This window comes from Callospermophilus lateralis, chromosome 11, assembly GCF_048772815.1.
Source record: "Callospermophilus lateralis isolate mCalLat2 chromosome 11, mCalLat2.hap1, whole genome shotgun sequence".
NCBI lineage: Eukaryota > Metazoa > Chordata > Mammalia > Rodentia > Sciuridae > Callospermophilus > Callospermophilus lateralis.
The window spans coordinates 110,863,297-110,935,385 of record NC_135315.1 but is presented as its reverse complement, the minus strand read 5'-3'; the positions used below and the strand labels follow the sequence as shown (position 1 = coordinate 110,935,385).

Genomic DNA, 72,089 nt, shown 5'->3' with positions numbered 1-72,089 from the left:
GAAGTACACAAAGACTAAAAGAATGGGAGTTTGTTAAGGAAACTAAGGTCAATCACAAATAGTTCCCAAGGACCAAATTTGAAAAATAAATAAATGAGCAAACAAACAAAATAACAGAATATAACCCTACTTATAAAATAAGTATTTACAAGGTATGTTGTTATAAATAAATTATTAAATAAGTGAACAATGAGGGATAAATAAATCTTTCATGTAGAAAAATGAAAACAATTTACATAGATTAATAAAAGTAAATTATGAATGTCATAAATTTATTTCCGAACACTGAAGGGTGGAGGGGAAATAGTGATAAGGAAGTTAGTCAGTTAACAGCTATAGGACAAAACCAAAAAGACTGTTCCACATTCCTGAATGAAGATGCCACAATCTCCCATTTGTGTATAAAATTTTCTGGACCACTAACCCCAACTAATTCAGAAAGAGCAAGACTTCTCCTTGTAAATTGTTGCCTCAATTCCAACTGCTCCCTGCCTCAATGTATCCTACCACTCTATCTACAGCTGAGGTGTTAATTATGTTGTAAAATTTGTATGCTTTCCTTCCCCAGATATTCCCTATAAAAAACTCTTGGCTCTTGGTCCAGTGAGTATATACTCAACAATATATACTCAACTAGTCTTGTTGACTATAGTTGCAGATTTTGCCCCAGGACCTGATCCTTTTCTGACTAGAATCAATAATGGCTAAATAAACCTTTTTTGTTCAGCAAATACTGAGTCTCAAGAATTTTGGTTTAATATGACAGGCCTCCTTTTGGTCCCACTTCCTGCTTATTATTTTCCTGTAATATTCAATAATAATAAAAAACTCACTCTACTGTACTCCACATATTCCTGCAATATTCTCTCAACCTTCTCCAGAGGTTTGTAATCTGAAGAAATACAAATTGCACAGAACTTTAGTAAATCAAAGGAGAAATGAAGACAAAGGAAATTCCAGGCAGCTTGCATAATTCTCTTGTCAAGGTAGGTTGAGCTAGAATAATAACATCATTCTACAGGGCTCATTGTTAGGACTATCTCCAGGTGAAAGTTTATCTGTGGAGGGTGTAGCTGTTGTTCTTAATGTTTTTTTTGTTTTTTTTTTTTTTTTGTGTGTGTGTGTGTGTCTGTGGGGGGGTGTGTTCAGGGGATTGAACCCACGGCCTTGTGCATGTGAGGCAAGCACTATACCAAGTGAGCTATATATCCCCAGTTCTTTTTAGATGTTTATGACTTTACAGTTCAAATAGTTTCATATTCTTACCAAATCCAGTATTGCAAGAATAGCCAGAATAGCCTCTCAAAAAGAATCCCTGACTCCATTTTAGGTACTTTTGTCTATTGTGACTCCATTGTTTTGAACATGGTATTCTGCATTGTATTTTAAGACAGAAAGAAGATATTAATGTAAAAAATAGTGGAATCTAAATGTAGTATTAAATCTAATTCATTTTTTAAGAAAGAATTTAATCTGTGTGTGATGATACATACCTTTAAACCCTACTACTCAGAAAGCTGAAGCAGGAGGATTGCAGGGTTTTATATTTGAATCTTGGTGAGATTTCTGGGTTGTTTGCATGATAAAACTTAGAAACATGCATAACATATTGCCTGTTCTCTATAAGTTATCATGAATCTTAAATTACTTCCACTTTAAGGTTGCTACTTTTTAATTGAAGAAATAAATTAAAAAATTGTGGCACATTATATAGATGATCAAAAACTAAGTCTACATGTCAAATATCATATCATTATTATTGATTTCAGGATGCATTTCAAACCATCAAAATTTATTAAAAGAGTAACTTAAATAATTAGTTTTTTTTTAAATAATAACTGTTTACAAAGTTTGTTGAATGATCAAACACTAAAACTCTTCTATATAATTGCACAGGATGTACCAGTCACTATTAAGTGTGATGTGGTTTTAATGAAATCACTTGTGTCAAATATTATAAATGTGTTGCATCATTATAAGCTTCCAGCCTAACAGTTTTCCTGCTGCCCACTAGTTATGATTGTCAAAGCAATTAATTTTACTGATTTTTTTCTGAGAACAACAGAGGGAGGATTAAGTATATATCTGTGGTAGACAAGTCTTTTAGACTTCTTGAAGTGTGCATACATATGAACACTTATACAGATGTGTGTATAGTTATATATTTATACAAAATATATATTAGTAGAGTTAAATATTTATATATTAGTCTATTTAACATATTTAAATATAATTGATAAACATTAATATAAATATATAACTATTATTCTGTTTAAAGTTTTTTGTTATCTACAAAGCCAACAAATAAATCAATATAATATTTTTCTGTAGCTTAATAAACCTTCAAATATTTTAATAAATCAATAGTTCTGCATACTTTATATTATAATAATTTTGTGCATATGACTTTGGCATATGGCATATTAATTATTCTCACACAAATTAACTGATAATCACTAATAAATTTTAAGTTTTTCTTCTTTTTATTATTGTGGAATTAAAATCTAATTTTCTACATATTATCTTTAGAAAGTTTCTTTTCATATATTGCAAAATTCTATTAAAATAACCAAATAGATATATAAGCAAAGAACTTTTCTACAGTTTTCTTTTAAATTCATACTTTATATACATAATGATACTCTACTATTCACATCTTCACCAAATAATTTCTAAAATATAAACATATAAACATGAAAATATATACACCATTAATTTCTGCAACCAATGTTCATCCTCTATGGATTTTCTCTTTGTAATTTAATCATTCAACATCCTACCCCAAAGAGATAGTATGTGATATATAGTGTGTGAAGTGAAAGTTTCCCAGAACATGCACCATGAAAGAAAGCAAATGAAAGTTAAGAGGATTACCAAAGGAACAGAGAGAACAGTGCTAACCAAAGCACAGAAAGCATATTCAGAAAGAAGAAAGCAATTCAATATAAAACAAACAAATCAGAAAGGAAAGAAGAAAAGGAGAGGCAATTAGAAGGCAAATTAGCTGGAAAGTATAGTGGATTAAACATAATTTAACTTCTCTTGCCTTTGTATTCACAGATAATTATAGAAGTGGTGTTAAAATGAAGTATAAATAAAAAATTTCTATCTATTAGAAAGAGGTTATGAATCATATTTCTCTAAGAAAAGCAAATGGACTAACTGCAGTTGATTTAATGGGTATACAAAACAGAAAGTAAGATCCTGGAATAAATCCCAGTGTTAGGCCCCAAAAGCATCCTGAATTTTTTTTTTCACATAGTCCCAGGGAAATACTAAGTGCTCTGAATGTTGAAGTTCTGATTGGCATTGGAACACAGACATTATGTGCAAGTTTGAAAAATAAGATTCCGATGATAAATATTTACCCTTATCTTGGTCAGAAAACAGTCCTGACAAAAACAGTCAGTCTCTGAAAAGACTGAAAATTGGACTCTGAGACATTAGAAATTACTGAGGACTTGGAAACTGACCTTTATGCAGATTGTAAGTCCCTGATTTTCTATCAAAGAACATGTAAAAAGGTATCTAAAATCATGGTGGGGATTGTTTAAGTGGTATTGTACTGAAAGAGGTTAGAAAAAAATCATTTATATGACAATATTTATGATTGGTACAAAGCAAACAATGTTTAACCCAACAAACTCAAAAAAAAATTAAGATGCTTGTATTGGAAAAAAAATTAAGAAGAGGGAGTTTTGGTGTATTTTCTTTCACTCAAAGCTCAGTTCTTGAATCTCTTTTCTTACCTGTACACTTGGGTCAATAGACATTACCTGATGGCATCAAAAATTTAAGTATTCATATGTTGATAACATTATCTCAGAAGCACTAGAAACACAATAATCATCAATTTACCATTTTTAATACTTTTAATTGTAAAGTTCACAGGCATTAAGTACACATTTATGTGCTAGAACTTTTGCACCTTCCCAAAGTGAAATTTTATCTCCTATAAACAATAACCCCCTACTCTCTCCTCCCTTCAGCCTTAGGTAAGTAGCATTATATTTTCTGTATCTATGAATTTGTTTTGTCTAGGTAACTTATACTTTTGGGATAATGCAATAGTTGTTCTTTTGTAAATTTTTTTATACTTAATATAATATCTTCAAGTATCATTCATATATAGTATGTATAATTTCCTCACTTTGTTGGCTAGAATCTATTCTTACATCAACAGACATAAGTGTACAAATATCTGTTCTAGTCCCTGCTTTAATTACATAAATTGAATTGTTGAGTCAGATTACAATCTATATTTACTTTTTGATTAAATATTACACTATTTTCTTCAGTAGATTAGCCAGTTACTCTTCATCAACGCTCAGAGTTATAATTATTTCATATGCACAAACATGTTATTTTCTGCTAGTTTTTAAAATATTCTAATGGGGCTCGAAGTGACATTCCATTGTAATTTGGATTTGCATTTCTCTACTATTGATGCCAAGTTTCTTCATGTGTTCGTTGGTCAGCTGTATATCTTTGAAAAAATTTCTATACCAGTGCTTTGGCCATTTGTTATTCAGTCCTGAAGCTGCCTATGTAATTACTGTACATTTGTGAATACTTTTATCAACATGCGTTACACAATAAAGACCAACAAAAAGTAAACTAAAAATTAAACAAATAAAATATATAGTAATTGCACAGGCAGCTTAATAAGGCAAACACTCGAAGGCAGAAAGGGAAGTAAAATGCTTTATAGTGAAGAAAAGAGAAGACACCATTTATACTCTTATTAGAGGTAATATTAGAGGTCAGAGTCAGGGAGTACTTGAAATGAGCTAGCTAACAGTAAGATTTTTATGTGATTTTTGGGGGGAGAATATATTTGGCTTTCTGAGATTACTCCTTAATTAGAAACAGGGACAAAAGTAGGTCAGCAGGCAGTCATAACTGACTCCTGACAATTCTGGGCCAATAAAGCTGTCAGGAGTTTGTGTTAATTATGTGGTTGACAGTCTTATTGGCATGTGTGCTCTTGTCTTAACCCATTTGTAAATTTAGTCTCATAACTCTGCTGTCTATTACTTTAAACTTGGTGTATTATTCAGTTAAGGTAAAAATCTAAAATCTTGATCTTATGTGTTTTACATATAATATTAGATAGGTTGTAAATAAAAATCACATCTTAAAATCATATTTCATTAGAAATTTTGCCATTTTTATTGAAAAATATTCACTTAACCAATATTCCAAAATATTGTCATTAACTCTACTGTAAGTACAGTTATTCTATATTTTATAGATCCAAGATTATGATATTTAGGGGAACTGCTCAAGCAACTGTCTTCTCTTTTTTTCAAAATCAAACTGTTTAAGAGTAAATCATGTCAGGGGGCACTGAGAACAAAAAGAATCTTTTGGACTACAAATTACTCACTCACAACAGTCCTTACCTCAGTTTCCATTGAATAAGAAAGAGAAACTCCATGAGACCTTCAGGTTTTCTATGCACAAAGAAGATTTGGAGCATGAATCTGATGTTCTGACATATCACAGACTTCTGTAGAACTGTTTTGTGTCCCATCTGTCTCTGAGCACTGACAGACTCTGGCATACACTAAACTCCTGGAAAATTAGACTACTAATGAGAGATGCTGCTGCTTTCATAAAACAGTTTGGAGGCCTCTCTTTGATGCTAGAGAAAAGCACAGAGTGTTCAATGTTCTAAATATTTAAGAGGGTGAAAAAATACAATTTTTTTTCTCCCTCAGAGCATTAACAGAACCCAATATACCTAGAAGCCTGAAGGCTACTGAGAACAAAATAGACCTAGATAACTTGTGACCTCTACATAACTTGCAGGATCACGTGAGACACTAAAGGGAAGAAGAGATCATGACCACCTGAAAAAAAGAAAATGCCAATTCCAATAACTGGGAATTTACTGTGTAGGGAAAACTGGAAATCCATATGCAACAAAATGAAATTAAACCCTTATCTCTCACCATGCACAAAACTCAAAAGGATCAAAAACTTAGGAATAAGACCAGAGACCCTGTGTCTAATAGAAGAAAAGTGGGTTCTAATTTCCATCATGTGGAATTAGGCCCAAACTTCCCTAATAAGACTCCTGTGGTACAAGAATAAAAATCAAGAATCAATAAATGGGATGGACTCAAACTAAAATGTTTCTTCTCAGCAAAAGAAACAAACTGTGAGGTGAATAGAGAGCATACATCTTGGGAGAAAATCTTTGCCCCTCACAAATCAGATACAGCACTAATCTCTAGGGTATATAAAGAACTCAAAAAGCTAAGCACACACACACAAAAAAAAAATCAATAAATGGGTCAAGGACCTGAACACACACTTATCAGAAGAGAATATACAATCAATCAACAAATATATAAAAAAATGTTCATCGTCACTAGCAATCAGAGAAATGCAAATCAAAACACTCTAAGATTTCATCTCACTCAGATCAGAATGGAAGCTATTATGCATACAAACAACAATAAACATTAGCAAGGATATGGACAAAAGGGTGCACTCATACACTGCTGGTGTGACTGAAAATTGATGCAGCCAATAAGGAAAGCTTTATGGAAATTTCACAGAAAATTTGAATGGAACCAAAATTTGACCCAGCTATCCCCCTTCTCGGTCTATACCCAAAGGAATTAAAAACAGCATACCACAGGGACACAGCCACATCAATGTTTATAGCAGCACAATTTATAAAATCTAAACTGTGGAACCAACCTAGATGCATATATACACAATGAAATATTACTCTGCAATAAAATAGAATAAAATCATGGCACTTGCATGTAAATGGATGGAGTTAGAGAAGATAATGCTAAGAAAAGTTAGCCAATTTCATAAAACCAAATGTCAAGTGTTTTCTCTGATTATAAGGAGGTTGACTCATAGTGGGGTAGGGAGGGGGAGTATGAGAGAAATAGAGGAACTCTAGATAGGGCAGAGGGATTGGAGGAAAAGGAGGAGGCATGGGGTTATAAGTGATGGTGGAGTGTGATGATCATTACTATCTAAAGTACACGTATAATGACATGAATTGGTGTAAATATAATTTGTATACAATCAGAGATGTGAAAAATTGTGCTCTATATGTGTAACATGAATTGTAATGCATTCCATTAGTGTCATATATAAATAAAAATTTTAAAATACATAAAAAAATTAAAGACCAAGTTGATGCATCACAGAAGCATATTTAGAGTCCCCAAGGATCTCTAGCTGGTCTAATTGGTAAAACTATATCCCTGTGTGGAGTTGGTTGATAAAGATTGGGATGCTGTTTCTTTTATGTGCACAATGCTGACATAAAATTCACAACAAAGAAACAGGGAAACATGAGACAATGACAGGAGAAAATATCTTCAGAAAGTCACTGAAGAGATAAAGGTATCTGAATTACATTGCAAAGAATTCAAAATAGCAATCATAAAGAACTCAATGAAGTGAAGAAAGTCTTACATTAAAAAAATGAGAATATTAAGAAAAAGAATAAAAAACACAAAAAAATAGCCAAACATAGAAGCTGTATCTAAATAATGCAGTAACTAAACTAACGACATCAACAACAACAAAAAATCACTAATTGTGTTAAATAGCAAACTAGATCAGGAAAAAGAAAGTATTATCAAACTCAAAGAGGTCACTTAAAATAAATTGACCAGAGGAGAAAAAAAGGAAAAAATAATAGAAAGTATTCAAGAAAGCCTGTGGCATTTGGAGTCACAGTTAATCAAACCAATAAATATATTGTGATTTAAATGAATATGAGAGAAAGAAACTTGTAAATAATTTATCTGAAGAAATAGTGCATGGAAATTTTCAATTCTTTGAAAGTTAATAGAAATCCAGATTTCAGAAGCCAAACAGACTACAAATAGGATGAATCCAAAGAGGAATATACACTGAGATACACTGAATCAAATGTCAAAAAGAGAATATTAGCAGATTTTTTTTTGACCAGAAACCTGTAGGACAGAACAAAGATAGAAGTTATATGTTCAAAGTGACTGGGAAATAAAATAAACTATCAGACAAGAATACTTTATCTACAAAAATTGTTCCTCAAAATTGAAGATAAATAGCTGAAGAATGTCATCACCACAAGAATTATGTTACAATAAATGTGAAAAATGTAATTTTATTTAAAATTGAAGAAATGTAGATATTATATTTTCTCACATGAGATTTTAAGTTCACTGATAAAATTACATATTTAGACAACTACAGAAAATTGCAATACAATATCAGTAGTATAACAATTACTCTTAATTTTGGTATAGAAGTCCAAAGATAAAAGAAAGCCAACAAATATCTTATGATTTAAAAACAAATCATTATGGTATGCAAGAAAAGACCAAAATGGAAAGTTTATAGCAGAATGTGAGTATATTGATAAAACAAATATTTCAAATAAACAGCTTCTTTCATATTCAAAAAGATAAAAAAGAAGGAAAAAAACCTAAATCCAAAATCATCAGGTAAAAGGAAAAAATGATTAGAGAAAAACCAACAAAATAAATAATTTTTTAAAAATAAATGGAACAAATAATTTGGTTTTTGTAAATATAAAATAAACTGACAAACCTTTAAGTATTTGAACTATAAAAAAGATAAAAGTCAGTAATGAAAGAGGAGACATTACACCTGATACCATAGAAATAAAATGTTATAATATTTGTTTAATTGGTATAGTCCTAAAACTGGTAAAGAGATTGAATTAATAATCAACCCTGTCAACAAATAAAAGTCCAGGACTAGATGGCCTAATTGAAAAAAATTATGTTAAATTTCTAAAGCTTTTATACTAATTCTTTTCAAAAATTTCCAAATAAATAAATAAATAAAAAGAAGGAAAGACAAACTCACTTGAGGGTGTCATGACCCTTATACAAAAGCTATACAAACGTGCCACAATATGATGAACTTATAGACAATAACTCTCATGAGCATAAATGTACAAATCCTCAGCAAAACACTAACAGATCAAATTCAGAATACCAATAATAGCCAAAACACTTTACAAATAAATAAATAAATAAATAAATAAAGCTGGAAGTCTCACTCTTTCTGACTTCAAGTGATACTAAAAAAGTAATAATAGTTGTCAAAATGGTATGATACACTCCATAATATGTATATATTACATACATACATGCACAGAATCAGGTGTAATTTATTTCTTGGAGGCAAGAATGGATTGGCATGGAAAAATCCATCAGTGTGCTACTCTGCACAAGCAGAAAGAAAGAAACATTTCAGTAGATTCATAAAAAAGCATTTGACAAAATTCGACACATTTGGAAAATCAACCACTCAAAATTTAGGAAAAGAAGAAAACTCTTCAACATAATAAAAATTATGTATGAAAAGCCCTAGTATTACATAACAATGAAAAAGTGGAAACATTTACTCAAAGATTGGGAACGTGGCAAGGATGCACACTCTGACTTTTTGTACTCATTATAGCACAGGAAGTCTTTGTTAGAGAAATTAGGTAAGAAAAAAATAAAAAGCATAAAGTACAGAAAAATAAATTATCTTTGCTGATAACAAGCATGGTAACTTGTAAATCACTTTGTCACTCAGAGGCATACACACATGTGCACAGAAACACACACACATACACACACACTGAAACCCTGCTTTTTGAACTTACAAAATTGGATAAAGTTGCAGCATACATAATCAATATAGAAAAAAATTTACATTTGTATAATACAACAATATATATATATATATATATATATATATATATATATATATATATATATATATATGAAAGTAGGAAAACATTCCCTTTGCAAAATACCCAGAAAGAATAATACACCTAGGAATAAAATTAACCAAGGAGTAAAAAGACTTGTACATTTAAAATTACAAAGTATTATTGAAAGATATTTAAGACATTAATAGATGATGACATCCCATGATCATGGGTCAAAGTCTTGGTATTCCTAAAATGTCCAGGCAAATCAAAGTGATCTACAGATTCAAAATTTCAATGAAGCTTGGAGTGGTGGCACACACTTGTAATCCCAGTGGCTCCAAAGTCTTACGTAGGAGAATTATTGGTTCAAAGCAAACCTCAGCAACTTAAAGAGGTCCTAACCAATTTAGTAAGACTCTGTCTCAAAATTAAGGGGGGGGGGGGAGAAAGAAAACATAGTTCTAAAATTCACATGGAACAACAGAATACCAGGAATAGCCAAAACACACTTCATAATAAATAAATATCATAAATAAATAAATAAATAATAAAGCTAGAAGTCTCATTCTTTCTGACTTCAAGTGATACTAAAAAAAGTAATAATAGTTGTCAAAATGGTATGATACTGGCATTCAGGCAGACATAGACTGATGAAATTGAATAAAGAACCTAGAAAAGTACCATTGAAAGTTGGCTCGAATAATCTTTGACAAGAACGCCAAGGCTACAAAATGCACAAAGTTAAGTGGCAGTCTTTTCAACAAAGTTGTTGGTAAAAATGGATATGTATATACAGAAAAGTGAAAATGGGAACAAATGTTACAAAGGAAACAAAAAATCCACTAAAAATGCATGTGAACCTTAGACAAAAAACGTTTAGAATTTGAAGGAAAAAATAAACGTAAGTGGAATGCTTCCTAACATTGGTCTACAATTTGTTTTCTACAGAATGGGAGGAAGTATTTGCAAAACCATATGCATAATAATAGGTTAATATTTAAAAGATATTTAAAACTAAAACTCACATGACTTGAAAACAAATTAACAACCTGATTTTTTAAATGGTCAAAGGAGTTAAATAGACATTTCTGCCATGAAGGCATACAATAGGTCAATAGTTATATTTCTTTTAAAAATCAACATTTCTAATCATCATGGAAATGAAAATCAAAACTGTGATTATATATCACCTCTCACTTACTATTGCTCATTATAAAAAATGAATTATAATAAAAAAAACAGAAAATCACAAGTATTTGTCAGTATATGGAGAAACCAGAAATTTTGTACACTGTTGGTGGGTATAGAAAATTGTACAGCTACAACTGAAAAAAGTTGGGGAACAAAAATTAAAAGTAAAACTACCATATGATCCAAATATTCAACTTCAACATTTATTTTTAAATTTTCAACATTTATTTAGACATGTATTCAAAATTATCAAAATCAGGGTTTTGAAGAAATATCTTCATTCCCATGTTCATATAAGCATCATTCATAATAAACAAAGAGAGAGATCTTTGATTTCCATTGGTGGATGATTGAATAAAGTAAATGTTCGATATACAGTGCAGCATTATTAAGCCTTTTAAAAGATGCAAATCCTGTCATATTTTATACATAAATGGGAATCAAGGTCATTATAGTAACTATTATAAGCCACTCACAGAATAATAAATATTGCTTAATTCTACCTGTATGATATATTTACAATATTCAAAGTCATAGAAGCAAGAATTAAAGTGCTGATTGTGAGGGTTTGGGGAAAATAGAAATGAGGAGTTGCTATTCAAAAGGTACAAAGATTAAGTCATACAAAAAAAAATTTCTTGAACATTATTCATATAGTTAACAATATTATATGCTTAAAATTTTATCAAGGCAAATTTAATGTTATGTATTTTCTATCACAATATAAAATATGTTATTTTACAATCAATAAAAGTAGAAAAAACCACAACTGTTTTGCAGAAAATATATGAATAAATAATTATATATTGTAATGACGCAAAGTTTGTTAATAAACATATACAGAGGAACTGAGAACAAGACAAATGTGCATACATATTAGTGAAGTCTTTTTTTTAAATAACTTTGTAAGCCAGTATTTTTAAAATTATAAACCTTAAGGAAAAGTCAGCATTTTTAAAAGTCTACAGTCTTAAATATTGTGAAGGAATGTAATAAAATGGCCGGAGTAAATGGTTAAAGCTCAATCTAATAGACTGTATGTTTTAAGAGCAGAAACTTATATTTCATCAATATGTGCAATTCTGCTTAATTCAGCTAATGCATGAAAAGATTTTGAGGACTTAAAATCTGCTCTGCAGCAGGCTGAAAATCAAAGCGACACTTCTGTCTATTGGAATGAAACAGTTAAATACTTAAAAACTTCAGCTTATTAAGAGAATGAGAATGATTAATTTAATTTTTAGAAAGTGAGAGTGATTCATTTTATTTTGTCAATTTACTGCTTACCATACTGCCATGGGCAAGTAAACTTCTACTGCTCTTAATTTTTTCACTATAAAACAGTATGAATAAAGGGAATTCATACTGTTGTATGAATTGTTGTATGGTCAATTAATTGTTGTATGGTCAAAACATATGAAAAATGTGTATATAAAATTGTGAATCATAGGTCTGTAATGTAGCTCAGTGGTTGAACACTTGCCTAAAATGCATTAGGCCCTGGGTTTGATCCTTACAACTGGAAATAAATATTCTTAGCTTATTTTCTTACTAGTGATATACTCTCAAAAAAATACTGCTATCATGAATATAAAGATTAGAATCTTCATTATTGGTATTTGTTGTAAACTCTTCTCTATTTTCATTACAAAGCAATATTTTCTTAACATGATTAACTATCCTTGAGAAAATTAGAAGTTTACAAAAACTTGTTAATTATTCTCATTTTCATGAATGTAAGTGCATTGTGCAGAACTATATAATAGATGGATAAATATAATTTTGAAAGTATAACATTGACTGAAAAAATTGTATGTTGTGAAGTTGAGAATTTGGCCAAAGTGAGTATGCATATACAGGATAGAGTCCCACAAGATTTACTTTAATTGATCAAGATAAACTTGAATTCATCACACATCCAACACACACACACACAGAAAAAAATAACCTGTTACTATTATTCTTCCTATTGTTCATATCATTCCTTTCATAATCAAATATACCATCATTTTTAAACATAGAGGAACAGTAATGTGTAACTGTTTTGACCATGTGTGATGGATTTGGGTTCTATGTTATTTGTTGTCTAGTTTAGTTTTAACATTCAGAACTCAGATTGAGTTTACTTTGGTCATGGTATGAGTTGTCTCCTGCTGTGTAACAAATTATCACAATTTTTTTTGGTTTCACATAGTACTTATGTTACTAATACTTTTATTGGTCAGATGTCTGAGCATGAGTTTGTTGGATCCTGTGCTTAGAAATTCATCAGAGATGAAATCAAGATATAAATTGAATTGCTTCCTTCCTGGAGCTCAGTATCTAAATAAGGCTTCCATGGTAATTGACAGAATTCAGTCTTTATACTTGGCCCCTATTATTTTCCCAGGTGTTGGTCAGGGACTACTCTTAGGTACTGAAGGCCACCTATTATGATGCTAATAACAGAACTGTTTTCTCTCACCCTCCTTATCTCCTCCATTTTAGAGTCTCCACATGATTAATTCAGACCAATTCAGATAATTCTCATTTTACTTTCCCATAGTCAACTATTGACTCTACTACATCTGCAAAATCCCTTAACTTTTGTCATATAATGTAGCCCGATCACCGTTATGAAATTCATCATATACACAGACTGAAATACATTCAAGAGTAAGTATTAATATAATGTTTGTATCCCATAGAAAAAGAAATGTTTGGATTCATTTTAGAATTCTGCATATAATTGTCTGGTAGTAGATTATAAAATTGGTAAATCGTGGAAAAGGACCAAAATATTCCAGTGCGTGCAAAATTAAATTAGTCTTGATTAAATAAAAGAAGTTTAATAAACATAAATAGATTCCAATAGTTATATTATTAAAATATTTCATTGTACTTTTATATTATTCTTAATTTAATTTTATTAACTCATTATAACTTAATAATATATTCTGTGCAAATTGTGAAATATAGAGACAAAGTTTACCAACAATTATAATTATGAAGTCAAATTTAAAGTCAAATTTAAAATTTTCCCTTATAAAGTGAAATAAACCAAATGACTATTCAGATATGTCAAACTCAAATCATTAGAAGATCATTATATGGTGAAAAGTTCCTCAGAAGGCCATTTATATAACCATACATTTAAATTATCAAATAAATTGCATTGGGAATTTCATGAAATGCTTGTACCAAAAAGATTTGCATAATCTTTACATTTTAATTCTTCATTCTAAATCTTCTCTCAGAGAAATATCATTGAAAAAGTGTAAAAAGTTAATATGTCAAAGTTAGCAATGCTTAATAATTAATCAATGAAATAGTCATCTTAAAGACACATCCATATTTAAAATTGAAATAGATGGACTTTTACTATTAGAAAATTTACTTGAAGGAGAGCTTATGAAGTGTAGGAATTTCTGACATTAGGCATATCTTTTTTCTGTTCAGAAAATTTGGTTTCAAATATTACCTTTCACCATCAATCCCAAGGCTCATTTTATATTCATGTACTACTACCCATATGCATTTATTTTAGGTTTGTTAATTATATCACTTATATTTTTCATTTTCAGGCACATCTGGCTTTTTAGGTGCTATATTATCAGGCTTTGAAGGAAGCATTACTGTAATGCTTAGTGTCCTGATAAAATAACCAAAGCGCTTAATTGCCAGAACTATCTCCATAAATATTTCTTGGGTATATAAGATATATCACATGCCTAAGATATGGGACAAAACTCTTACAGGATTATAAAAATGAATTTAATACTTATAATCATTGCTGAAAATTTTTGATCAATTGAGGGGGGGACATTAAATGTCAATGTTTTAGATTCTCACCATTACTGCAACAAAATAGATAATCAAAATAGATAAATAAAAAGATAATCAAATTATAAAAAGAAAATACTTGGTTTGTCTACCTGTTTGGAGGTATTGGTTCATAATCAGGTGAAACCCATGCTTTCAGGTTTCTGGTATGGTGTTTAGCTCATCATAGTGGGGACGTGTGGCATATCAAAACCTTCACCTCATGGTTGGAATGTAAAAGGGAGAGAAAGAGACCAGGGTCTCACAATCCCCTCAAACACACACATCAAAAAACCTAAAACCTCCCATCAGTCCCCAATGTTTATAATTTCTACCACCTCCCAATAGTGCCAATCTGAAGACTAAACCTTTTAACACATAGGCCTTTGTAATACATTTAAGATTGAAATTATGACAGTCAATAGATTCCCAGCTGAATTTATTGGTCACAAATTTCAAGGAAATACTTCTGCAGTAGAGTATTTAATGTGTTTTCTTCCCAACACAAAGCTCAGTGCATCTATTTGTGAGCTATGTATTTGGGGAGGTCAAGTCCGAGAGCACAGATAAAAGGCTTGTCATGATACATGGAAGGATGAAGAGCCATATAAAATCCTACAAATCAACATATTCTCACATTCTTCAGACAGTTACCTTAATGGGACAATACCATACCTCTTAGGGCAACTTGGGCTAATTATTGTACCATTTTAAAAATATTTATTTAAAGCAAAATAAAGTTTATTTTTAGTAAAACAGGAAATATTTGGTATGTCCACAGATGTAGAGATTATGGAATTTGCAGGGAAATAGATGGCATTAGAACAGATTATGCTAAGTGAAGCTAGCCAATCCTTAAAAAACAAATGCCAAATGTCTTCTTTGATTTAAGCAGAGCAACTAAGAACTGAACAGGGGGAAAGAGCATGAGGAAAAGATTAACATTAAACTGCGACGAGTGATGATAGGGAAAAGGAGAGAGAAGGGAAATTGCATGGAAACGGAAGGAAACCCTCATCGTTATACGAAATCACATATATGAGGTTGTGAGGGGAAAGGGGGGGAGGGAGAGAGCAGGACAACAACAGATGAGGTAGAGAGGGAAGATGGGAGGGGAGGGGAGGGGGGATAGTAGGTGATAGGAAAGACAGCAGAATACAACAGTCACTAATATGGCATTATGTAAACATTGTGAATGTGTAACTGATGTGATTCTGCAATTTTTATTTGGGGTAAAAATGGAAATGCATAACTCACTTGAATCAAATATATGAAAGATGAAAATAAAAAGAGATAAAAGGAGAAAAGACACGCGAGACAGAAGCAGAGATTGAAGAGAGCAGTCATAGGAATGCTAGCAACTAACAAAGGCTGTTCCCTAGGGACACCAGTGGGAGTACAGCCTTATCAACAACTTGGTTTTGGATTTCTGGCCACAGAACTGTGAAAGATTGATTTCTATTGTTTCTTAAGCCACCTATTTTGTGGTGACTTGTTATAAGATATATTGAAAACTAATGCACTGTTTATTTATTTATTCCTCCTTGTCTTCAAATCCAACCATATCTACTCTGTGAAAATCATGTTGAACTCATTAAATATTTCTCTTTTGTAAATAAAATAAAATAAATAAAAGGAAGTTTAAATATGAATACTGCTATAAATGTAAAATTTCTATGTGAAGATATCATTTTATGAACATCAATATTGATTCAAACAATCTATAACTTTTAAAAAGTCAGGATGCTGATATTTATTTACTTATTACTTATTGAAGATTTAATTTTTGATTTATCAATTATTATTATTATTAAAGTAGTATTTTCCGAATTATGGCTTTTATATTTTAAAACTATTTAATTTAAAACTCTTGAATTTAACATTGCAATTGAGAATTTCTATAGGCCATCAATTTTTATTTATTAAGCTATGATTTATTTATCTTTTCAGGTATATCTGTTATGTTATGATTCACTTCTGACAAGCAAAGCTCTGGGGTAAAAACTGTTTGCTTTACACATTGCCCTGATAATGTCACAGATGAAGTTTTGAAATGTGAGGTACAGTGTTCCTGGTGATTTATTTTCATTAACTCAAATGTGTTTTACATTACAATAATTCTTATTTTGAAAAGAGAATCTCCTTGAGCTTTGATAAAATAACTTTTCAGCATTTAAGATTATGAACTACAAATGTTTAAGGTTTTATATATTCTTATATTGTTTTACATGCTCAGGTTATTTGATTAAAAGAATGAATAAGGATCTTCCAGTTTTCATGGTCAGTGAAAAGATTTACTATATTTACATCATTTATAACAATATAAATATCCATTCCATATATTTGAAGAAAATCTCTCTATATAACATATATCTATATTATATAATGTCTATATCTATATATAATACATATACAGATAGATATTAATTTTTACTTAGTTATTTTCAGAAGAAGGAAATGGTTTATTTAAATACAAATTATTTTTATAATCTTACAAGTGTATTTCCCATATGTAAGATTAGGTTAGCTGGACATTTTGATCATAGTTCTTTTAAATTTTTATTTTGACATTCAAGAGTTTATCATCAATGAAACAAACAAGTATTTCACCATATTTTATGAGTACCTTAAATTCTCTACAACGTGTGAAATATGTGACTTTATATAAAAAGTATTAAACTCTGAGCATACCAATTTAATTAGCATGACAACTTTTTTTAAATTATGAGAAATAATATAATTTTCAGAGTATCCTCAAAGAATTTCTCAGTAAACAGCCACTATTCTGTTTATATGTTAGAGATACCATTTTGCCTTAAAATTTACTTTTATTACCACTACTTCTTTAAAAGTCCATATTTTTTTCCATGTCTGGTTTGTTTGCTACTTTCTTTTTAAATTTCATATTCTCTCAAAAGGCAATGTCTCCTTTCAGATACCTTTTACTAATAATATTCAATTCTGCACGGAATCAGGGGTTTTAATTCTGGTTAAAAATCAGATCACTGTCTGTTTAGAGAGAAGATCCTTCACTCACATGTCCCTCTGGAAATATCACTAAAAATTAACAAAATTTCTTGACTTCAGTTATATTTCTCATTTCCCTGTTTAGGTTCTGAAGAACTCTAGAGTCCAGTTCTCTTTTGCCTTGTCGGCACCCTTTTGCCCTTACCTATAACAAAGGCATACAACAGACTGACCTTCCTGAATCATTCTGACATCCTTTAGATAATGCATTCATTCCACCACCTGGAGAAACTTATCACCTTACCCAGGGAGTCTTGGATGTATATTTCTCATCTCATGGTGTTCATTAACATAGATACATTGTATAATAAAAAAACAGAAGAAAAATGATACCATGATACATGTCTTAGAATGTAGAAGACATAGAATAAAGCAGAAAGATGTAAAGCAAAAAGGAAAGGCATCATAACTAGCTACTCATGTTGTTCCCATAAAATCACAATATAGACCACTGAGAACAGGTGAGAATAAAAGACTGTAGCCAAAAGTAAGAAAAGACTAAACTATAGCTATATTTTCAAAAGGGGTTAAAAATAAAAAGTTATCTTGGAGAAAAATCATTATTGTTTTCAAGAAATATATAAAATAACATAGTCTTAAGACTGTGGTTTATTAACAGAGATTCTTCTTTTACTGGCAGCATGAAAACTTATATTGTAACTTTTATGTAGATTTCAAGATGAAAGGATCACTTTCTAATTAAGATGCTATGTCTTAAGGAAGCTCAGATGAAAAGATATTTTGATAGGAGTAGCCAAATTGTGATTCTACTCGATTAGTCAAAGTCATAGTCTCTTTAGCATTTAAAGATTCTGCCAAGAAAGGAAATAATTTTCATTTTTATTACTATACTTAAACATAAAATCTTCAGTAATAAAACCCTGTAAATGTTTAAAAGGACACTCTATAATCTAAGGTCACTGCTCTTAATTTTTTTATAAATCTTCCTGAAATTCTTTTTACAACCTTGCAACTGGGCTTGTCCTTCCAAAGTTCTCAGTTTCAGATAAAAACCAATGTTAAAAATTTTATATTTCAGTACTATTTGCATATGTGATGTTTCAATTATATAATTTTAAATAGCATTTATTGGAATAATGAGTCAGTTTTTTTAAATTTTTTTTATTTTGTATTTATTTTATTTATTTTTTTTATTGGTTGTTCAAAACCCTACAAAGCTCTTGACATATCATATTTCATACATTAGCATACATTAGCTTCAAGTGAGTTATGAACTCCCTTTTTTACCCCAAGTAGAGATTGCAGAATCACATGGGTTACACATCCACATTTTTACATAATACCATACTAGTATTATAACAGATATCCTGTCAGAATGTTTAATTCAAGATGATACTCATAATCAATATTTCAGAATCAATAATTTAAATTTTTCTTCAGCTTAAACAATTCTATAAACACTGAAGTTTACTGCTAAATAAATGCATGAATTTCTTATTATCACTAATTGCATTGAAGAAATGAAATATTTTTCAATTGGTACCACATGAAAATTATTTATCGATTAAGCAAAGTAAAACTATTCTAATATATATTATTAAAGGTTACTCAATTATCTTCAGTTTTAAATGAGGTTTGATTTAAAATAAATGATTATTTGATCTGTACAATTTTTATTATGTATACATATATGTGACAATTACAAAAATTGTTTAAAATATCAATGAATGAATCTGCAACATTAGGTTCTAGTGAACACTTTTAATTAAATTAACTTCTTAGCTAAAAATAAGTATAAAGACCACAAGATACAGAATAAATACTCTTCTAGTTCTCCTTTAGTATAAGTGAGCAAAATAAAGCAGATAGAATGTGAGGGGTGAAAATTCTAGAGAGAAGGGAAGCACACTAAAACTGAGATTTGCCCCTCATTTGTTTACTTCCACTTCTTTGTACAAGAAATTTTAAAATTTCTGGTGTTGAAATGAGGTTTCAAAATAATAGATATTGACTTAGGGTTTTCAACAGTCACATTTAGTAATATCAAAATGTTGAATTGGAGATTAAGCAAAATTACTGGGTCTTAAAGAGATGAAAATTCAATGGAGGTAAAAATTCTGGATGCAGATTATACTATTAATTGTAATTAACATATATAATTAATATTGATTAAATAGAATATTAATATTATATATATTTATAATATATTATCATATTTTAATTTCAAAACTTGGCATATATAAAAGGCAATTAAAAACTAAAACAGAAAATATAACAGGGATGCAAGGAACTTACCAGTCTAATTATCTTAATGTGCAAAGAACAGATATTAAAGTCTATATATGCCATAATAAAGTGAAGATGAGCCTTTCAGGCTCACAAAAATCTAAGCTGTGGAAGTAAATATGTGCTCTAGGAGTTAAATAAACACCCTGGACTGAGATTAAACCTATAAAAACTACACAAAAATGGCATCGAATATGTTGTATGAATTCTAATTAGTGATTAGAGGAAAGTCAAACTATTCAAAAAGGAAATATCAATGAATCAGACACCCCAATAAAGCAGGACAAAAGCAATAAAATCTAGAGAGGTACACTGAAATATAGGAAAGCTTTCAACAAATCAATTTTCTGTTTTTTTTTTTCTGTATAAACTCAAAACTTTGTATTTCCTAATTAGTTCTTACCCAGTTTTACACACAACAGAAAAGCAGTTTTAAAATGTAGTTAAAATTGTATAATGGACATATAGAAGCTTGAAAAAAATATCTAAGAGTAATTTAATTACAGAAATCTAAAATGACACAAGTAATTTGACTTGAAATACTAATCATTGTTTTTCAAAACTGACAAATTATGAAACCTATAAAAGTAAGAAAACTGAACTGCAAGTAGGATGGTTACAAGAAAAGCAAAACATAAAAAATAGCATAGAAAAACCTCTAAGTGCCAATTTAGAGGGAAAATCCCAATGTAGTCAGAGGAAAAAAGTTTATATTTATAGTCAAAGAGCAAAATAAAGACAAAGGGAGGGCTTTTTAACTGATAATGTGGAATTAAAGAGACAGCAACTTGGTGTCTTAATGTTTGAAGGAAAAAAAATATACTATTCCATAAGAAATTGCCCTGTGAATATGTGAGTATAATAGATATTTATGGACAAATAAATGGGAAAATACCTAAGAAATTTTATTAGATGAAAATACTGCATTAACATTAAATTGTATAATTTGAACACTGTACTACTTGCTATACTATACTGTGCTATGACGAGATAGGAATTAAAGTATGTCTTAAGATGTACATGTTAAAATTTTAAGGATGTAAGGATATCATTTAAATAATGAACTCTCAAGTGGTTTAGAAAAAAAATATGACTACTGTGGTGAGCCGCTTCTGCAGATTATGGTCGCCATTACAAGATGGTGCTGGCTCCACTGTGGTCTGTGACAAACAACTCCTTATTTGGGAGGGTTGGCGCATGGTTTTTCAACACCCTATGAGAAAGTTCCATGTGGCAGCTTCGCATTGCGGCTTGAGATGCTTTATTAAGGCTGGGAGGGGCATCCAGGAGTAGAAGAAGAAACATCAAGGGCCTGAATAAACTGCTGAAAGAAGATTCCTAAGTTGCGTCTTCCTTGCAGGCAAGGGGTCCCGACAAGTGGTGCCGAGACCCGGAAACCAGAACTTTCAGGTGGTCAGGGGTGGTGCACCGGTTAGTCCCAGGTAAGTGGGATCCGCGATCAAAGCGGGGATTAGTCCCAGATAAGTGGGATCCGCAATCAAAGCGGGGCAGCTCCTCTGTAAAGCAAGAGAGAGCGTTACATTTTATTGCAGCTGCACTGTGTACTTTCACTTTTGTTTTTTGTGTGTCTTTTGTTGTGTCATGGGTGTCGCATCTTCAAGTCTGCTTCTCCTGGCCCTAGATGGCCTGTTACGTTCCAAGGGCCTAGAAGTGAAACGTAGTACTTTACAGAGATTTTTACAGAAGACAGATATTGCTGCACCATGGTTTGCGTTTTCGGGCAGCCTTACTATACCTAGCTGGGATAAGTTAGGCAAAGATCTTGACTTTGCTTCTGAGCAGGGCATATTAGAGGGTGGGGTGATACCCCTTTGGAAGATGGTTCATAGTTGCCTCACAGATGGCAGATGTCAGGAAGCACTTACTAAAGAACAGGAAGTTCTAGAGCAATTACATGAGGAAAAATCGGAGATGGCAGGAAGTGAGGTATTTCAAGAGGATGGGAGTGTGTGGAGTGTGAAACAGGGGAGGAGACGATTGTATCCAGATCTCAGTACGCTGCGCACACCCCCATACGAAAGTGGGTCAGAGGAAGAGGAGGATGAGGAGGATTTACCTATTTCTTTATGGGGCCGTGATCTGATGAAAGACATGGGGTTCACTCTTAGTAATGACTATTCCCCAGTGTCTCAACAAATCATGCAAAATATGGGGTATAGGCCAGGTCTAGGACTAGGAAAACACCTACAGGGGCGTAGGCATCCTGTGCAAGGTCATCAAAAGCTTAACAGGTTTGATCTGGGTTTTTCCTAGGGGCCACTGGGACTCAAATACCCATAACATGGCTCACCGAGGAGCCTGTTTGGGTGCCTCAGTGGCCTCTTCCCTCTGCTAAATTGGCAGCAGCCCATGATCTAGTCAAAGAACAACTTGATTTGGGTCACATCCAACCTTCTACTTCTCCATGGAATACTCCCATATTTGTCATTAAGAAAAAATCAGGGAAATGGCGCCTACTGCATGATCTATGAGCAGTTAATGCTCAAATGCAACTTATGGGGCCCATTCAAAGAGGGCTGCCTCTGCTCTCCTGTTCCTCAAGGCTGGCATATTATTGTTATTGACATTAAAGACTGTTTCTTTTCTATTCCTTTGCATCCTAAAGATTCACAACGTTTTGCCTTTACCCTTCCCTCATGTAACCACGAGGAACCAGATCAAAGGTTTGAGTGGGTAGTGTTGCTGCAGGGAATGGCTAATAGTCCCACGATGTGCCAGATGTATGTGGGGAAGGCACTCGCACCTCTCAGACATAAATATTCCTCCACCAACATCATTCATTATATGGATGATGTGTTATTGGCCGCAAAATTAGAACAGACAGTTAATGAGGCTTATAAAGAACTAGTGATGCTGTTAGCTCAATATGGACTGCACATTGCACCTGAAAAGGTTCAAACGGGGGATTCTATTAAGTATTTGGGAGCGACAATTGGGTATGACAAACTAAAACTGCAAAAAATCATCATCAGGACTCAAGGTCTCCAAACTCTAAATGATTTTCAGAAACTGCTGGGAGATATTAATTGGATTAGAGGATATTTACATATTCCTAATATTGTGCTACAGCCTTTGTATGCTACTCTTAAGGGTTATCCAGCTCTTGTTTCCCCTCGTAGCCTCACCAAAGAGGCTAGAGCGGCCCTTATAAAAGTAGAAGAAGCTATACAGCATGCTACTCTATGCGGCTCCAGAATGATAAACCTTTCTAGTTATGTGTGCTTGCCACTATGCGGCAGCCTACTGGAGTACTGTGGCAAGATGGGCCTTTACTATGGATCCACCCACATGTATCCCCAGGAAAATCCTTAGAATATTATCCTGATGCTGTTGCAGCATTGGCACTTAAAGGGATTCAACAAAGCATTCAATTTTTTGGCCAATCACCTTCTTCTCTTATCATACCCTACACTAAAGCTCAACTTAATGTTTTATGTGCTACTCTAGACAACTGGGCTATTCTATGTTGTTCATTTCAAGGAGGTATTGATAATCACTACCCTTCTCATCCATTACTCCATTTTGTTAAAGAACATCCCATCATTTTCCCTAAGGTAACTTCATCCAGTCCAATTACGGGGGCTGTTAACATTTTTACTGATGGTTCCAAGTCTGGAATGGGAGCCTATGTAATTAATGACTCTCCCCCTATCCAGCATCAATTTGCTCCTGGAAATCCACAATGGGTAGAATTACAAATTGTTATTGAAGTTTTTAAACAGTGTTCTTTTCCTTTTAATCTTATTTCGGACTCCATCTATGTGGTACAAGCACTAAAAGTCCTGGAGGCCGTGGGAGCTATTAGTGATGCCCATAATGTATCTGCTTACTTTAATCAGCTTCAACAGCTTATCTGTAGCCGCACTGCTTCTTTTTATCCAATGCACATCCGGGCTCACACCTCTCTTCCTGGTCCGTTATCCCAGGGTAATGCCTGTGCGGACTCAGGCACTAGAGGTCAGTTGATATGCTTGGCTTCCTCCTTAGAGGGGGCTAAGTTGTTTCACCAAAACTTCCATGTTAATGCATTAATGCTACACAGGCATTTTTCCATTTCAAGAGCGGATGCTCGGCAGATAGTATTGCAATGTCTCCATTGTGTCACATTTCTTCATCCCCCTAATTATGGAGTAAACCCACGGGGATTGAAGCCATTGGTTGTCTGGCAAATGGATGTGACACACGTACCTGACTTTGGTAACCTCAAGTATGTGCATGTTTCCGTTGATACGTGCTCTGGAATTATCCATGCTTCTGCTTTATCGGGAGAAAAGGCACGTAATGTCATTACTCACTGCTTAGAGGCATGGGCAGCATGGGGTGCACCTGCATCCCTTAAGACTGATAATGGACCTGCTTATACTGGCAGACAATTTACAGCTTTTTGTTCTACTATGGGAGTGCAACTTACTCATGGTCTGCCTTACAATCCTCAAGGACAAGGCATTGTTGAGCGTGCTCATCGCACCTTAAAGGAAACTTTACAAAAACAAAAAGGGGGAATAGGAGCTGAACACACTCCTAAAGAACGCCTGTCCTTAGCTCTCTTTACCATTAATTTTTTGAATTTGGATATTCATGGTCGCTCTGCGGCTGATAGACATGTGTCCCTTCAGCCCTCTGTGCTTGGCTATGTAAAGTGGAAGGATGTTCTTACGGGCCAATGGAATGGCCCCGACCCCGTGCTGACATGGGCCGAGGATCTGTATGTGTTTTTCCCCAGGATCGCACAGAACCGTTGTGGGTCCCTGAACGCCTGACAAGAAGAGTCTTGACATCAACTGACCAGCAACAAGAGATACCATAGCAATCCCGTGATGAGGATCTTCATTCTGCTAAGTGCTCTGGCTCTGGTGCTGGTGCCGATGGCACAGGCGACACCAATGCAGTGGTGGGCAGTGGCATGGGCATGGCCAATGCCGATGCCGGTTCATGGTAATTCTAGTGTCCTCCCCACTCTTTTTTCTACCTCATGTGAGATGTCTGCTCCCTGTGCCTCTCCTAGAGGGGACATGGAAAGCATTTTTAATCAATCTCAAGTTAATCTCATAGGAGTTTTTTGTTTTAGCCTTAGAAACGCTAATTGCATTAGCCTTAAGACCAAAAATTTGACTAACTGGGAGGACCCATTGCGGTCCAGTCAGGTCTCAGGGAGCATTATCAGTGCTGTATTGAGCAAGGTAGTTTTGGGGAAGCAATCAGGCTCAGGGACCCCCGCAAACAGCAGCTCTGCTCTTAATAACTACCTTGGCTATTATCTCCGAGGTACTAATCCCAGTGCCTCCTTCTTCTAGTAGTATTTATAATGCCACTCATTTCAAGGCCTCTCCTTACTGTTCCCCTAATCTTGGTTCCCCCCCAACATTTACACCTTGTCAAGATCATTCTTGGGAGAAACATCAAGTTGCTAAAGGTTTCTCCCTTTCCCCCTCTCTTAAGAGGTATGTTTATAACTTTAACAACAGTGCCAACTCCTCTACAGGAGTAGGTTGGTCCTGGTTTCAATGGCTGATTTCCAATGAAAAGGGGGCTTCAGCCAATATTTCTGCATTGGCTCAGTTGCTAGGAGCCAAAAGTTGGCTGGCTAATGTTTCTGGAACTGTTAGGGAAAGTGAACGAGGTAATAGACTTACATCTGTTTCATTCAACTCTCTGTTGTATAATGCCACATTGCCCCCTGCAATGGTCTGTGTCCAATCCCCGTTCTTATTCCTTTTGGCTAATGCCACCTCGTCGGGGATGCTGGATTGTTCTCATACTACCTGTCTCTTATCTGAGTGTTGGAATGGTTCCTAGACTGTAGCAGTGGTTATGAAAATTCCAACTTTTGTCCCAATCCCGGTCACTGCGGATCCTGATAAATTCCCTATTGTTGAGCTACTTAGAGTCCGCAGAGATTTTGGAATCACAGCGGTTATAGTGACAGCCGTGGCGGTATCTGCTGCTGCAGCAGTTACGGCCGGAGTGGCTATGGCCAATCAAGTACAAACTGCTGCCACCATTAATCAAGTTGTCCAACAAACTTCCACTATACTTGAATGCCAAAATACAATTAATCAACATATTTTGTCAGGGATTTTAGCTGCCAACCAAAGAATAGATTTACTCCAAGCTCAGGTAGAAGAATTGGCTGACTTGGTGCTTTTGGGTTGTGTTGACCAACGTGCACATTTATGCATAACCTCTGTCAGATTTAATGATTCCAGGAATGCTTCCCACATCATTGGCGAATATTTGGCCGGAAATTGGTCCATGGAAGCGGAAGACATGATCCAGTCTCAACTAACCCAGATAGCTGTCTTGAATAGTACCCGTGTTGATCCCGTGACTTTGGGTCAATTCGCTGATTGGATATCTTCTGCCTTTTCCTTTTTTAAAGAGTGGGTGGGGGTAGGCATTTTTGGTGCAATGTGTTGCTTCGGTATGTTTCTCTGCTTGTGGTTTCTCTGTCGCCTCAAGGCCCGCAGTGCTCACGATAAGGCTATGATCATCCAAGCTCTTGCAGCTTTAGAAAATGGCAATTCACCTCAAGTCTGGCTTGCGCATCTTAAACAGTAAATCTTTGACATGGTCGTTGCACCCCAAGTTATTATAACATTGCACTGGGATCGGCATGTCTTTCCTCGTTATTCTCTTAGTGTTGGAAAGCCCTTGCACTCTGCCGGTCTTGCTGCCATTGCACGCAGATGGGTTTCCACGCTAGTGCTTCTCTATCGCCTTAAAGTCCGTGCCTTTCTTTCAGGGTGTTGTCAATTTGTTTGTCGTTGTAAACAGCCACAGTTCAGCCTCAGCTATCCCCCTTCGTACACCATCTTCACGATACAGGATGCGAGGCAAGGCACTGCACTTGAGTGATCCTTGAAGTGGACCTCAAGGAGAGCATGTCCTATTGCATGCGGGTTTGATGTCCACGCCCCGCCCCACGAAAAAAGGCGTCAGCTGATATGGCCTCAGATCTGGGGAAGGGCCCTCCTTAGGACTGAGCCATACTATGCAGCCACTTCTGCACAGTGGGATAGGACCTCTACTCTCACCTGTATTGTTTTCAGAAAACAGAAAGGGGGAACTGTGGTGAGCCGCTTCTGCAGATTATGGTCGCCATTACAAGATGTCGCTGGCTCCCCTGTGGTCTGTGACAAACAACTCCTTATTTGGGAGGGTTGGCGCATGGTTTTTCAACACCCTATGAGAAAGTTCCACGTGGCAGCTTCGCACTGGGGCTTGAGATGCTTTATTAAGGCTGGGAGGGGCATCCGGGAGTAGAAGAAGAAACATCAAGGGCCTGAATAAACTGCTGAAAGAAGATTCCTGAGTTGTGTCTTCCTTGTGGGCAAGGGGTCGCGACAGACTACATTTTGAAAGAGACCAAATACCTGAAAATGATACTCTAGTGTCTTATAGATGGTTTTAATACTTGTCAAAGTATTCTTGAAAATTTGTCTTTGAAATAACATTCCAGCTACAAGACCACAGCAGCTATTATGGGATAGGAAAAGGACAGGTAACACTTCAGACATGACTCTCAACTAATGAGAAATGGGGTCAAGTACATAAATATCCTTTATTACTTCCTATTGCTGCTTCAGCACTTCACAACAAATCTATTAGTTAACAATAACAGAAATTAATTATAGTTCTATAAATAATAAGTTCCAAATGCATGTCTCTAGGCTAAAAAAATCAAGCATGGCAAAGATGTATTACTATGGCTACTCTATAAAATAATCTATATCCTTGACTTTGCAGATTATCAAGGTTCTCCAAATTTGATATTTGAGAGTCCTTTCTATCTTTATAGCCAGTAAAAGCTGCTTGAAATATTGTGATTCATCTCTGGCTCTCAAACTTTTAATTTCTTTATTCTCACTTAAAAACTCTTGTAATTACATTGACCCACCTAGATAACCCAGGATAATCTTATCATGCTGAGTCAAAAATAGTAAACTTCAAGTCTGCTGTTTAAAGTTTTAAGTATAAAAGACCTGAATATCTCATGAATCCAACTGTTTTGATACATTATTTATCTCTGAGAAAGTATACAGACCTCAAAATTTGAAAATAAATATGATAAAAGTGAATTAAAAAATTAAACACATTAATAATAATTATTGTTAGTTTGTTATATATTTTCTCATATTTTATTCATAATACTATAGTGATAAATATGCAATATTGTTATCTCCTAAATATTCAACATTATTATAAGTCAATATAATTTTACATGTAACTTATCTATTAATAATATTACCACTCATGAATTAACACAATTTTCTACTACAGAATTGACATAAATCATTTTGTTTAGGAAAAATAGCTTGCTGTTCATACTGAGATTTTACTCTTAGTGAATAATACTACCACAGATCCAGTAATATGTGATGGAATCTAAAGAGTGAACTTGAGCTTCCCTCCTCTCTTAAGGTGCAGAATACTTGAATATAATTAATTTTGGGGACCCACAATGGTATTAGGGTATTCAAAGTTATCTTCCATCTAAAATTGCTAGCAGGACTCAATTGATGTGCTGTGTAACTAACCTCCAAGCTATACTTCCCAGTGCAGTAAAAGAGACTGATCTAAATATTTATAATAACTAATTCTCATTTAACATCCTTTATTATTTCTCTTTGGATTTAGAATAATATCCAAACTCCTCAAATTTGGATGCAACACTTGATGAACAACAGACACTTTATGGCCTAACAGCAATAACAAATTTTTTCCTTGCTGGAAAACTTCAAATTTGTTATTCATCCAGGCTTAAATTATAATTTCCAATATCAAATGACTATCACTTTCACTGGGAAGTTTTCTCTGAGGCCACTTAGTATATGACAGGAGTTCAAATTCCATTAGATGTTCATAACTTGATTGAATCTTCTCTGATAGATTGTTAGCCCAGTGAAGAGAGTGTACACAAATTTATTTCAAAGAATTCCAAATTCACAATTAATAGTAATTTCTAGTTGAATATTTGAATGAATATTTTGCTTTAAAAGTTCTTCATTATTTAAATTGAAATTTAGAGTAATTTTTAGGTATTTTAATTTTTAATTTTTAGACTTCTATAAATAATATTTTTGCTTGAATTATACACAAATTTTATGTATTCTTTGTTTTAATATTGTCTGAAAGATAGTTTTTGAAAGAAATAATATTTTACATTTTTGGTAAAATATAGAGTACTCTTAAATTTTCATGCTAAAGACCAAAATTTGTTTGCTGTGGGAGGTGGACTATGAAAAACTCCTAAAAAATATAACAATTTATACATAATTCCAAAAGCTTTTTAAAAGTAAATTAGAATAATTTGTATTGAAATTAAAATTAAAAATTAGAGTAAAATTAGTAAAGGTCATTTAATGGGGGAGGAAAAACAATGGTTCTTGAAGTTAGGAAACCCTGTCATAATATTTCCACTACCCATTAGCAAAATGACAATAAACAGCTCTGTTGATGTTAAATTTTTGCACTTTAATTTACTTAGAGACATTGTAAAGCTAAATTTATATATGTGTGTGTGTGTGCGTATACACACACACATTTGTATATATATATATATATATATATATGTCTATATATACACATATACAGATTTGTATATATAGACATATACATATATCTGTAAATACCAAAATACATGATACCAATTCTTACTAAACTTGGTAAGATGTGAAATTTTCCTAAAAGCAGAATTACAGATTTTAACCTGTGATATTTTTCTTTCAAATATTTTCTTATTGTTACTATATTAATTAATTCAATTATTCATAATAAGTTAAAGATATTTTGATTATTTCTTAGTAAATATAGTTTTATAAATTCCACAGTTACTAATCTACTGTATCTAGCTAGAATTTAATATCCTATGAATTTTATATTTTTGATCATATTTTATTATTTGCAAAATTAAACTCTAATATTTCTAAAATAATTTCTAAGTAATTGCTGATAACCTAAAGTATCTAATTTACTATCATTCCAACTCATGCACATATATTAAAAAAAAAAATATATATATATATATATATATATATATATATATATATATATATATAAAATATTCAATCATAAACAATATATGTATTGCTTTTCATGTACATATATGTTTATGTATGTTTCTTTGTGTACATAATCATATGCAATGTGTATACATATATGTACTATAAAATAGAATCCCACACATATTTTCTCTAGAATTAATTTTTTTTTACTCAATAAGTGTATAAGTAAATCTGTCTTTTATAAAGATATTTGCCTTCATTTAAAAAATTATTAGATCAAAGCACCAGGCATAATGTTACAAATTTCTAATTTTAGCAAATTGAAGGTCTGAGGTGGGAGGGTTGCATATTCAAGGCCAGTCTCAAGCCACAGCAAATTAGCAAGACCTTGTCACAGAACAAAAAAAGAAAAACAGAAAGAAAAAAGCTTGGGGATGTGTCTCAGTGGTAAAGCTTCCCTAAATTAAATCTCCAGTATTACAAAAAAAATGATAATGATGTAGTACTTTAATTAAATACTTAATTATTTGAATTTATTCTTTGAAAGTCCCTAATTTTGGCAGATGAAATGATCAGATTGCCCCCAAAATTCCCTAAGAAAAATGATTAGATAATAAATACTTGTTGTTTTATACTGGTAAATTTGTGGTAATTAGATATAGAGAAGTAAAAATTTAATGTATTATCACATTTTCCTGAAAGCTACATATAATTCAACTTTTGCAAAAGCCCTCAATTGTTTGCTTTCTCATTCATGATGTAAGTATTGATGTAGGTATTTCCTCACATTAATAGCATATAAATGCAATTTACTTTTTCCTCAAACTTTCACTCCTATGTTAAGAATTCTTCCACAGCAGGATGAAGATTCAACTAAGAAAATCACTGAAAAAGAGAAAATATGGTCTTTGTATATCTTTGTAAGAATTTGAGTATATTTCTATTGTAAAAATCAGTATGTAGCTATATTTATCCCTTGTTATGTGTGATTAATGTGGACAAACATAAAGCAGTTAATTAAGCAGTAAAGGTATTTTGCAATAACTATAGATAAGTATATATTTTCTTGAATATATCCAGGGAAGATTTACAACAATATGTTTATCTTTTGTTGGTGAGTGTAATGTTGGAAATACATAATTTTTCCTTTCTGGTTATTAATTATTCTAATATACATCAAAAGTGATCATGAATTTCTTACCTGATTACAAGTAGAAATAATAAAACAGAACTATATACAAATGAAACTATGTTTCCTCATTTAGTATTTTACATTTGTTGAACATTTGTTGAGGAAAGCTCTAATACATTACTTGCAATATTTTATTTCATTTCAACATTTCCATAAATATTATCTCAGTAAGCAATCTATATATTACAGGCTCCCTGATGTGAAATTAATATAAAATTAAAAACAAATGGAAAATGAAAATCACCTGATTTCAAAAAACCTTTATCTTGGTTTTGTGATTATATTTAACCTTTCAACAAAAATTTAAATTCATGAGTTCTCAAATTTTGAGAAAGGAAGTACTTGTTTCTATTTTAAAGAAAAGTACACTATTCAGATACCCAGATTGTATTTTATCATACTTATTATGCATTTTTGCTCATTTAATGAATACTTTTAATTATTCTTTTTTGATTTTGATATGTCAAACATTGTAATTTCTAAGATTATTGGATTCTACATTAATAAATCCATTGCCCTTCTTCTCTTAGATTCTCATCTGTGTGAACTGCATTTCCAATATTCTATTAATGAGTCCACTGTTTGGAAGTAGAAAAGCAATCCATTTGTTCTATATTATAAAAGAGAATCCATCTAGTATAGTGAGGCTTAGTTTAATTAAAAACACTACTGGAATATCTAACAGTTTTTAATGTATTTTAGAGATTTGATTTGTATTTCTGCGTTCAAAAGAATTTTTTTATCAAATAATGGTGCTGAGTTTAACATGTTAGTCACAAAATCCAAGTTGCAATGTAAAAAAAGAATGTTTTGTAATTTGAAATGAATACCTGCAAATAAATAACAAGAAAAATGAAAGCTGTAAATAGATTGTGAACTATATGATTTAGAAAGAAAATGCCTTACATGCTTATCAATATTTTAATATCACCTTGACCTCTATAGATACTTTATCTCATGAAAAGGAAAAAAAAAAAAGAATTACAATGAGTGGCAGGAAATTCAACATTTTTTTTAAAAAAAAGTTATCAAGATAAAACTGTACAATACTTTCAATGAATCTCTTGACCACTTTTCAAAGATAAAACCACTTTTACACAGGAAGAAAAAATTATATTGCAGTTCAAAAATTAATTAAACCAAAATATTCATTTACAAATGTGATATGCAGTTGGTGAAATGGCTGCCAGTGATCCCCAACCCCGGATATTTAGTTCCTTGTCCAATGCCCTTCCTTTGAGTATAGGTAGGAACTAGTAACTTGCTAGTAATAATTAAAGCAAATAACATTATGGAATGTTATTTGCAAGATTAGTTTTTTTTAAAAAGGATGTAACTTCCATGATGTTCTTTCTCTCTTTCTCTGGCAGTATCTCAGCAGCCACATTATGAGTTGCCCCATAGATGCCCACACGGAAGGAGCCAAGGTAGAACCCCCAACAACATGTGAAGAACTGAATCCTATCAGCAGACAAGTGAGTGAATTTAGTGGGGCACCTAACTCAGGAGTGTTGTGATGATTGCTGGTCTAGTTGGTACCTTGAAGGTATCTGGAGCATCAATGAGCCTTCTAATTCACAGAAACTGATGTATTAAATGCCTTTGTTTTAAGTCACAAACTTTGGGAATAATTTAACATAAAACGAATTAAAACTAATGTACTGGGGCTGGGGATGTGGCTCAAGCGTTAGTGCGCTTGCCTGGCATGCGTAGGGCGCTGGGTTAGATCCTCAGCACAAAATAAAATAAAGATGTTTTGTCCATGGGGGGAAAATCAATCAATCTCTCTCTCTCTCTCTCTCTCTCTCTCTCTCTCTCTCTCTCTCTCTCAAAATAAACTTTAAAATACTAATGTACTCTCATATACATTAGATTCCAAAGTCCTCTAATTATGTATTTAACAAATGTAATTTCCTAGTAGCAATGCACAGGGTTGCACTAATTAGTAAATGCACTAATTGGCTATAACCTGAAATCAATAGAGAACAAAGAAAGAAAAGATCAGGGAAAACATTAACTACATGTGTATTTTCTACCAAATGAATACAATAAGAATATTTCAACAAGTTTTATTATTATGTAAGTATTCCTCCAAAAGGAGTATGGTGATATTTCTCAGAAAATCAATGAGAGTTTAAGAATAGCATATAGCGGAGTGATTTGACCTTCCAGATACGTTGTTTTAACTTATCATTATAGCTTATCTAGAAACACTAGTCTACTAACTACCAGTTGTGGTCGTGAAGCAATTAGTCTCTAAGATGACGTGAGATTATCCTTAAGATATATTACAACTACAAAATTCTAGGGTTATGAAGTCTTGGTTTTTACATTTTTACACATTTATCACTCATGATAGTTTAGTGAGCTGAAGTAGAAATTATCAGTGGACCAACACCAATATAGAATAGAGAATTATTTTTAAAACATCAACAATTGGACTTTCAAAACAATTTTAGGCAACTTTATACAAAATATTTCATAATTTATAACAAAATTATTTTAAAAATGAATTCTATTTTAAGTGTTTATAATGTTTCAGGTTCAGTGTAATTTATGAATGTATTTTACTTCTTCCAGTTACATATTAAAAAAGAGATTAAATCACTGACTTATGAACAAACATTTTTAAAATGATGAGGATTAAATTTGAATTTCTTTTCCCCAAAGTTCACAGTAACAGGTCATTTAATATATATATATATATATATATATATATATATATATATATATATATATATATATATACATATATATATATATATATATACACACACAACACTAACAATTTTATTTTATTTTTTAAAAATTAATTTATTTACAAAATGTAGAGTTTACAAGCTTAATAAATAAGTAATATATTAATTCTATTTAAGAACAACCAGTGATATTTTCAAAAAAGAAAAAATAATTTTATGATTTTAGAACAAAAGTTTTTGTTTAAACTGGAAATTAGCACACATATTTGACTAAGAATACATAGGTAACTTTTAAAGTAGTTTTTACTGGAATACTAACAAACTGCTTATTAATATGTAAAAGTAAAATTGTACCCTCTCTAAAACAGTGAGTATAATTGTAGCTAGTTCCCTCAAGTGATACTGAAGCACCATTACATTTACTATTAAGGTACAAATTTAATTAAGGTTGCATTTAATTATCATTGTTTTTAAGCCAAATCAATCCAGCACATTTCAAAGAGCATTTATGTGCTTAATAGTAAGCATGACACAATGGTCCCTCAGGTGAAGAAGAAAGATAAAGATGGCTATATTTAATTTTATGAGATGTGATACAAAGATAATGACTAACCTTAGTAAAGGATCTCCATATTATAACATATGGAAAGCTTCTAATATGAAATAAAGTCTCCTGGATAACTAATGTCTGAGTATTATATTACTTCAATGGAAAAGCAAAGCTGACAGGCAATGAGATGAAACAAAGGGCATCAAGTTCACTGTGATTTCACAGAGCCTCTTGTTCTCAGTGAGGACAAAGAGACTTTTTAATTTATTAATTTACCACTTCCAAACAGTGTTTCATAAATAGAAATAAATTTTCATGTATATAGTTTGATATTGACATCTTTGAAATTCACCAAAATAACCCCCAAATCCCTAAAATCATGTATGCATTCTGATTTTTAAATAAAAAGTAGCAAAAATTATTGCTACCTAAATTTTATGTTTGTTGTTTATGCTGAACTATTTTACTCACAAATAGTTGAAATGTTAAAATATATAACCATTTACAAAATGGCATTCATGAGGTGATGTAATCAAATGGCTTTCAAGTTTTTGCCATCTGTGGAATTTTCTGATTGTCTTAACTGAACATATAATACTAAGTAAATAAATAGAGCAAATATATTTACCCTTGTTTTCTATCCTTTCATTTTTTATTTATTTGCTCTGTTTAAATAATCATGACAGTAGACTGAATTTTGACATATTATAAATACATGATGCATAACTTAGAATCCCATTCTTGGGGTGGACATGATGTGGATTTTCACTGCTTGTGTATTCACATATAAACAGGAAAGTTCTTTTCAATTAATTTGATTGTCTTTCCTGTTTCCACCCGCCTCCTTCATCACCCTTTGTTTCTCCAGCGAACTTCTATTCTTCCATCTCCCATCCCTTTATAGTATGTTACCATCCACATTTCATAGAGAAGATCTGGCCTTTGGTCTTTGGGGTTTGGCTTATTTGACTTAGCATGATAGTCTCCAGTTCCATCCATTTATTGGCAAATGCCATAATTTCTTTTTTCTTTGTGGCTGAGTAATATTCCATTGTGTATATGTACCACATTTTCTTTATCCATTTATTTGTTGAAAGGCACCTAGATTGATTCCATAGGTTGGCTATTGTGAATTAAGCTGCCATAAACATTGTTGTGTCTGCATCACTCTAGCAGGCTGATTTGAAGTCCTTTGTGTATAAACTGAGGAGTGGGAAAATTGAGTCAAATGGTGGTTCCACTCCAAGTTGTCTGAGAAATCTCCATAATACTTTCTATAGTGGTTGAACCAATTTGCAATCCCACCAGCAATGTATGAGTCAAACTTTTCTCCCACATCCTCACCAATATTTATAGTTAGTTTTATTCTTGATAATTGATATTCTGACTGGGGTGAGATGGAATTTCAGTATAGTTTTAATTTGTATTTCTCTAATTGAGAGTGATATTTAACATTTTTTCATATTTTTGTTGACCATTTGTATTTCTTCTGTACCTGTTCTGCTCCTTTGCCCATTTATTTAATGAGTTATTTGTTTATTTGATATTAAGATGTTTTTAGTTCTTTGTATATCCTGGAGATTAATGCTGTGAGGTACAGCTTGCAAAAATTTATAACTTTTCATCTGAATATATTTCTTCAGATCTTCTTGAGTTATGGGAATGAATATACTCATGACAATTTTGCCATCTTTGTTTTGTTTTCTATGATTTACTGTTATTCTCTTCTATAATTAAGCAATATATCTTGCTATTCTAATTAGTAATGAATCAGTCCATTTATATTATCAAATACTAAAATTATTTCCTTAAAATAATGCCTGAAAAACTCTAAATCTTGAGAATTATTTCATTAAATTGCTAACTTAAAACAATTTAGGAATATAATTCAGACACTAATGTGACTTCGTAGTTGAACTGACACCATGGTTCAGTCTTCATAGAAAGTGAATTAATCTAATGGGTTAAAAATCTGAACAACAGATCTATTTTCACAGCTTTAAAATTGGTCAATATACAATTAAAAATAGTCATGTATTACAAGGACTGTCAACTTTTCCATTGCATTAAGTCATTGAAGAATACAGCAATAGTAATAGTGCCACACAATATTGGATTTTGAATAAATTTTCATTGCAAATTTGAATAAATTTACAAATTCAATAATTTTAATGATACTTTTTATATAAAAAAGTTAATATGAGCACATTTTCTTACAGTTTTCTTACATTGCTAGATGAAAGTTTTCAAAGATAAACCATTATCACAGCTGTTATAGAATGCTGATATCTGAACTATTTTAACACACACATATAATTGTATTCGTGAACTTGAATACATTCATATATTTAGAAACTTCAATTAGGTTACATTCATAAGAAATGATTTGCGACTCTGGAGGCATTTGTATGTGAATTACCCAGCACTTAGTAGCCATTCAAAAATTAAAAGATGATATTTTAGTTATTTGATTACTTCAATTTATATGGAGAATGAACCAATATGTCGGTTTGATTTTTTTTTTTTTTGAGACATAGTCTCCCCTGAGGTGTTTAGGGCTTCAATATATTGCTAAGACTGACTTTGAAATCCCAAGTCTCCATTCTAAGCCTCCAGAGTCACTGGGGATTTCTGGCATGAGCCATCATTTCTGGGTGAAGTAAATGTAGTTCCTAAAATTTATACCTTACCTGTCTTAAATATTTAATTATATACTTAAAGGCACTAATTATCTTATTTCTTGAATAACCATAAGGAAATATCTACATTTTCATACTGTTTTTTTATTTTTTAAATACATTCAATATCTTTTCAGGTCTTCTTCACTGGTATTTTTCTAGGAATCTGAGAAACAGTCATCATTCATTTGCAAATCAAATAATAAGATATTTAGAAATATTGCAATGAATAAAGAAAAAACAGAAGAAATAATAAAGAAAAACTCAGAGTAAAAGGTATTCCTGACATATATGACTGACGAGTGAATATCAATTTTAAAACCAAGTAGCATGTATTTAAGAATTAATTAATGCTATAGTTATGTATTTTACCCATTCTTTGCAACTTTATTATTTTTGTTTTTGGGGTACTGAGGATTTAACTCAGGGGCACTTGACCACTGAACCACATCTCTAGCCCTACTTTGTATTTTATTTAGAGACAGGCTCTTATTGAGTTTCTTAGCACTTCACTTTTGCTGAGGCTAGCTTTGAAGTCACGATCCTCCTGCCTCAGTCTCTGAGATGCTGGGATTACAGGAATGCACCACCATTCCTGTCTTGTAACTCTTAAATAAAAAATTTGATTGAATTTGAAACTTCAAAATGGTAATCAATGTCCAAGTGTTAAATTTCATGCCATTTGTGTTCTGTAACTCATTTAATTTATTTTTAAATGACGTATTTTATTTTTATAATCCATAAAGATACTCAGTGACCCTTATAAAATATTTAGTACTACTCAAAAATTGGGATTAACATTCACATATATATCTTTAAATGTTATATATCAATATTTACCTTATTTTCCATAATACCAAATTAAGTTATTGCATGTTAAAGACTACTGAATTAAACTTTTCTCTCAAAAAGTAAAAAATGTATTTTTTTTTATTATGAGAACTTTCCCTGCACCATACACTTCTACCATGATGTTCTTTCCCATACCAGACCCAAAGAATAGTACCGGCCAACTATGGACTAAAAATTCTAAAACTGAGAGCCAAAATAAATATTTCCTTCCTTAATTTGTTTTTCCCAGCTATTTTGGGCATAGAGACCAAAGCTTGACTAGGACAGTGTTTATGTATACAAATCTTTGTGCATATGTAATTCCTTTAAGTGTTTTCTCTAATGAAAATGTAAAAAAAATTAAAAATTTGTATCCTCTCTCATTTTTATATGAATATATGGAAGCTAGTAATTCAACAAATACTTATTTCTGAAATCATTTTATATTATTTTAAATAATATAAAAGATTATTTTTAATATAATTTAATAAAAATTTAATTTCAACCACATACATATTTAAAATAATATTCTGAAGTGTTTCTAGAAAAAAATTGTTTTACTATCATAAATTACATTTTTTTAATGTAGTGTGGAAGAATTAGCAACTCTTCTCATGTGTTTTTATGTTCATTTTTAGTTACATGTAAATTTCATACTTTTATTTTTCTATATGCTCAACATTATAAAATATTACTAATCAGTACACATATATTAAATATTACAGTATTTTTTTTTCATTTTGCATGTATAAAAGGTTAATAGTTTGGATTAATTTACTATATCAGAAAAGTTTCAAGGAAGGATAGAAGCATCAAACAGGTTCCACTTAAGTAGCTGGATTTGAGTTTTCTTTAAATATACCTATCTATTTTTTCCCTATAGTCAAAATTGAACATCAATTATTTCCACTTAGCCTCCAGTGCACTTTGTTTCCCATTAAGTATTGTAAAATTTTTAGCTGAAGTACTGTACTTGAAAATGTATTTTTTCTTCAGTAGGCATAATAATATATTTCTAAACCTTTCTCCTGCATTACACTCATCTCTAAAGCTGACTTAATAGTCTCACTGTGAAATTGATTTCTCGGGCAATGAGGCAGAGCCTAATATTTGATATATTATTCAAAGATAGTTCTCTGTCCTGGCACAAGTTAGCTCTGTTACATAAAGTTACTTTCTATTTTCCATAATTCTAAATGTTCATAACAGGGAAAATAATTTGTTGTTTAAATTCACATAGCTAGGTCATGGATTAAATTTTTTTATTATGTCTTATGTGGAAACCTCAATGATAAAAAGGATGTAAATATTTTGTAAAGTTAAAATAAATATATAAAGTCTATTTAAATATTAAAATATATGTAATATTAATTCATATAACTGAAATGTCTAAAAGCAAGCATATATGTTTATATGTCTCAATGCATAATCACCTAAGCAAGAATGGGATTTTTTAAAAACTGAACTTAAAAATTAGGCATGATTTATACACTTATTTAAAAATAAAAAAAAAACAGGAAGTTACCGTGAGTTTATCATCTCTTAAACCATTACAAATAAAATCCCAGTATTAAAAATAGTTGTTATTTTATGACATTCACCTTGGGTCTGTTATCTCATGAATTACAGAAAGAGCTTCAAAAGGGTTGGAGACTCCCACTTGGCCTCTTCAACTTCCTTTCAGAACTGACTCACTAGTACTACTTTCCTCCTTCCACAGTTCAAAGTTAGTCATATAGTTCATCAATGGATTGTGTGGAAGCTTTATCATCTCACAGAGAAGTCATATAAAAGCTGCATAGAAATAATTCTGGATAACAATAAAGTCCACCACACACATCAGGGATTATTATTTTTTGTCTTAATATTTTAATATCAAATAAAACACTAATTCTCCAAGGAAAAGGTTTGGCATACTACTTTTTATTTCATCAGTGAAGAAGTAAAAAATTTGTTTGTTCATCTTAAAATTGCCGTTAATACTCTTAGATCTTGGTGAGAAATCCGTATCTACAATATCTGTGAAATAATAAAAATAATAACCAATCATGAACCGAGCTCACTTTCATTGACAAATATGGTGAAAATAAAAGAGAGACTGTTGTTCTTGCTTTAAATTAGGGAACCTTTGCAGTGATTGCCTGTGGGGAATATCATTAGATGAATGTTCTGGTGTTCTACAGCTAAGTATCAAGTTATCAAAAATGCAATAGCTTAAAACTACCCTTATTTATCATTGCACGGTTCTGTAAATCTGAAATCAATTCAGACAGATTCTGATGGTCTTTGCCTAGTTTATTGGATACCAAATCAAAATGTTGGCCAAATTAAATTATTACCTGAAGGTCTTAGGGAAGAATTGTATTCCAAGTTTATGAACGTTGTTGGTCAAGTTCAATCTCTGGTGGTCATAGCACTAAATGTACTTGCCTTCTTGTTGGTTTCATCCAGTGATTGTTTTTAGTTTCTACATACCATCTACAGTTCTGTTCATATAGCACATTCCATATAGATAGTTTGTTTAGATGTAGCTAATCTAATTACATAAGCTTTCTTGTAATTAGATGAGCTTCATCTAAACAAACAATCTATATTATGGTCAAATCCTTAGCAGTCTTACCTAGATCTGCAAAATTGTTTTGCCTTTGAAACAGTAGTTTATGACCAATACCTGGAGGTAAAGATCATAAGGGACAACTTAAAACTGTTTCACATAGGAAAGTGTGTTTTTCATACATTTGCTATTACATTTTACTTAGAGAACTATAAATTTACATTTTAATATTTTTTTCTTTATAAGTAATCTGATTTCCATTTTTCTAGAGAATTTTATTCAGTTTGCTATTCAATTACATAGGCTAAAATTTCTTCAATACTATTAAGGATTTCAAATGCATCAGAGACAATGTCATTCATTCCTTTTTCATCTTTTAGAAAAGATATAGCCTGACTTGGAGATAAAAAGGGGTATTTTCAAATTCACAAAAATATTACAGTTTTTACTCAAAATATTGTAGATACAATATCATCAATCAAATGGTATTTTACTGTCATTACTTCAATAAAAGTGCTGAACTAGTTACAACTAATATCCAAAGAATAAATCAATATAAGGAAATCACAGTGAAATCATTGAATATGTCCAGGATCCTACACAGATATTCACACAGATATTCAATCTGCTCCTATATAGACTAACAGCCTTATCAGAAAAATCCAATCCAAAGGATTTATGGCATAATCTGAACCATAAAAAAATTTTTTGAACACCCATGTCTAGACATTTAAAGTAGGAATCTAAAAATGTTTTAATATACAACACATTGTTATATAAATGTCTGTCCATAGCAAGTTTCCACTATGTGGATTAATACCAATGATGCGATGAAAACAAAGGTTTTAAAAACAATGAAATTTGGGCTGATGATATGGCTCAAGCCGTAACACGCTTGTCTGGCATGCACAGGGTGCTGGGTTCAATCCTCAGCACCACATAAAATAAAATAAAGATGTTGTGTCCACCGAAAACTGAAAAAAATATATTAAAAAAATTCTGTCTGTCTGTCTGTCTGTCTGTCTGTCTCTCTCTCTCTCCAAAACAACAACAACAACAAAAAAAAAACACCATGAAACTCAAATTCAGTTTGGGAAACATTTATCCTAAGATACCTTTCCTCTCTCTCTCTCTCTCTCTCTCTCTCTCTCTCTCTCTCTCTCTCTCTCTCTCTCTTATTCCTTTGAATCATGAAGGACCAACATTGAGATCCATACCAACTTAACAAGCACCCAAACAACTTTCCATGATGTTTGAGTCTTTCCTTCAGAAAATATGAGGAAAAATAGCATTTACTAGGATTCAAAAACCTTTAGAAGTAAGATCATTTTAGTAATGAGCAGAAAAATTGACCATCTCCCTGAGGCCACCTACATTTCATGTCATGTGACTGCTTCGATTTTCAAGGCAGTGATGACATGGGAAATTCTGATGTTTCAAATCGTGCTGCCTTCATCTTCTATCCAACCTGATTTCAGCCTACCCTGTTACAACCATTTTTAAACATATGCAAAGCTCCTCTGAGTTGGAATGAATATCGGATCTTCTGTAATCTAAAAAACGATGGCTGTAACATTTCACTACTGGACATCCAATGCAAATTTCAACTGTCTGTGACTTGACCCTACCATATGCAGTAGCTGTTCTTAAAGTGAATGCTGCACTGGTGTGGCCATAGACTACAGCCTCCACCAGGTCTCTGGAAAACTACCACTGAGGAGGTTTTAGGCCCAGAAGAATGATGCCCTTTGCACATTTTTAAAGAGGTATAAAATTTAGCATGCAAGTAGATTTTGATTTTGGGAAATATGTCTCATTGACACTGAGATATGAATCTAGTGTATAATTATTTCTAATAATATTTTTTCAGTACCGAGAATTGAAGTTTAGGTGCACTTAATCACTGAACCACATACCCAGCTCTTTTTTAATTTTTATTTTTAATTTTGAGATCAGGTCTTGCTTAGAGCCTTTCTAAGTTGCTGAGACTGCTTTAAACTTGACATCCTCCTGCCTCATCTTCCAAAGCTGCTGGGATTATAGGCATGCACCAACATATCCAGCTGGTGTATAATTATTTTTAATCCTTTAGTCTTGCTAAGTATTAATTTTGCTTAAGGGATTTTATGTCTTAATTTCACTAAGGATAACTCTGTAGAAATATTGACCTACTCATCTTATGTGATTCTTTTGTCTAAATAGGCAATTCAAACTTTCTCCTGATCAAACAAAATATAGATTACATGAGGCTAAAACCTAACCAACTGTATATCTCTCCCTATAAAAAAATAAAATAAAATCCTTATTCATCTTTTTCATTTTCTTCATTAATAACAACAACAATAATTATGACTTTAAAAAATTATCAGTGCCTTATAATTTTGTATAATAGTGGGAATAATAATGCTTTGAGCAGTATTCTTTCTTACTGTGAAATTCTCAGTGATATAACCATTTGGATGTACAGCTTAGTCACAGGCTAATGAGTATCCCCTGGGTTGCATTGCGACTAATGTATCAAAACACCTGTATTCATCCTATACAGCAAAAGGTGTCATGGTAAAACATTTCCTTAACATGGAGTGAATGTGAGATTTGGAGAATATTAAATCAGGGCAGTAGCCAGAGGACTAATGATGATGTGGTTTCACCTGAAAACAACCTTCAAACATGAACTCCCAGGACACCATTAGAGGAAAGCATGAACACATAGTTTTATTCTAACATAAATCAAAAGTGACTAAGCATTGTATTCCGATTTCCCCTAAATTAAATTTATCTTGGAATGGAGACAAAACAGAGATGAATTGCAATTGAAGAACATTTTTCATCATATTCTAAACATATGTAAACAAAAAATAAAGCTGAAAATCTATATGCCCTCTCACCCAGCCTCAGGGAGCCACCTCATTGAAACCATTTGCTACTACTTGGAAAATAACCAAAATGGATTAGACCCGTGGAACAAAAGAAGTGACATTATAAACTCAAGTCACAAGTAACAAGATCCCACAGGGAGTAAATTCCTTAAAAGGAACTTTGAAAATCCCTTTGTTCTAGGTTTATCAGCTTAAGGGGCTTAATTTCACAAAGCTTTAGAAAGGAAGAACACTGTGGTACACACTTCGATAAGTTCAGGTCTCCTAATCCTTCTAAATTGCTCTGTCTTGTTTAGAAAAGATCTGCTTTCAACCATCTTTGTGCAAGTGTAAACACAAGAGCTCTCAGATCATTCTTTGTGCTTCAGATCTGCCAGACATCATTCATGTCTCATTTTACAGGCAAACCCTTAGCACCACCACAGGCTTCTGAAGAAAACCAAACCAAACCGTTAAGGCAAGGCGCATGTACAAATCTTTGCATGTCTGGGCTTCCCTATAAGGGAATTGGGTTTTATTCCCATCACAATTCTTGTTTACAACTTTCTGAATTTATAACCACCCTCTTAGACATCTGCAGTCATCACTTTTTCTCTCTTTTCTAAGGACAAGCACAGTTCTCTATTTAGGACATCAAACAGGTATTTTCTCCTACAAAACCTTAAAGGGAGATTTTCCCGCCCTGTGTTTTTAACATTGAAATAACTCAAATGTAAGATTCTAATGCTGTCAACAGGATTAGCATGAATTTCTTTGACACTAAAACTTTAATATTTCTGGAAAGTTCCATTAGCTGCGTGTCAGGCAAACGGGGCTCTAAACCTACAAAATTTATTTATTCACTCTTGACTGATAGTCTGTCTCTCCATTTTCTTTGTATTCCATAGCATCACAGACTTTAAAAGTCAGGAGCAATCTTAGGGTTTCATCCAATTCAATACTCTCATTTTAGAGAGAGGATCTCATACCCCAAATCACTAATTTAATGCACCCTCCCCACTCCAGAAACACTAACTTCTCTTCCGATCTTCTCATTTCAGTGTACTTATTGCTCTCTCCACTGTACTATGACCCAGATTCCCAGCCAACATCTAAAGACAGGTTTCCTATCACAAGAACATTGCAAGGTTCACACAAAATATTTGACCTGGAAGTATATGGAAAAACAGTAAACATAACCAAAATGTGAGCTGTTAATAATAGCTGCAAGATGCAAGCTCAGATATGCCCTTTAGAAATTGCTTTCAGATTTTATAATAAGGTATTATGAAGAAAGAGATTCCATTTCATATCTATCACTGACAAAATTCTCAATCTCTCTCCCTTCTTCCCTCCCTCCCTCACTCCCTCTCTCCCTCCCTCCTTCTCTCCCTCCCTCCCTCCTTAATATAAACTCGAAATACTATGCAGTAGATTAAAACATTTTTTTTGACTTTGCCTCTATTATGATACTGACACTGTAAACTTTTTGTAGTGGACTGAATTGTGTGTCCCTAAAGTTTATATCCCAAAGCTCTAACCTTCCGTGTGCTTGTATTTGGAGGTAAGGTTTTCAGGAGGCAATTAACTAAGGTTAAGTGACATGAAAAGGAGGGGGCCCAGTATGACTGGTGACCCTATAAGGAGAGGAACAGAAAGACTTCTCTCCCTACAAGCACACAAAAGTCATATAAACCTACAGCAGGATGGCAGCCATCTGTGAGCTGAGAAAAGTCCCTCACCATAAGCTCAGCTGAACATTGATCTTGGACTTCTGGCGTCCAGAAGTGAGAGAATACATTTTTGTTGTTTATATCCCAAGTCTATGGTATTTTATTGCCTAAAATGTTACCTATTTTATTACTTTATTAACCTAAGCTGCCTAATGTACCACTTCAGAGTAAACAACAGAAAAATATCATTTAAGAAACACCACATGGAAAAGTATGAACTTTATATTAATAACAATCAGGAAATATTTTAAAAGTCAGCTGTGTATGTTTATTGTGACTAGTCTTTCCCACATCACTCCCTGACACATCTGGCTGTTAAAGTCGTCAACATGACACTCAGCAACAATAGGAAAAACAACAACAAGCCAATCAGATCCTTAACATCATGATAACATCCCACTGAAAAATGCAGCATGCTCTATTCCAGAGCAATAAAAAATGTTGTGGTGTTTTGCTTATTTCTAAAAATATAATAGTCCTACAAAAAAAGCAAACAATTCATCCTTTCATTGGCAAAAATCAAAAATATCTTCAAAGAGCAAAATCTTTGTGACTTGCTTCCTCCCATTGGTGAACTCTGGGCTGATCCCTACTTGGAGCTGGTGACAGGATGCCACAATACTCAAGTTCTTTCACCCAGTACCAAGCATTTTAACAGCTGAAACTGCATGGGTACTAATTATTTTCAAGGAGTTCTTTCGCCTTCATTTCCAGTTTGTAGTTTCAACAATTGTTTTCTTTTCTTTTCCTTTTTTCCCCCCAATATTGTTTTTCTCTTTTATGTTGCCAGAAAAAGCCAGGCTTTTTTTTTCAAAGATTAGATTACCAGCCAGTGAGTTTCCTTTGTTGAAAGGTCGAGCTTTCTAACAAAGGAGGTGCCTTTCTGGGTAAAGCAAGATGCATTAAAACAGTGGGTCACAAGTCTTAGATAAAGTCATTCTTCATAAACCTAAGCAACTTTGTGAGCTTTCCGGATATTGGTACTAATTTCAGTCTTTCTTTCTAAAAACATAACAAAACAACAGTGAGAAAGAAAAAAGGCACACTTATCTTCCAAACAAGAATTTCAATAATAAGTTTCTTTGTTTGAAATTCAAAATAACTACCCACTATGTTATTTACTAGGAAAAAAAGGAACATATTTCTATTGATGTTATGGTTTGGATGTGAGGTGTCCCTCAAAATTGCATGTGTGAGACAATGCAAGAAGGTTTTGAGGAGAAATGATTTGGAATTAATCAGTTGGTGGGATTATTGAATGGTAATTGAAAGTGGGTAGGTTATGGCTGGAGGAGGTGGGCATTGAGGGTGTGGCTTTGAAGTATATACTTGTATCTGGCAAGTGGAGTCTCTCTCTCTGCTTCCTAATCATCATGTGAGCAGCTTCCCTCTGCCACACTCTTCCTGCCTCAGCTTCAGCTCTGAATAAACTTTTTCTCCTCTGCAGGTGTTCTGGTCAGATCCCTTGGTCACAGCTGCAAAAAAAATTAAAAAGCTGACTAAAATAATTGGGCGTCAAATAAACTGAGTAATCTTCATATTCACACCTCACTGATTACACTTTTTAATATTTTCATTAGCTTAAATTAAGAAGCAAGGTATAAGGCTGGGGTTGTGGCTCAGCGGCAGAGAGCTCCCCTAGCACATGTGAAGCCCTGGGTTTGATCCTTAGCACCACATAAAAAAAAATAAAATAAAATAAAGGGGGGCTGGGGATGTGGCTCAAGCAGTAGCGCGCTCGCCTGGCGTGCATGCAGCCCGGGTTCGATCCTCAGCACCACATACAAACAAAGATGTTGTGTCCGCCGAGAGCTAAAAAATAAATATTAAAAAAATTCTCTCTCTCTCCCCCCCCACTCTCTCTCTCCCACTCTCTCTTTAAAAAAAATAAATAAAGGTATTGTTTCCAACTACAATTAAACAATAAAATATTTCAAAAAAATATCGACAATTTAGAATCCGCTGAATAGTTTTCTCCATTCATTTATTGCAGCTACAGAAATATTCAAGGTTATTTCCATTAACATTGCAGAGCAAGTGTTCCTAAATTAATGCATCTCAAAAGCTATTTTCTATACATTGTTATTGCTTTGTCTGGACTTGATTTGGAAAAGAACTGTGGAATATTAAGAAAAAATTTTAAAGGATACAAAGGATTCATACCAATCCTGAGACCTAATTCTAGCAGAAAACAGCTCATTCCAGGTCTTGCCTCAGAGGAACAAAGATGCCTACTAATTCCTACAGGGTCTCATGAAATACTTTGGTAGAATGAATGACTTTCTCTTTCCAGCCTATGTCAGCACCCTTGGTTCCCACTGCCCCAACTGAGTCACAAATGTATCCCTTATCCCCGACCTCAGCCTCCAGTGAAAACAGCTTAAGACCATTAGTACCTGTTTTGTGTATGGTGAAGGATGAAAAATGTCCAGTAGATCCAAAGCCAATCAATCAGATTAGAGCAGTAAGAGAGCAGGCTCTAGGACTCAAGTTATTTTTTTAAAGTCTCTTTGATATATTTGAATACATTATTTGGAGCTTTATACTTATAAGTTTTTGGGAGAAACTAGTAATAGACACATGCAAAACTAGACAAATAAAACAAGCGAGAGAATTAAAAAAAACTAAAAAAATAAAAATATGACTCATGTGAAAATAATATTTGAATAAACATATAATGATTAATTTTGGACTTTTCAGATCATGATACAGTTATGGTGGGATAAGGGTTGGGGTAAAATGTGTGTCTGTGTTTGGAAGACAGAGTGAATTGGGGGATCTATTTTCCATATTAGGAAGTAAATAATATTACTGTAGATAAAAACTCAAAAAATAGTAGTATAAGCATGTTGTATAGGGGTATAAAAGATGGTATTAGGAAGAACAGCTAGAATACATGGAACTGACTACATCTGGGAAATGGGAATTATTGGGAACCAAGTTTGTAGCAGAGAAATTCCGATTTTCATAAATTTTAAAAGTTCTTTTTATTACAAACACTAAAACAACTATTTGACTTTTGGTACCATACATATTTTTAAAATCTTTTTTTTTCAAAGTAGATTAAGATGGGTAATTCTTACAAGACTCTGACATGGAAAGGAATGTGGAGTGTTCCTGCCCTAATAGCTCCTGGTGGGAGGTAGTGGGCTAGGAGCAGAATAAGAAGAGAGGGTTATAGATCCAATACTGGGTCTGGCAGGCAGGGTCTACAAGGCACATGAAGATTTAGCAATTTGCATTGACAATAATGAGATATTCACCTAAGTTCTGAAACCTAAAAAGTAAATCCTTATAATATGTTAATCAGTTAAGATAATTATATTAGAAACATTTAAAAAATAAATGAAAACTAGATATTCTTTTAGAGAGCATCTGATATTCTTAGCTGGCTTAGAAGCACCCCCCCCCAAAAAAAAAGTGAAAAATAGAAACTTCAGATTAATATTCTATCATGTGCAAAATTGACTAAGTAAACCTGGAGTGAAAAAATGAGATTTGATCATATTGTTTTCATAATAGTATTTAATACTAAATAATATTACAAAATTGAAATTCATAAATATATCATTTAATACATATACAACCTAAATTTATGTCAAATCAGTCATTTCATGACTTATATAGTCTAACATATTTATATAGTAATTTTATTAAATGAGTTCCATAATGGTATGTCTATTATTTATTATACAGAGTGAAGTCTACTAAAGCCTTAAAACTATTTTGATCCTGCTGTATAAGTACACAAAAAAGTACTTCAAGAAAAATGTTAGTAAAAATATTCATATGTATACATATATACATACTCATATTTATAAACAATCTTTCCAATTTGTAAGTATAGTAAAAAACTAACTTAATTCAAATTTTATATTGCACATATAAAAATTTCAGGCAAAGTCATCAAGTATGTTTGTTCTTGTCCTCATTACCTGAGTTCTTAATTCAAAACTAGGGTAATAGAAAAATAAACCATGTATTCTGTAACATTCTCCTCTGTTGTAATTTCTCATAGTTATTTTCTGATTCTCCTCTTCTGAGGATCAAACTTTAAGCAAATAAAAATCATTGACCTAATTCCTTTAGGGGACCCAGGAGAGGGTGGGAGCAAACCCTCCACATTGGGTATTGTTTATGACGTCTTAAGTCCCTTCCTTTTCATTGCCTGTGCTTTTGCTGGTGTCAGGGTTCTCCCTGGGTCATAAGCTCCAATTCCACAGATTACACATTAGGCAAATATATTCTTTGCGGGAGCAGTTAATGCTGTGGGAAGAGAATTCTTGGAAGCACAGTCCAGAGGCAGCCTGATTTCATAGAGGTAGTAAACATCATGGGAACAATGGTTGACATTGGCCAAGCTCCACCATAAGGAGGCACATGATCACAGGACAACCCAAGGGGAAGTGAGTATAAAAAAAAAGGCAAAACCTAAGAATCGGTCATGGAAGAAAAAGGGAGAAGATTGCCAAGAAATCCAGGCATACAAACAAATGAGTAATGTTTTTCTTTGGTTGTTCAGTTGCACATGTGTGTTTTCTGGGGCGGGGGGTGGGGGTGGGTTGTATCTTAAACACTCAAAAAGTAATTTATGAAATAAAAAAGTTCAAGTTTATTATCTTGGAATTTAAACCCTAGAAACATACTTTCACTTTTTTTGAGATGCTTATTCTCAATTTGCTTTGTAAAGTATTACTTTACACGATTCACAATTAAGCCTTAGTATTTGTACAAAGTTAGTCTTACTGAATTCCCTCAACCTAGGTGGATTTTTATACTTCATTAAATCGTTCCCTGTGCTCTCAGAGCAACAATAAACTGATCAAGAGGCAAAAGAGGGTCACCATTTTTTTTCACTCAAACTTAATGAAAATGTTTTCCTCTTCCAATCATAACCTCTTTGACAAGTTAACAGTTTTTGAATATTGTAAGCACTGTTTTTCTAAGTGTCTACTTTGAAAATTCCCAGTATATGCTAACATTCTTAACATATCTTATATCCAGTGTTACCAAAACCTATTTTCCCCTTGGCTTCAGTCTTTTTCAGCCATTAAATGATCTTGAAAATTTTATTGTAAATTTCCACATATTATGAATCAATAATTGTTCATATAAAGTGTTTGAAATCCACCATGTCCTATTTATTCAAACTTCCCCAATTTCTCTATGCTTCCTTTTCTGTGTTTCCAAATATATAAATATCTCAACCAACAGATGGCAAATGGAAGCACCAATGATCACAGAAATCAATCCAAAGCTTTTAAGCATGAAATGACCCTGAGGCAATGTCGCGACCCCTTGCCCGCAAGGAAGACGCAACTCAGGAATCTTCTTTCAGCAGTTTATTCAGGCCTTGATTTAAGTATCTTTTAGTGACTCCCTTTCTTTCTCCTTCTTTCTGAGGGCCCAAGCACAGCCTAATAAAGCCTCCCACGTACCAATCTTAAGCCGCCGCGTGGATCTTTCTTATAGGGTGGCAAGAGATATCGTGCCAACTCTCCACAAAGGAATTTGATTTATCACAGGCCACAGTGGAAGCCGGCGCCATCTTCTAATGGCGGCCACAATTTACAACAATGGCTTACCACAGTTCCCCCTTCTAATTTATAAAACAATGCAGGCGAAAGTAGAGGTCCTATCCTACTGTGCAGAAGTGGCTGCAATGTATGGTTCAGTCCTAAGGAGGGCCCTTCCCCAGACCTGACCCCATATCAGCCGACGCCTTTTTTCGTAGGGCGGGGGTGTGGACGTCAAACCCGCATGCAATAGGACATGCTTTCCTTGAGGTCCGTTGAAGGATCACTCAAGTGCAGTGCTTTGCCTCGCATCCTGCATCGTGATGAAGGTGGACGAAGGGGGACAGCTGAGGCTGTTCTGTGGCTGTACACAACGACAAACGAGTTGACAGCACCCTGAAAGAAAGGCACGGACTTTAAGGCGATAGAGAAGTATTAGTGTGGAAACCCACCTGCGTGCAATGGCAGCAAGACCGGCAGAGTGCAAGGGCTTTCCAACACTAAGAGAATAACGAGGAAAGACATGCCGATCCCAGTGCAATGTTATAATAACTTGGGGTGCAACGACCATGTCAAAGATTTACTGTTTAAGCTGCGCAAGCCAGACTTGAGGTGAATTGCCATTTTCTAAAGCTGCAAGAGCTTGGATGATCATAGCCTTATCGTGAGCATTGCGGGCCTTGAGGCGACAGAGAAACCACAAACAGAGAAACATACCGAAGCAACACATTGCGCCAAAAATGCCTACCCCCACCCACTCTTTAAAAAAGGAAAAAGCAGAAGATATCCAATCGGTGAATTGACCTAAAGTCACGGGATCAACACGGGTGTTATTCAAGACAGCTATCTGGGTTAGTTGAGACTGGATCATGTCTTCCGCTTCCATGGACCAATTTCCAGCCAAATATTCGCCAATGATGCGGGAAGCATTCCTGGAATCATTAAATCTGACAGAGGTTATGCATAAATGTGCACGTTGGTCAACACAACCCAAAAGTACTAAGTCAGCCAATTCTTCTACCTGAGCTTGGAGTAAATCTATTCTTTGGTTGGCAGCTAAAATCCCTGACAAAATATGTTGATTAATTGTATTTTGGGATTCAAGTATGGTGGAAGTTTGTTGGACAACTTGATTAATGGTGGCAGCAGTTTGTACTTGATTGGCCATAGCCATTCCGGCCGTAACCGCTGCAGCAGCAGATATCGCCACGGCTGTCACTATAGCCGCTGTGATCCCAAAATCTCTGCGGACTCTAAGTAGCTCAACAATAGGGAATCTATCAGGATCCGCAGTGACCGGGATTGGGACGAAAGTTGGAATTTTCATAACCACTGCTATAGTCCAGGAACCATTCCAACACTCAGATAAGAGACAGGTAGTATGAGAACAATCCAGCATCCCCGATGAGGTGGCCTCAGCCAAAAGGAATAAGAAAGGGGATTGGACACAGACCATTGCAGGAGGCAATGCGGCATTATACAACAGAGAGTTGAATGAAACAGATGTAAGTCTATTACCTTGTTCACTTTCCCTAACAGTACCAGAAATATTAGCCAGCCAACTTTTGGCTCCTAGCAACTGAGCCAATGCAGAAATATCGGCTGAAGCCCCCTTTTCATTGGAAATCAGCCACTGAAACCAGGACCAACCTACTCCTGTAGAGGAGCTGGCACTATTGTTAAAGTTATAAACATACCTCTTAAGAGAGGGGGAAAGGAGTCGGCACCGGAGCGGCCGGCGTCCCAGTTCGAGTGCGTTGGGTGCTACCACGAGGCGGGGAAACGAAAGGACAGCTGCTGTGCGGGTTTTAGGGCTGCGGCTGCCACAGCAGCAGCGCCCCGGGAGGAGGGGGCCGAGGCGGCCGAGCAAGCTGGGGATGGGGAGGACCGGGTGTCGCACCTCTTTCGGGTGCATGTGCGACTCCGGAGTCGCACAGTGACGGCGACGGCGCCCCTGGCCCGGCATCGCCGAGGCCGCTTCGCCAAAGAGCTCGCGGCGGGCCGGGCCATGAGGAGCGTCCGGGGCCGGGCCAGGCCTCGCTGACCTCGGCTCCGCGCGGCGGCCTCCCCCATTTCCACTCCGGCCTTACGGCATGAGTGTCCGCCCGGGCCCTGGACCGCGGCTGCCCCAGTCCCGCTGCCCACGGGCGCGCTTGGGGTTCGCGAGCCCGCGGTGCTGATCCCGGTTCGTCGTGCCGCCTGCCCGCCCGCTGTATGCCCCCCGGGCGCGGCCATGGAGGTGGTGGGCGACTTCGAGTACAGCAAGAGGGACCTCGTGGGACACGGGGCCTTCGCCGTGGTTTTCCGGGGGCGGCACCGCCAGAAAACTGATTGGGAGGTAGCTATTAAAAGTATTAATAAAAAGAACTTGTCAAAATCACAAATACTGCTTGGAAAGGAAATTAAAATCTTAAAGGAACTTCAGCATGAAAATATTGTAGCACTCTATGATGTTCAGGAATTGCCGAACTCTGTCTTTCTGGTGATGGAGTATTGCAATGGTGGAGACCTGGCAGATTATTTGCAAGCTAAAGGAACTCTCAGTGAAGATACTATCAGAGTGTTTCTACATCAGATTGCAGCTGCCATGCGAATCCTGCACAGTAAAGGAATAATCCACAGGGATCTCAAACCGCAGAACATTTTGTTGTCTTACGCCAATCGCAGAAAGTCAAGTGTCAGTGGTATTCGCATCAAAATAGCGGATTTTGGTTTTGCTCGTTACCTACACAGTAATATGATGGCTGCAACGCTGTGTGGATCCCCAATGTACATGGCTCCTGAAGTTATTATGTCTCAACATTATGATGCTAAGGCAGACTTGTGGAGCATAGGAACAGTGATATATCAATGCCTAGTTGGAAAACCACCTTTTCAGGCCAATAGTCCTCAAGACCTAAGGATGTTTTATGAAAAAAACAGGAGCTTAATGCCTAGTATTCCTAGAGAAACATCACCTTATTTGGCTAATCTCCTTTTGGGTTTGCTTCAGAGAAACCAAAAAGACAGAATGGATTTTGAAGCATTTTTTAGCCATCCTTTTCTAGAGCAGGTTCCAGTAAAAAAATCTTGTCCAGTCCCAGTGCCTGTGTATGCTGGTTCTGTCCCTGGAAACTCCTGTGGCAGTTCTCCGTCTTGTCGCTTTGCTTCTCCACCATCCCTTCCAGATATGCAGCATATTCAGGAAGAAAACTTATCCTCCCCACCATTGGGTCCTCCCAGCTATCTACAAGTGTCTAAAGATTCTGCCAGTACTAGTAGCAAGAACTCTTCTTGTGACACGGATGACTTTGTTTTGGTACCACACAACATCTCGTCAGACCACTCATATGACATGCCAATGGGAACTACTGGCAGACGTGCTTCAAATGAGTTCTTGATGTGTGGAGGGCAGTGTCAACCAACCGTGTCACCTCACAGTGAAACAGCCCCAATTCCAGTTCCTACTCAAATAAGGAATTATCAACACATTGAACAGAATCTAACATCTACTGCCAGCTCTGGCACAAATCCACATGGTTCTCCAAGATCTGCTGTGGTACGAAGGTCTAACACCAGCCCCATGGGCTTCCTCCGGTTGGGATCTGGCTCCCCTGCACCAGCAGACACAGCTCAGACAGTTGGACGAAGACTGTCTATTGGGTCTTCTAGGCCTTATTCACCTTCCCCTTTGGTTGGTACCATTCCTGAGCAGTTTAGTCAGTGCTGTTGTGGACATTCTCAGGGCCATGAATCCAGAAGTAGAAACTCTTCAGGTTCTCCAGTGCCACAGGCTCAGTCACCACAGTCTCTCTTATTGGGTGCTAGACTGCAGAGCGCCCCTACCCTTACTGACATCTATCAGAATAAACAGAAGCTAAGAAAACAGCACTCTGACCCTGTGTGCCCATCCCATACTGGGGCTGGATACAACTACTCACCTCAGCCCAGTCGGCCTGGCAGCCTTGGAACATCTCCCACCAAGCATATGGGATCTTCTCCACGGAGTTCTGATTGGTTCTTTAAAACTCCTTTACCAACAATCATTGGTTCTCCTACTAAGACCACAGCTCCTTTCAAAATCCCTAAAACACAAGCGTCTTCCAACCTGTTAGCCTTGGTTACTCGTCATGGGCCTGCTGAAGGGCAGTCCAAAGATGGGAATGACCCACGGGAATGTTCCCATTGCCTTTTGGTACAAGGAAGTGAGAGGCATCGATTTGAACAACAGAACAAAGCAGTGTTTGGCAGATCTGTCAGTACTGGGAAGTTATCAGATCAACAAGTAAAGGCATCTTTAGGTGGACACCAGGGCAGCACTGATAGTTTAAATACAGAACGGCCTATGGATATAGTGGGGTCCAGCAGTTCAGGAGGCTCTCTCTGCTCTGCAAGTGGCCGTGTGTGTGTGGGCTCCCCACCTGGCCCGGGCTTGGGCTCTTCCCCACCGGGAGCAGAGGCAGCTCCCAGCCTGAGATATGTGCCTTATGGTGCTTCACCCCCCAGCCTAGAGGGGCTTATCACTTTTGAAGCCCCCGAACTGCCAGAGGAGACACTGATGGAGCGAGAACACACAGATACCTTACGCCATCTGAATGTGATGCTGATGTTCACGGAGTGTGTGCTGGACCTAACAGCTGTGAGGGGGGGGAACCCTGAGCTGTGCACATCTGCTGTGTCCTTGTACCAGATTCAAGAGAGTGTGGTTGTGGACCAGATCAGCCAGTTGAGCAAAGACTGGGGGCGGGTAGAACAGCTGGTGTTATACATGAAAGCAGCACAGCTGCTTGCAGCTTCCCTGCATCTTGCCAAAGCTCAGATCAAGTCTGGGAAGCTGAGCCCATCCTCGGCCGTGAAACAAGTTGTCAAAAATCTGAACGAGCGATATAAATTCTGCATCACCATGTGCAAAAAACTCACAGAAAAGCTGACTCGCTTCTTCTCTGACAAACAGAGATTTATTGATGAAATCAACAGTGTAACTGCAGAGAAACTCATCTATAATTGTGCTGTGGAAATGGTTCAGTCTGCAGCCCTGGATGAGATGTTTCAGCAGACTGAAGATATTGTTTATCGTTACCATAAGGCAGCCCTTCTCTTGGAAGGCCTAACTAAGATTCTACAAGACCCTGCAGATATTGAAAATGTACATAAATATAAATCTAGTATTGAAAGAAGATTGTCAGCACTCTGCTGTAGCACTGCGACTGTGTGAGAAGCAGGCATGTCCATGGACCGGCGTGGGAGCATGAGGTGATACATTTGAAATTACAGCTTGGTTCTGTCACCCATCCCCAGGAAACTAGTTTAACTGGTGACTACCAAAGAACAAGCAGCAATTTCAAAAAGGAAAAACAATCCAAAAACTACATGTTTGTAGAAAATCTGCCTTACTGGAGAAGATACTCCCTTTTCCCTTTTTCTTTGTAGAAGCAGAAGCAAGAGTATTCCAGTTTGCTCCCTGTTTGAACTTGGTAAATAAACATACCTTAGAACTAGAATTATCATTTATTCTTATGGATAATTAAACATGAAATAAGGCAAGTGGCACTTCACTCAGTTCATAGAGCAATGTATGAAATGCCATGTGTTTGCTGAGGTGTACACAAGCAAGAATATACACCTCGTCAGACAGTTTGATGTTTGGGGTGAGTTTGTCTGAACCTGAGCATGCATCTTTCAACAGCTCAGGAAGAAATAGTTTAAGAAGAAGCAAAAAGATGGCTCTTGGAAGAAATTTTGAAATCTTCAATTTGATCTAGTATGGACATACGTTAATTCCTCCAAAATCTTTCATTTTGCACTAATTTATTAAAACAACTGTGTATTGGATTTTGCAATTTAAAACTAACTGAGGCACAATGGACTTGTTTAAAGTATTTTACTTGATTATATACATATATCCTTTCCAGAATTCACATGTAATCTCTATTGAACTTTTAAATGATCAAAACTTGTGTTCATGTGAATCTTTGCATTTTTTGTTTATTTACACCTACAGATCTTCTTAGTAATATTTTGAGTTGCTGATGTTTACTTTGTTTGCATTTTTTCCTTGTGCATGCAAAATGTGCATTGATGCCTGTGACTTTAGGTTTATTAAAGAATAGGTTTATTTGGACAGTATTAGAAAAACTATCATGAATCAAGAGATACTCTTGAGAATTTTCATAGGGCCAAAACAAAGTTGGTGATCAAAGGCTTGTTAGTGATGTGGAGTTTCTACATGAAGTTAGTGAAAAATTAGGTTTGTTTTCTCTTAGGAAAATGGCAGCTCTCTCCAGCCTAACGTGTATTTTTAATGTTAATCCTGACAGTTCACCAAATAGCTTGTAATGGAAAAGCAGGCAGTTAACATCCTTTTAGGAATGTTTCATATATTGTATATTATTTGGTTTCTTTTACTTACCTGCTTGAATACTTGAATAAACCATTCACCAGTTTTAATCCTATTATTTTAAGCCTTTTACATAAAATATTTTGAACTGACAGTGTGCAGAAGCTCTTCGGCATTACTCTAATTTTAATGTACTGATAAAAACAAACAAACATGGATTTCCTTTACTTTGACAAAGTAATGTAATTTCTACTTTATTTATCTGTATGAAATTCCAGCAGTTAATTTGAACATTTATTTATATGATGTTTGTATTTTTAGGTCTTTAATACAGTGTCTTTCTACCTCTCATTTGTAACTGCATGCATTATTCTTGAAACTAGTTAAAACTCACTGAAAAAAAAAAAAAAAAGAGAGGGGGAAAGGGAGAAACCTTTAGCAACTTGATGTTTCTCCCAAGAATGATCCTGACAAGGCGTAAATGTTGGGGGGAAACCAAGATTAGGGGAACAGTAAGGAGAGGCCTTAAAATGAGTGGCCTTATAAATACTACTAGAAGAAGGAGGCACTGGGATTAGTACCTCGGAGATAATAGCCAAGGTAGTTATGTTAAGAGCAGAGCTGCTGTTTGCGGGGGTCCCTGAGCCTGATTGCTTCCCTGAAGCTACTTTGCTCAATACAGCACTGATAATGCTTCCTGAGACCTGATTGGACCGCAATGGTTCCTCCCAGTTAGTCAAATTTTTGGTCTTAAGGCTAATGCAATTAGCGTTTTTAAGGCTAAAACAAAAAACTCCTGTAAGATTAACTTGAGATTGATTAAAAATTCTCTCCATGTCCCCTCTAGGAGAGGCACAGGGAGCAGACATCTCACATGAGGTAGAAAAAAGAGTGGGGAGGACATTAGAATTACCATGAACCGGCATCGGCATTGGCCATGCCCGTGCCACTGCCCACCACTGCATTGGTGTCGCCTGTGCCATCGGCACCAGCACCAGAGCCAGAGCACTTAGCAGAATGAAGATCTTCATCACAGGATTGTTGTGGTATCTCTTGTTGCTGGTCAGTTGATGTCGAGACTCTTCTTGTCAAGCGTTCAGGGACCCACAACGGTTCCGTACGATCCTGGGGAAAAACACATACAGATCCTCGTGCCCATGTCAGCACGGGGTCAGGGCCATTCCATTGGCCCGTGAGAACATCCTTCCACTTAACATAGCCAATCACAGAGGGCTGAGGGGACACATGTCTATCGGCCGCAGAGCGACCATGAATATCCAAATTCAAAAAATTAATGGTAAAGAGAGCTAAGGACAGGCGTTCTTTAGGAGTGTGTTCAGCTCCTATTCCCCCTTTTTGTTTTTGTAAAGTTTCCTTTAAGGTGCGATGAGCACGCTCAACAATGCCTTGTCCTTGAGGATTATAAGGCAAACCATGAGTAAGTTGCACTCCCATAGTAGAACAAAAAGCTGTAAATTGTCTGCCAGTATAAGCAGGTCCATTATCAGTCTTAAGGGATGCAGGTGCACCCCATGCTGCCCATGCCTCTAAACAGTGAGTAATGACATTACGTGCCTTTTCTCCCGATAAAGCAGAAGCATGGATAATTCCAGAGCACGTATCAACGGAAACATGCACATACTTAAGGTTACCAAAGTCAGGTATATGTGTCACATCCATTTGCCAAACAACCAATGGCTTTAATCCCCGTGGGTTTACTCCATAATTAGGGGGATGAAGAAATGTGACACAATGGGGACATTGCAATACTATCTGCCGAGCATCCGCTCTTGAGATGGAAAAACGCCTGCGCAGCGTTAATGCATTAACATGGAAGTTTTGGTGAAACAACTTAGCCCTCTCTAAGGAGGAAGCCAAGCATATCAATTGACTTCTAGTGGCTAAGTCCGCACAGGCATTCCCCTGGGATAACGGACCAGGAAGAAAGGTGTGAGCCCTGATGTGCATTGGATAAAAAGAAGCAGTGCAGTTAGAGATAAGCTGTTGAAGCTGAGTAAAGTAAACAGACACATTGTGGGCATCACTAATAGTTCCCACGGCCTCCAGGACTTTTAGTGCTTGTACCACATAACTGGAGTCCGAAATAAGATTAAAAGGAAAAGAACACTGTTTAAAAACTTCAATAACAATTTGTAGTTCTACCCATTGTGGATTTCCAGGAGCAAATTGATGCTGGATAGGGGGAGAGTCGTTAATTACGTAGGCTCCCATTCCACACTTGGAACCATCAGTAAAAATGTTAACAGCCCCCGGAATTGGTCTGGATGAAGTTACCTTAGGGAAAATGATGGGATGTTCTTTAACAAAATGGAGTAATGGATGAGAAGGGTAGTGATTATCAATACTCCCTTGAAACGAGCAACACAGAATAGCCCAGTTGTCTAGAGTAGCACATAAAACATTAAGTTGAGCTTTAGTGTAGGGTATGATAAGAGAAGAAGGTGATTGGCCGAAAAATTGAATGCTTTGTTGAATCCCTTTAAGTGCCAATGCTGCAACAGCATCAGGATAATATTCTAAGGATTTTCCTGGGGATACATGTGGGTGGATCCATAGTAAAGGCCCATCTTGCCACAGTACTCCAGTAGGCTGCCGCATAGTGGCAAGCACACATAACTGGAAAGGTTTATCACTCTGGAGCCTGCATAGAGTGGCATGCTGTATAGCTTGTTCTACTTTTATAAGGGCCGCTCTAGCCTCAGTAGTGAGGCTACGAGGGGAAGCAAGATCTGGATCACCCTTAAGAGTAGCATACAAAGGCTGGAGCACAATATTAGGAATATGTAAATATCCTCTTATCCAATTAATATCTCCCAGCAATTTTTGAAAATCATTTAAAGTTCGGAGATCTTGAGTCCTGATGGTAATTTTTTGTGGTTGTAATTTGTCATACCCAATTGTTGCTCCCAAAAACCTGATAGAATCCCCCGTTTGAACCTTTTCAGGTGCGATGTGCAGTCCATGTTGAGCCAACAGCATCACGAGTTCTTTATAAGCCTCATAAACTGTCTGTTCTAATTTTGCGGCCAATAACACATCATCCATATAATGAATGATCTTGGTGGAGGAATACTTATATCTGAGAGGTGCGAGTGCCTTTCCCACATACATCTGGCACATCGTGGGACTGTTAGCCATCCCCTGTGGCAACACCACCCACTCAAACCTTTGATCTGGTTCCTCATGATTACACGAGGGAAGGGTGAAAGCAAAACGTTGGGAATCTTTAGGATGCAAAGGAATGGAAAAGAAACAGTCTTTAATGTCAATAACAATTATATGCCAGCCTTGAGGAACAGAGGAGAGCAGAGGCAGCCCTCTTTGAATGGGCCCCATAAGCTGCATCTGAGCATTAACTGCTCGTAGATCATGCAGTAGGCGCCACTTCCCTGATTTTTTCTTAATGACAAATATGGGAGTATTCCATGGAGAAGTAGAAGGTTGGATGTGACCCAAATCAAGTTGTTCTTTGACTAGATCATGGGCTGCTGCCAGTTTAACCGAGGGAAGAGGCCACTGAAGCACCCAAACAGGCTCCTCGGTGAGCCATGTTATGGGTATTTGAGCCCCAGTGGCCCCTAGGAAAAACCCAGACCAAACCTGTTAAGCTTTTGATGACCTTGCACAGGATGCTTACGTCCCTGTAGGTGCCTTCCTAGTCCTAGACCTGGCTTATACCCCATATCTTGCATGATATGTTGAGACACTGGGGAATAGTCATTACTAAGAGTGAACCCCATGTCTTTCATCAGATCACGGCCCCATAAAGAAATAGGTAAATCAAGTACATAAGGCTGAAAGGTACCATCATGTCCTTCCCGAGTCCTTCCAAGATAGATGTCTACAGCTGATTTGAGGGGCTTGGGCATATCCAAGTCCTCTTAAGGATTGATCAGAAGCCTGCACTGGCCATCCCCTAGACCAGTCCTTAAGGGCTATGATACTACGATCTGCTCCTGTGTCCAGCAATCCCACAATAGATTTACCCTCTATGCTTAATTCCAAAGTGGGGCGATTGCTCATATCCAGTGATAAATAGGCACAATTTCCTCCGGTGGTACCAATCTGATTTCCTGTCCGTGACCTTGAGTCAGCAGGGAAGTGATTATGCAAACTAGGCAAAATTAGCAATTGAGCAATCCGATCCCCTGGGGAGATAGACACAATGCCCCTTGGAGCTTCTACCATAACCTTTACTGCCCCTACAGTATCAGGGTTTACAACTCCGGGGAAAACATGAAGACCTTGTAGGATAGAAGATGCACGTCCAATTAACAAACCTACAGTGCCAGGGGGTAAAGGCTCTTTGAACTCAGTTTCCACCAATTGGACTCCCATCTTAAGTGTTAATACGAGTCTGGAGGTGGAACAGAGGTCCAATCCCGCGGCACCTGTAGTGGCTCTCCGCATCTCGTGGGATGGCGCAGAGAAGGCCATGTCTCGGGTTCGGGTGTGACATTCTCCATTGCCCCATATATTTGCGGGCCCTGGGGTCGGGGGCCCCTTCGGCCGTTTTTTGGCCCAGCTGAAATAGGCTGTCCATGGATGTCCCTCACTGATCTACACTCCCTTGCCCAATGCTTCCCCTTTTTGCATTTTGGACACAGCCCCGGTTGACGAGGGCCATTAGAAGGGCCACCGCGAGGAGGTCCAGTAAAATTGCCTTTTTTGGGACAGTCACGTTTGAAATGGCCGGATTGACCACAATGGAAGCATGTTCCGGCACCAGGACCGCCCCCTTTTGCAATCCGAAGGACAGCAGCTGCAAGACCTGCATTAGTTAAAGGTCCTCCAAGCTCTCTACACACTTTCATCCAAGCTTCTATGCCCTTGTTTTTATAAGGAGCGATTGCTGCTTTACATTCTTTGGTGCATTGCTCAAAAACAAGTTGTTTAATCAAGGGCATTGCTCTATCAGGGTCACCAAAGATTTTTCCTGCGGCATCCACCATCCTAGCAACAAAATCCGAGAAAGGTTCTGTGGGGCCTTGCATGATTTTTGTTAAATTGCCAGACACTTCTCCTCTATTTGGGAGTAATTTCCATGCACGGATACAAATGTTATTGATCTGTTCATATACCTCAGGGGGGTATCCTGTTTGTTGATTAGCAAATCTGCCTTGTCCCAAAAGCATTTCCTTGTCCCAATGGGGGTGTCCCGCCGCATAGTTTTGGGCAGCCTGCTCTACAGCACCCTCTAGCATAAAGGCTCTCCAGTCCAAATATTTGCCTGGAGAAACACAAGCCCGAACAAGGCTAGCCCAATCAGATGGAGTCATACAGTATCTAGACAGACTCTCCACCTGAGTTAATGTGAAGGCGGCATCCACCCCATAAGTACGCACAGACTCTGCCAGGGTCTTCACAATTTTGAAATCTAAGGGCTCATGGAATCTTCCCCTATTGTCATCCTGGAAAACTGGATAAGCAAGACCCATCTCAGCATTAACAGCCCTCCATGTTTGGGCATGGAAAGCTCTCCTCGAAACACCCTCACCGTATGGTGCCGGGTCCGGAGGATCATTTTTCTTGAGCTCCTGTTTATTTTTGTTTCCTTCTCCCATAGTTAAACTCCCTAGCTGCCGAGACAGTCTCCCGAGCTCCTCCTGTTCATCCTCCTCCTCTTCTGACCCACTTTTGCATGGGAGTGTGTGCAGTGTACTGAGATCTGGATACAAGCGTTTCCTCCCCCGTTTCTCGCTCTGCACATTCCCCTCCTCCTGAAATATTTCACTCCATGCCAGAGACAATCGCCTCCTCCCCTGTTTCTCGCTTCGCACACTGCCATCCTCCTGAAATACGTCACTGCCTGCCGGAGATAATTGTTTCCTCTCCTGTTTCTCGCTCCGCACACTCCCACCCTCCTGAAATACCTCACTACCTGCCATTTCTGATTTTTCTTCATGTAACTGCTCTAAAACTTCTTGTCCTTTAGTAAGTGCTTCCTGACATCTGCTATCTGTGAGGCAACTACGAATCATCTTCCAAAGGGGTATCACCCCACCCTCTAATATGCCCTGCTCAGAAGCAAAGTCAAGGTCTGTGCCTAACTTATCCCAGCTAGGCAGCGTAAGACTGCCAGAAAATGCAAACCACGGTGCAATAACATCTGTCTTCTGTAAAAATCTCTGTAAAGTACTACGTTTCACTTTTAGGCCCTTGGAACGTAACAGGTTATCTAGGGCCAGGAGAAGCGGACTTGAAGATACGGCACCCATGACACAACAAAAGACACACAACAAACAAGAGTGAAAGTAAGAGCAAAAGTACACAGTGCAGCTGCAATAAGATTTAATGCTCTCTCTGGCTTTACAGAGGAGCTGCCGCCTTGACAGCGGGTCCTAAATTACCTAGGACTAATCTCCGCTTTAACCGGGGTCCCAATTAACCTGGGACTAATCTCTGCTTTAATCGCAGGTCCCAATTAACCTGAGACTAATCTCTGCTTTAATCGCAGGTCCCAATTAACCTGGGACTAATCTCTGCTTTAATCGCAGGTCCCAATTAACCTGGGACTAATCTCTGCTTCAATCGCAGGTCCTACTTACCTAGGACTAACCGGTGCACCACCCCTGACTGCTGAAAGTTCTGGTTCCCGGGTCTCGGCACCACTTGTCGCGACCCCTTGCCCGCAAGGAAGACGCAACTCAGGAATCTTCTTTCAGCAGTTTATTCAGGCCTTGATTTAAGTATCTTTTAGTGACTCCCTTTCTTTCTCCTTCTTTCTGAGGGCCCAAGCACAGCCTAATAAAGCCTCCCACGTACCAATCTTAAGCCGCCGCGTGGATCTTTCTTATAGGGTGGCAAGAGATATCGTGCCAACTCTCCACAAAGGAATTTGATTTATCACAGGCCACAGTGGAAGCCGGCGCCATCTTCTAATGGCGGCCACAATTTACAACAATGGCTTACCACAAGGCAAGTAGCAGAAAGAATAAAGAAGGAAAGCTTGAATATTTACAAAGAAAAGGAAGAACTGCTTGTCTTTTCATGTAGTTTGGAGAGCCATTCATAAAACTGGACCATTAAAATTGACCAATTCATTTCATACTTTGAATCACATTAATAAGTCACATTGAAAGAGGCACTGGGTTTTTTTGGTACTCAATATGAAATAACACGTAAGTGATATAATCTTTTTTAATGCTATTTGTTTTCATTGGAAAAGAAACCTACACATCATTTGACATTAAAGAATTTCTGTTTGTTCTTATACTATAACCTACCACGTAGGCTCTTGGTTTTTAATGTTTTTGATATGAAATGTTCTTGGTCTTTGGATTCTTCGCAACTGATAAAGAAACCATGATGATGCAACCCTAAAGCATGACCACTTCCTGGTATTTTATCTCAATAATTACTCATCTCACATGATTCTGCTCTTAATATATGACTGTGAAGAAAAAAACTTTGAACATTCATACTGATACATTTTAAATGCATTCCAGTGTCACTTAATCTGGATATAATGGATAATTAGAGAGGAATTAATGTTTTCATTTTTAGCTAAAAATCCAATTAAATCTTTTGAATAACTTTAAAATTTTTAATTATGTTGTATATTTCACATTAAAATCATTAAATTTCCTTTTTTATTTTTATTTTTTTGCTTCTTCAAAATGTAGTCTAGAAGAAAATAAAAGTTATATTAAAACAACATATAAAAATGTGAACAAACTAAGTGTCTGTTCACAGGAATTGAAGTGCTAGCATCTGACATCAATATTTTCTTTGTTGTACCTCTTTATTGCTCTTTATTCTAAGTAGTAGATGAAGTATTTTTTCTGTTCAAATTCCATCCTCTAAAACTGCAAAGAAAATGTGATGACAAGTGTGTTTACTTATAAGAGGTCGTAAGCAGTACAATCCAATGTTGTTGGTAACATAACACGTCAGAATGCGCTGGATCCTGGTGCTCCATACCTTGGCTAGAGACCTGGCCAGCACCAGGAACCGTGCTGTAAGGGAGGCATGCTAAGAAAAAAAAAGGGGAAAGAAAACAGTCTAACAATGGAAATTATGTGAAGTTAGAAAAGTGTTCTGAACATAAGATAAGGCTAAAGTTCCTGATGTAGCCTGAAGGGAGATTTATGATATAGAAGATCCAGAAAGACCAAAGTCTTTAAGAGGCCAGCTCTGCGAAGAGAGGGAAAAAAGCATGCCTCCAAAATGTGGGCTGTCTATTCACCTCACAGATTATTACTTTTGCTGAGAAGAAGCTTTTCAGTTTGAATCATCCAATTTATTGATTCTTGATTTTTAACTCTTGAGATATAAGAGTCTTACTAAGGAAGTTAGGGTCTAATCCGACATGATGGAGATTAGGGCCTAATTTTTATTCTATTAAACACAGAGTCTCTGGTTTAATTCCTAGGTCCTTAATCCACTATTAGTTGAGTTTTGTGCATGGTAAGAGATAGGGTTTTAATTTCATTTTGTCGCACATGGATTTCAAGTTCTCCCAGAACTGGAATTTGTTGAAAAGGCTATCTTTTCTACAATGTTTGTTTTTGGTGCCTTTGTCTAATATAAGATAACTGTATTTATGTAGGTTAGTCACTGTGTCCTCTATACTATACCCTTGGTCTACAATTTTATTTTGGTGCCAATACCATGCTGTTTTGTTACTATTGTTCTGTAGTATAGTTTAAGTGATGCCACCTGCTTTACTCTTCTTGCTAAGGATTGTTTTAGCTATTCTGGGACTCTTATTTTTCCAGATGAATTCCATCACTTCTTTTTCTATTTCTATGAGGAATGTCATTGGGATTTTGATTGAAATTGCATTAAATCTGATAGTGCTCTTGGTAGTATGGTCATTTTGACAGTCTTCATTCTACCTATCCAAGAACAAGATAGATCTTTCCATCTTCTACTGTCTTCTTTAATTTCTTTTTAGAGTTCTGTATTTTTCATTGTAGAGGTTTTCCACTTCTTTCATTAAGTATTTTTTTTAGTCTATTGTAAATCTCCTCATTTTCCTTTCAGAGGATTTGTCACTGATATACAGAAATGCCTTTGATTCCAGTAAGAATGGCAGCTACTAAGAATACAAACAACAATAGTGTTGGCATGGATGTGGGGGAAAAGGCACACTTATACACTGCAGGTGGGACTGCAAAATGGTGCAGCCAATATGGAAAGCAGTATGGAGATGCCTTAGAAACCTTGGAATGGAACCACCATTTGACACAGCTATCCCACTCCTCTGTATATAACCAAAGGATTTAAAAACAGCATACTACAGGGACACAGCCACATCAATGCTTATAGCAGCACAATTTGCAATAGCTTAACTGTGGAACCAAACTAGATACCCATCAATTGATGAATGGGTAAAGAAAATGTGGTACATATATGCAATGAAATACTATTCAGCATTAAAAGATAAAAATATCATGTCATTTGCAGGTAAATGGATGGAGTTGGAGAATATAATGCTAAGTGAAGTAAACCAATCCCAAAAAAAAAACAAATGCCGAATGTTTTCTCTGGTATAAAGATGCTGATTCATAATGGGGTTGGGGGAGAGCATGGGAGAATTAGACAAACTCTAGGTAGAGCAAAGGTAAGGGAGGGAAAGGGAGGGGGCATGGAAGTAGGAAACATGGTGGAATGTGATGGACCTCATTTCCCTAAGTACATTATAAAGACACGAATGGTGTGACTCTACTTTGTGTACAACCGGAGATATGAAAAATTGTGTTCTATATGTATAACATGAATTGTAGTGCATTCTGCTGTCATATAGAACAAATTAGAATTTAAAAAAAATCATTCCACCAGAGAGTTCATACCATGAACTAAAACTCACATGGACAAGAGCTTCACTTGTTCCAAAACTGAAAGAAGTCTAGTCTGATAAATAGAACCATGAGGGAGAACAGATCAGAAGTAATAAAGTAATAGGTTGTTGACTTCATGAGCAGCTGCTTTGTCCTGAATGTGATTGGAGGGTTTTAAGCAAAAGCACTGTGTATTAACTTTCTACTTCTGCTTAAACAGTGAGCTCAAAATGTAGATACCTAACAACATTTATCACCTCACAATTTCTGTCATTCAGGAATGCAGTTGAAGTCAACGGAAGACACTCACTCAGGTTTTTCACAATGCTGTAATCAAGGCATTCACTAAGGGTGTAGCTATCTCACGACTGGACTTGAGTGAGATCCATTTCCAAGCTCACTTACTTTTGTTAGCAGGGTTCAGTTCCTTGTGGACTGTCACACTGAGTGTTGGCTGAAGGTCATACTCAGTTTTCTGCTGCCTGGACCTCTACACAAAGCGATTCACAGCATGGCAGATTGTTTTATCAGAGAACATATGGAGAAGAAAGAGAGAGAGAGGAAATAAAATTGAAGTCACAGTCTTTGGCAATCCAAGCTCAGAAGTGATGTCCCATTACAACTGTCATGATCTGTTCATTAGAAAATCAATATGATCATGCAGCTCTCAAGGAATTACATAATGGCCCGAATATCAACTGATGATGGGCTTTCTTAGAGGGTGCAAAATGTCATGATCTTATAATTTAAAAAAAATTACTAGTTCTTAGTGAATAATGCCATGTGGGGATCCAAAGTACAGACAGGCAAACCGATTAGAAATAGCCTACAGAATTTGATGATACATTTGATATGGAAAGTTACAGGAAAAGATTCAAGAACTTCTAACATTAGTAACTGAGTTGATGATGATTTATTTTTGGATGATAAATATAAGTGTAAAGAAAGTTTTGATTAACTATTTATGAAAAATCAAAATATTGACTTTTTGGTTCAGGAATTTTGCAAATGTATCTACATATACACATATATGTGTGTGTGTAGTTAAAATACACTACATGTTTTTTTAATCTGATTTTATTTAAAGGATAAATATATAAAGGATAAAAGACACTGTAAACAACTAAAAATCCATGTAACTTTTCTTAAAATTCTAATTTTATTCTTTTTAGTCATATAAGGAAGATCAATAGACATAAACTATCAAAAACCAGATTTTTATATCCACATTAGAGTCTTCTTATAATTTAATAAAATTTAATAAACTGATCTATAAAATAATAAGCTTCCTGTTTCTGAAGGTGTTTAAACAGCATTTAAAAACCTGCATGTCAGAGGAACCCTTTATGAAGTAGAAACTGGATTAATTTATCTTTAAATACTCACACATTTTCTGTTAAATAACTCCATAAAATATTTAACAAAAGTATGGCCAAATATTAAGTTATTGTATAAGTCATAATATCTTTTGACTTCCTTAAGAAAATTTACCTTCATAAATCCTCTAAATATAGGTCTTAGCTTTTATTTGTAGGAGAAACAGTAGAATAACTTGATAACGTTATTCTAAGTTTCCTTTATGTTGTGTTTCATGGGATAGTGAAGTATGTTCTGATGGATCTCAGAACACTTATCACTCATTCAGAGCATTGTGAGCCATAGTCATTCAGAAGACTCTTCGCAGTTCTACTACCAAACAAATATATGTCAGGTCAATGATCCATCCCACACTGAATTCACTTGTAAAATATTACTGAGGAATGGTAAGGCCATTTTCCAGAATGTAATAGGCATAAAGGTCCAAAACGTATGTGTTCATGCAACTTGAGAAGGTGAGAAATTTGACACAAGCAATGGAATGTATTACCACCATGGCTAGATAGTCATACATCCTCATCTTCTACAATGTGAAAGAATAGCAATATGCTGGAACTGGTATTAATTTTTTCTTTTTAAAATGATTTCAATTAATTTTATGTCTTATTTTATCTTCTGTACTACTTTTTATTGAAATATAGAAGGCATAAGTTTAATACTGAAATTTCTCTTTACTGTGATTACTCCACATTTATTATTTTGAGAAGGTAGGCATAGTATTTACAATGAGTCTTCCATCTTATGACAATGGCATGTCATTCATTTATTTGTCCTTTCTTCATTTATTTCAATAATTTTTATGTCATAAGTCTCTGAAGAGAAGTTTTCACATCTACCATTTTACTTATTCATAGGCATTGGATGTATTTGATACTACTATAAATGATATTATAAACATAACTAATATATGTGTATAAGAAAGAAGGTGCATGATTAGCCACCCAAGGTAACCATTGTTGTGACTTTCAGCCTCATTGATTAGTTTTACTTTTGGCAGGAGGAAGGGATTTTATATAAATGGAATCATTAAGTATATAATCTATCATGTCTGACTTATTACTATCAATTTATAAAGCAACTCATCCATGTTCTTACCATGAAACAAGTCTCCAGTTGTGAAAGGAAATCTTTATTATTTTACCTTTCACATTGAGATCTTCAGTCTACATGTAATCTTCAATCCATCCATAATGAACTCCTATATATAGTGTGAGAAAAAGTTTAGCTCAATTTTTCTTCCCTTCAAATATCTAATTGACCCAGCCTCACTGAATGAAAATTTGAAGGTTATTTTTTTTTTCCAAACAGATACTCAACTTATCCAGTATCATAACAGGAAATGTGAACCTTTCACCATTAAATTGTTTTAACACTTTTGTGAGAAATGGTGTGATTGTTGATATGCATGTGCCATTTTGGATTTTAACTGATTTTTCACTGTATTACTTGTCTGATTCTGTCAATGCCACATAGTTTTACTATATCTTTATAATAAAACTTGATAGTTTTATTATAAAGATATAGTATGCATTCTTAAAGATTGTCTACTATTTTTCATTCTTTGACTTTCCACATACCAGAGACAGTTTTGATCTATACACATACTCACACACGTACACACCCCTGGAGGGAATTTGATGAAAATAATTGTGCATGTATTATTTGGGTGAATATTGTTTATACCTTTAAGTGATATGTTCTCTAGTCCATACATATGGTACATTGTTTAATTTGTTTACTTAGTTTTCATTCATTCAATGTTTGTTAGATAATTTAATTTCTTAATGGTTTTTGGACATTTTATTACTCACAGAGTAATTTTCTTCGTGGAGATTTGGCACATCTTTCATTTGATTTATTCCTAGGTATTTGAGATGATTGATACTACTTTAAAGAATATTATTTGTGTATTTCATTTTGTATTCATTAATTATAAAACCCATCCAAAATCAGCCAGCCAACAGAATATAAAGAGAAAAAATGTAAATATATACATATATATGTGTATATATTTAGAACATGAGTTTTGAGATGATTTGTTAGAACACAATAATCAATGGACACAACTTTATTAGTTTAATGAAATCTCCCTCTATCATCAGTTTGCTGTGAGGTTTCTCAGAAAAATCAATATTGATACTATCTAAACAGATAATCACATTTTCCCTTTTATTTAATTAATGTGAATCACATTGATCAATTTACAAATATTATAGTAGAACAAATTCTGCTTTATGCATTATTAGATTAATTCTGCTGATATTTGGTTTTATATTTTTGTTCCTATGCCCTTGAAAAAAAAAACTATGTCCATGATTTTGGCATGAACTTATGCTTATACATTAAAAAGGTTTGGAAAAAGCTGTGCACTTGGGTGTCTGTAGTTCTAGAATTGCAGGAGATTGAGTCAGGAGGATGACTTGAGCCCAGGAGTTCAAGGACAGTTAGAGTAACAGAGCAAGATGCCTTTTCAAAGAGAGAGAGAGAGGAGGGAGGGAAATAGGAGGGAAAAGGGAAGGAAAGAAGTAAGGAAGGGAGGTAGGGAGGGAAGGGGGGGCTGTAGGAAAGAAGGAAAGGAAGAAGGAAGGATGGGAAAAAAGAAAAGGAAGAGAAGATAAAATCAAATCACTCAATAAATGTGGAAACTTCCATTCTAAAAAGAGTTTGTGTGGTAATTGTAATATCTGTAAACAACACTTTTGGGGAAAAATCACAAATGCAGTCCTTGGGTTTGGGAATTTTCTTAGTGGAGACTTTAATTTGTGGATTTGGTGTTTTTTAAAAAAAAATATTTATTTTTTTTATTGTCAATGGACCTTTATTTTGTTTTTTTACTTATATGTGGTGCTGAGAATGGAACGCAGTGCCTCACACATGCTAGGCAAGCGCTCTGCCACTGAGCTACAATCCCAGTCCTGGATTTGGTGTTTTAAAAGATGGAGAATAAAGAATATAGATACAGATAATAAGGAAATTTACATTTAATCTTTCATCTTATGTCAGCTTAGTAGGTTAAACGACAGTGGTCACTTAATGTTTTTGCTATCTCAATTTACTTCCTGTGTCTCTCAAGTATGTATAGACAGCTTATTTTACTTTCTTCAATAAGCTGCACCCTCTCTTTCTTAAAAAAAAAACAGTAGTAAGTTTTCTAGAAGTCTACAATTTTAATACTATTTTCAAACAAGCAAAGTGTGGCTTTATTTTCCTAAACCGTTAATTTCTGTTTCATTGATTCTTATTTTTACTTTTTATTATTTCTTTCCTCATATTTTAGTTAGCTCTTTTTACAACTTCTTCATATGGAAGTTTAGTTTATTGATTTTTCTGAATTTTCATTGCTTCTGAATGATACTACTGATAGCTATGCCTGCCTTCCTCTGTGCATGGCCAGCAACATTTAAGAGATTTCTGTATGCCAATATGTTGTCATTATGTTTTAGTTCAAAATATTTTCTAATTATATAATTTCTTCTTTGGCATATGGGTTATTTACAAATACTTACTTAGAAGATTATTGCTTAATCTTCAAAGTTCAGGGATTTTATTAGTTATCTTTCTGCTTTTGTTATTGTTTTTTATTTCCAGGTAAACCACAGGTTTTTTTTTTCCATATAGATTTTCTCTTGATTTCATTTCCAAATCTTCTGAAGTTTCTTGAGACTTGCTTTATGTCTCAGCATTTGTCAACCTATTTGGGCAAATGTTCCATGCACATGCACACTTGAAAAAAAATTCATTTTGCAGTTGTTGAGTGCAGTTTTATACACACACATCATATGTGCATGTTTTATGTATATATAGATACATATTATATATGCCATATATTATGCCAAATTGTTTAATTAAATAGTTTTAAATTCTTAGACCTAAACAATACTCAATTTTTGTCTGTTTCATCCATCATTTACTGAATTGGGCATATTTTAGTCTCAAATTACTATGGTGAATCTTTTGTCCCTTTTTTATCAGTTTTGAGCGCATAGGA

At 35.1% G+C, this 72,089-nt stretch overlaps 1 pseudogene; it reads left to right on the top strand.

Moving 5' to 3' along the window:
• The first annotated feature begins 52,722 nt into the window (after positions 1 to 52,722).
• On the top strand, positions 52,723 to 56,119 carry LOC143409337 (serine/threonine-protein kinase ULK2 pseudogene; annotated as a pseudogene).
• Positions 56,120 to 72,089: the final 15,970 nt, after the last annotated feature.